General features: G+C 45.7%; 1 protein-coding gene, 1 non-coding gene and 1 pseudogene across 3 annotated transcripts; all 3 read left to right on the top strand.

The window, feature by feature from the left end:
• The first annotated feature begins 19,646 nt into the window (after positions 1-19,646).
• LOC129081024 (U6 spliceosomal RNA) lies at positions 19,647-19,753 on the top strand. The gene has a single exon (XR_008530255.1). It is a non-coding gene; the product is annotated as a U6 spliceosomal RNA (small nuclear RNA).
• A 3,801-nt stretch (positions 19,754-23,554) lies between these two features.
• MALL (mal, T cell differentiation protein like) lies at positions 23,555-47,947 on the top strand. Of its 2 annotated transcripts, XM_054586492.1 has the most exons (4): positions 23,555-23,662; positions 42,928-43,095; positions 45,647-45,769; positions 47,830-47,947. In XM_054586492.1, exons 1-4 carry the CDS (start codon positions 23,555-23,557, stop codon positions 47,890-47,892), a joined length of 462 nt encoding a protein of 153 aa, XP_054442467.1. In that variant the 3' UTR covers positions 47,893-47,947. The 2 variants fall into 2 exon arrangements, with proteins under 2 accessions (XP_054442467.1, XP_054442476.1); XM_054586501.1 differs by lacking the exon at positions 45,647-45,769 and having other exon boundaries at positions 47,830-47,934.
• Positions 30,754-39,839, top strand: LOC129080302 (myb/SANT-like DNA-binding domain-containing protein 3; annotated as a pseudogene).
• Positions 47,948-72,089: the final 24,142 nt, after the last annotated feature.

Genomic DNA, 72,089 nt, shown 5'->3' on the forward strand with positions numbered 1-72,089 from the left:
TTCTTGATTTTTACACAAGGAGAATAATTAATCTATCCAAAGTTCCATAGCTAGGAAGCAGCAAAGTCAGAATTCAGTCCAGGTCTGCCACACCCTCCCATGTTCCACCCAGCACTGCAAACAGTCCAAACGCACATTTCCTCTGCATTTATCACACCAGGTGGGGTGGCCACATGGCCTTGTTAAAACTTGTAGCTGACTTGTCTCTTTATTTCAATAACACATAATTCATGACTTTTTAAATTTGACATTTAACATGGGTGTACAGCTACATGGAAGCATAGGAATGACAACATAGAGTAGAGACTTGAATGTTTACACATAAAAATGTAAGTTATCTGAAGTTTAATGTGGAGTGGGGATTTTTCTTATAATTGTCACATTTTTTCTAAGAATGAAACAAAACTTGGGACAGTTAGTTAAAGTAATAAATACACATTTAAAGAACATTGCAGATTGGAATGTAGGAACTGTTCAATGAATAAATTTTCTCTTCTTTAATAGCTTACTGCCACAAACATTAATTGGAAATGTGCTATATTCATTTGTTGACATTTTATTGCCAAATTCTTGGAAATGCATGAGTGGGAACTCCCCGCAGAAAACAGAATTTTCTTCTGGAGGGTGGGTCCCTTGTAGTACAGGCTTCCTTCACTAGGTGAGTGTTCTAGAAACCTATCTGTATCAGTGTGTCAGCTGGCATTGTTGTGAGAGACTACATTTGGTTTTGGTGAAATTTTTTGGAAGACTCTTTCAACAAGTTTGCCCATATCATAATTGGTGGTTTAAGGGCACACCTGCCCACACCATGCTGAGTGTTCAGCAGTTTTTGACTAAGGGGGTCCACATGACCCTCTTGCCCCACCCTCCCTATTCACCAGATCTCACCCTGAGAGTCTATTTTTTTGCTTCCCTGGACTAAAAATTCTTCAAAGGGAAATGTTTTGTCGATATTGAAAAAGTGAAATGAAAAAAAAACAGAAGCACTAAAAGGCATCAAAATCAAGTTCAAAAACTGTTTTGAGCAGTGGAAAAAAGTCTCTACAGGTGTATTGCACCAAATGGAGAGTACTTTGAAGGTGTCTGAAGTTTAAACATGTAAGAATAAACACACAATTTGTTATAAATGAATCGTGATTTTTTAGGGTGTCTCATCCTTCTGAAAGTCAGTATGAGCATGCAAAGTGCTGGTAAGTGGTCTTTGCAATTTCCTTTTATACAATAATACATTGCTTTTTGAGTGAATGTAACCTATGTTGGCCTATATCTTCTTCTTCCAAAGGTGACATTTGAAATAAAATTTTTAAATAGCATCAAAATCAACACAGATGCAAAGCATTGTGCTCAGTGTGCATCCTGTGTGAGCTCAGTATGTATTTAATTCTTTACAATATTTACATATTTTTTATTTCTATTTCTGGAAATTTGAGATCTTAGAACTCAGATATAATCATATTTTTCCTTATTGTCTCTGAATAATCTGTTTCTACTATGTGTTTGGTATCCACATCATCTTTCTGGGAAGAGACTGAAATCACCCAAAATATTGGATTGGCCAAAAGTTTATCTTTTTTTCCATAAAGTAAAAGACATTTTTCATTTTCACAAGTAACTTTGTTGATTTCGATATTTTGAGTATGTCAGCTGTCTCCCACTATTGGCTTCTAATGGGTAGAGGCCATGGGTGCTGCTAAACATCTTCTTCCAATGCATAAGACAGCCCCACAGCAAAGAATTATTTGGCCAAAAAGTCAATTGTGCAAGAAACTTCACACACCACTTTTGATATGTTCCATCAGTCACAGAACTTTCTCCATACGCTGCACAAATCTTTTTCTGCATTTCAGTTACGTTTTTACCTTTGTTGAAATAATAAAACATAATATGCCAAAAGTACTGCTTATTTTCTTCCATCTTCAATATTAAAATAGCTACACAAAAATTCACCAATTTTTATAAGTTTTTAAAACTACACTCTGATATGATAGCTGTCATAGGATAATGTAACAAAATTGTTTCAAATGATGTTAAAGACAACTAAGCACTATTAGAACCATTGTACGGAAAAAAAAACATAATGGACTTTTTGACCAAGCCAATAACTGGTTCTTAATGCAGTCTTTAAATAGCAGTGGATTAGTTAAAATTGGCAAATCCAGGTAAGAGGTATTCAGGAATTCTGTGTACTATTTTTATTCTCGCAACATTTTTTAAGCATGAAATTTCTTCCCAGTAAAATGTTAAAAATAATTTTAAAAATTAATGAGTTGTCACAGATAATTGAACTTGCAATGAGGAATGTACATGTTACAAAGATTGCCTCAAAAAAAGTTCAACTTTATTGGACAGCTTTGAGTTCAATAAATCTGTAAGCAGATGTGTATTGAGCCTCCTGTACGCCAGGCATTGCGAGACAGGCATGGTCACTCCTACCCTAGCGGAGTGACGTACCTTAAACACAAAAGTACATGAGTAATCCCTTTCATCTTTTAAAATAAGTGTTCTGGAAGAAAATGCACAATGAAAGCATACAGCAGGAAGACTGAATTAATGTGTAGGATGAGGGAAGACTTCTCTGGGCAAGTAACATTAAGATAAGACATGAGAGAGAAGTTAAGAGTTATGGAGGAAATGGTGGGGTGGGGTGGAGTGGATGATCGTTTCTGGATAGAGAGACCAGCGTGTCTGAAGACTCAAGGCAAGAAAACGTGAGTATGCTGGAGGGATTGGAATTAAAAGCAGGCCAGCGGGGCTAGAGAGACGGAGTGAGTGGGAGAGCCCTGTGGTGCCTTAGGACTCTGGACAGGTAGAGTTCATGGTTAGACAGGGGTCTTCTGCCAGGGACTTACCACCTAGATAGGTAAATAGAAATGGAACTCAGAGTCAGAGAAACACAGATATTTCTCAAGGAGCAATTGTAACTTTAAGAGAGGCCAGCTAACATAAGCCTTTTAATCATTGCTGACCTTTATTTAGTTCACTGACTCTAGAAACAATTCAAGGATGACATGACTTCTTAAAGAGATAAAGCTTATTTGTTGTCCTGTAAGCAAGGAGGAGGTTACTCAGATTATTGACTTCGTTTGAACCTGACCATCAGAATAAACCTAGAAAACCCTGGAGGAAGGACGTTTTTTTCTGCGAAGGACACAGGATCATTTCCAAAGCGTTCTACCTGGTGGATATCCTCATGCAGGTCTTTTAGATGCCATTACTTACGATGGGATATCACTCTTCTCCTACAGAGTATTTAGGCAGGTGGCCAAATCCCCAACTCCTGGTTCCTTCCAATTTCATTCAGCACCATCCCTTGACCCCCACACACCAGGGTTCTTCCCTAAAAGCTGGTGGACTGGAGCCAGGCCCCGGCAGCCTCCTTTCTGCTGGTGCTTCCTGACACCTCTGACCACACCACTGGGAAAAAAGACATCGAAGAACACAATTTTCTAGTCTTACTTTGTTCACTTTACTCTCACCCTAGAAGTTCTGTCTACTTGGTACAAGATTCATTCTAGAACCTTCTGGGGTATGGGTGTAGGGGAAGGTGGAGGTTGAGGGGGCAGCTTTGAGTTCCTAGAGGTTAAAGTGTTATCAGCAAATCTTGTGACATAGTGATTCTAATCTGAATGAAGATTTTTCTGTATATAGCGGTAAAATATATTGGTTAAAGTTTGTATAAAATCCTTTCTGGTCTTTGTATTTCAGATTTAATCAGTAATCTTGTACCAGCCACCTTCCCTGAGCTCCTGGAGCAGCCTGACGTGATGGATGCACTCCGGGTGGGTGGCGTCACGATGGGAGCCTGGTGGGCTCTGGAAGCAGTTAGACACACTGCGGTGGCACATTGTGACACCTGCTCTAGGGTTTTCCCCCCTGTTTGGATGACATCTGATCTGTGTCCATTTTCTAGCTCACTTGGGCTCATCCTTCCTTTCTTAGTGTGAGTGTTACTCAATGGACAAAAGCTATAAGTGTTCCCCATAATATCAGGAACAAGACAGTGATGTCCACTTTCACTTCTCTTATTGAACACAGTACTGGAAGTCCTAGCCCTAGCAGTAAGACAAGAAGAACAAATAAAAGGTATCCAAATTGGAAAGGAAGAAGTAAAACTGTCTTTACTTGTAGATGACATGATACTGTATATAGAGAACCCCAAAGATTCTACCAAGAAACTACTAGAACTGATAAATGAATTCAGCAAAGTAGCAGCATACGAAGTTAATATCCAGAAATCAGTTGCATTTTTATATGCCAATAATGAACTAGCAGAAAGGGAAATTAAGAAAACAATCTCATTCACAATCACTTCAATAAGAATAAAATACCTAGGAATAAACCTACGTGAGGATGTAAAAGATCTGTATTTGGGCTCTGGTTGGTGGGGCTCAATGGATTGAGCACTGGTCTGTGAACCAAAGGGTTGCTGGTTCAATTCCCAGTCAGGGCACATGCCTGAGTTGTGGGCCAGGTCCCTGATCAGGAGCACATGAGAGGCAACCACACACTGATGTTTCTCTCCCTCTTTTTCTCCATTCCTTCCTCTCTATCTAAAAATAAATAAATAAAATTGTTTTTTAAAAAATCTGTACTTGGAAAATTATAAGACACTGGAGAAAGAAATTGAAAAAGATACAAATAAGTAGAAGCCTATACTATGTCCGTGGATAGGAAGAATTAAAGTCATTGAAATGTCCACACGACCCAAAGCAACCTGTAGATTCATTGCAATTCCTATAAAGATTCCAATGACTTATACCACAGAACTAGGACAAATATTTCAAAAAGTTATGTGGAACAACAAAAGGCCCCACATAACAACAATGATTCTGAGAAAGAAGAACAAAGTTGGAGGAACCATGCTACCTCATATCAAATTATACCATAAGGCCATAGTAATCAAAACAGCATACTAGCATAAAAACAGACACATAGATCAATGGAACAGAATAGAGAGCCCAGAAATAAACCTACACAATTATAGTCAATTAGCATTCAACAGAAGAAACAAGCATATACAATGGGCTAAACATAGTCTATTCAATAGATAGTGTTGGGAAAATTAGACAGGAATGTACAGAAAAATTAAACTAGACCACACACATGAATAAATTCAAAATGGATGAAAGACTTAAATGTCAGACCAGAAATTATAAATATCATAGAAGAAAACATAGGCAGCAAAATCTTGGACATTGCTTGTAACAATATTTTATCAGCCATATGTCCCTAGGCAAGTGAAACAAAATAAAAAATAAACAAATAAGACTACATCAAACTAAATAGTTTTTGCACAGCAAAGGAAACCATCAACAAAATAAAAAGACAGGAGGGCCTGGCTGAGCCTGTGAGCTGCCTGCCCAGCGCGGCAGGTTGGGAGGAACGCTTGGAGAATGATTGTCGCTGTGCTGGATGGACTGCTGAATTATTGAATTACTCCCATCTTTTGATCCCACTAGGAAGTTGTCCATGGAGCTGAAATATTTATTGTAGTAATTTCTGGCCATACATAATTGAGCTGGACTTTAAATGTGCAGGATTGAGGAAGATGGCGGAGGAGTGAATGGGAGTCACGCTGACCTCCTCCCAAGACAAAACTGGAATTGTGACTAAATAGTGGAGAAATCACCTGGAAAACAATGGAACGATAGAGGGAGAGGAGCCTTGGAGCTGGGGACAGACAGTGGATTCAACTCTCACACATCCCAACGGGTGAGAAGTGCGGTGGAGGCTCGAGAGGGTGGGCTGGGCGCCCACGGGCACCAGCACCAGAGGGACATTGAAATGGCCAGTTAGCTTCCCCCGAGAAGAATGGGGTCTGAATCATAATCAGGGACCCCTAGACTACAGCAGCTGAAACCAGGAAAACACACAGACAAAACGAACCCCGAAAATCTTAGGGGTGCTCTCTGCCGGAGACAGGCGGCTGGGGATGCAAAGAGACATTTAAAGGGCCAACGCAAAAATTTGCAGGGGCAGCCACCCTCCTTGATCTCTGGGTAGAGGCGGCAGCGGGGTGGGCTGGTGCCTGGGAAAAGACTGGTGAGGAAAACTTTGTGAAGAGAACTGATATGGTGGCTGGCGGAGCCCCGGTGATAACTCACTTCCCACTCTGCAGCTACCATCTGCTCAAGCATAAGGGAATCAATTAACCTGCCTTTTGTGCACTCTGCACACAGCTTGTGCGCGTGTGAGGTGGGGGGCTAAGTGCAGACAAGCTGAAAGAAATAGAGGATCCCTGGCCAAAGGGGTCACACAGCTGCATAGAGCCTTGAGGAGAGACTGGAGACGGAGACATTGGGGAAAGAGCGGGAGGAGGAACCGGGGAATCCCAACTCCTTCTCATTTCCATAGTCTCCACTGTGTGCCGACAGGCCACACCCCCTAAAAGCTGAAAAGCACACAATAGACAGCCCAAAACCACCCAGTGCAGGCGCGCACACGCACTGAGTGGCAGGCGAGGATTGGCTAGTGTGTGCGGACCCACGTGGGTTGGCGAGGGCTCCCCCAGGGTGGCGGCCACCGGGCGTGCAAGGGAGTGCACAGATCAGCGAGGGCAGGCATAAACCGGCCTGAGTGGGCCCACTAGTGCAGAGCGGTCCACAGAAATAGTGGATCTCAGGCTGAAGGGGTCGCAGAGCTGCCCAGAGACCCTGGAGGAGAAACTGGAGACAGGATTAACCGGAGAGTCCTGGAGCTGACTTCCTCCCATTTCCCTAGTCTCCATTTTGCATGGGACAGGCGACACCCCCAAAGAGCCAAAAGCAGGGAAAGCACGCAATAGAAAACCCTAAACTGACCAGTGCCGGGGTGCATGCCGGGCAGAGTGACAGAGGAGTGCGCGAGGTGGCAAATAAGCGCTTCTAGGGCTGGGGCAACCATGTGCCAGCCCAGGCGGGCAGGGGATCCTGCCAGGCGAGGGACCACGCTCAAGGAGCCAGGGTGAGAGTGCAGAACGACCCACAGAAATAGTGGATCCCTGGACGAAGGGGTCGCAGAGCTGCCCCAAGCAGGACTCAGACACAGACTGTAGACTCCTGGAAGGCTCAAACAAACGACTCAAGGTCATATAGGGTCAACAACTGACATCATCAGAGGCATACCCAGAAAGAAAAGTAAAGATTAAATAAATAAATAAATAAATAAAAAGACCCACCTACTACCATAGAAGTTTAATCCACAAAATCAGGAAATCTAGATGGATCAATTGAAGCAGAAGCATAAATAAATAAATAAATAAATAACTTAACAGACTCTCAGAAAAATGGGTAGAAAAAGAAGTTCCCCACAAATGAGTGGAAAAGGGGAACCCCCACAGGGAAAGCTAAATGAAATAGAGGCAAGGGAACTATCAGATATTGAATTCAAAACAATGGCTCTAAGGAAGCTAAATGAGTTCAGCCAGCTCAAAGATAACTTTGAGAAACTGCAGAGAAACTATCAGGATCTTACAGCAAACTATATCAACCTGGAAAAGGACACAGAAACTATCAAGAAGACACAAGAGGATATGAAGAATACCATTTCTGAATTGAAGAACACAGTAGAAGGAATCCAAAGCAGGCTGCATGAAGCCGAGGATCGAATCAGTGAGATGGAGGATAAGGTAGAAAAAAGCTCCCAGAAAGAACAAGAAATGGAAAAAGACTCAAAAAGAATGAAGAGGCATTTAGGGAAATGCAGGACAACCTGAAACGCAATAATATCCGCATAATAGGGATACCAGAAGGAGAAGAAGAGCATCAAGGGATAGAGAACCTCTTTGAAAAAGTAATGATGGAAAATTTCCCCAATTTGAGGAGAGGAAAGGTCTCATGGATCCAGGAGGCACAGAGGGCCCCACTCAAGAGGGACCCAAGGAGGTCCACTCCAAGACACATGATCATTAAATGGCAACTATCAAAGACAAAGAGAGAATCCTCAAGGCAGCAAGGGAGAAGGATAAAGTAACATATAGGGGGGGCCCCCATACGCCTAGGAGCTGACTTCTCAACAGAAACACTATAAGCCAGAAGGGAATGGCAACAAATATTCCAAGTCATGAAAAGCAAGGGCCTATAACCAAGGCTGCTCTATCCAGAAAGGCTCTCCATTAAAATAGAAAGGGAAATAAGGAGTTTCCCAGACAAAAGAAGGCTAAAAGAATACATCTCTACCAAACCAGCCTCCAAGATATGCTAAAGGGACTGGTTTAAGAAGATGAAGGAAAAGAGTGAGAAAGAGAAAAACACAGGTACAAAGAGAAAAAATAAGTTCTATCAGTAATATCTCTCAATGTAAATGGACTAAATGCCCCAATCACAAGACACAGGGTAGCTGAATGGATAAGAAAACATGACCCACACATATGCTGCCTACAAGACACCCACCTCAGAGCAAGAGAACTACACAGATTGAAAGTAAGGGGATGGAAAAAAATATTCCAAGCAAATGGGCAAGAGAAAAAGGCCGGGGTTGCCATACTTGGATCAGACAAAGTAGATTTCAAAACAAAGGCCATAGACCAGAGGGGCACTTTTTAATACTCAAAGGAAGAATCTATCAAGAAGACATCAACATTATAAACTTATAGGCACCAAACATAGGAGCCCCCAAGTTTATAAGGAAATTGTTGGGTGACTTCAAAAAAGATATAGACAGCAACACACTGATAGTAGGGGATTTCAGCACCCCACTGTCAAAAATGGACAGATCTTCCAAACAAAACATTAATAAACATATTGTGGCGCTGAATGACACACTGAATCAAAGAGACTTAACTGACATATATAGAACCTTACATCCCAAAGAAGAAAAATACACATTCTTTTCAAATGCTCATGGAAGTTTTTCAAAGATAGACCACATGGTAGGACACAAAGCAAACCTCAGCAAATTCAGGAAAATTGAAATAATACCAAACTTTTTCTCAGACCACAAGGCCTTGAAACTCGAAATCAACCTCCAAGAGAAACTTCAAAAACTTGCAAACTCATGGAGACTGAACAGTAGACTATTGAACAATGAATGGGTCAATAATGAGATAAGAGAAGAAATCAAAAAATTTCTGGAAACAAATGAAAATGAACAGACAACAGTCCAAAACCTATGGGACACAGCAAAGGCGGTCCTGAGAGGGAAGTTCATAGCAATACAGGCCTACCTAAAAAAGATAGACACATTTCAAATAAAAGACCTAACACTACAACTCCAAGAACTGGAGAACAACAACCAATAAATCCCAGAGCAAGTAGAAGGAAGGAAATAGTCAAGATTAGAGCAGAACTGAATGACATAGAAACAAAAAGAACAATTCAGAGGATCAACCAATCCAGAAGCTGGTTCTTTGAAAAGATAAGTAAAATTGACAAGCCTTTAAGCAGACTCATCAAGAAAAAAAGGGAGAGAGGACCCAAATTAATAATATCAGAAATGAAAGAGGAGAAATAATAACTGATACCACAGAAATACAAAGGATCATCAGAAACTACTATGAACAATTATATGCCAAGAAATTTGAAAATCTTGATGAAATGGACAAATTTCTAGAAAAGTATAATCTTCCAACACTGAGGGAGGAAGAAACAGAAATCTTGAACAGACTGATATCAGCTGGGGAAATTGAAGCAGTCATCAAGAAACTCCCGGCACACAAAAGCCCAGGGCCGGACGGTTTCCCAGGAGAATTTTACAAAACATTTAAGGAAGAGCTAACCCCTGTCCTTCTCAGACTATTCCAAAAAATCCAAGAGGAGGGAAGACTCCCAGACTCTTTCTATGAGGCCAGCATCACCCTGATCCCAAAACCAGATAAAGACCCTACCAAGAAAGGAAACTACAGGCCAATTTCTTTGATGAACACAGATGCTAAAACCCTTAACAAAACATTGGCAAACTGCATCCAGCAATACATTAAAAAGATTATCCACCACGATCAAGTGGGATTCATCCCAGAGATGTAGGGATGGTTCAATATACACAAGTCAATAAATGCAATACATCACATAAATAAAAGAAAAGACAAAAACCACATGATCATCTCCATAGACGCAGACAAAGCATTCGATAAGGTACAGCACCCATTTATGATCAAAACACTCAGCAAAATGGGAATAAATGGGTCATACCTCAATGTAATAAAGGCCATATATGAAAAACCTACAGCCAACATCATACTCAACGGGCAAAACCTAAAGCTTTCCCACTAAGATCGGGAACACAACAAGGATGTCTGCTTTCACCACTTCTTTTCAACATTGTATTGGAAGTCCTAGCCACAATGGTCAGACAAGAAAAAGAAAAAGAAGGCATCCAAATAGGAAAAGAGGAAATAAAACTATCATTGTTTACAGATGACATGATAGTGTACTTAGAAAACCCTGTAGATTCCACAAAAACTCCTCAACCTAATAAGTGAATTTGGCAAAACAGCAAGATACAAAGTTAATATTCAGAAATCAAAGGCATTTTTGTACACCAGCCATGAAATAGAAGAAGAAGAAATCACACAAAAAAAATATCATTCAATATAGCAACCAGAAATATAAAGTACCTAGGAATAAATTTAACCAAGGAGGTAAAAGACCTGTATGCAGAAAACTATACAACATTGAATAAAGCAATTAAGGAAGACACAAATAAATGGAAGCATATACCATGCTCATGGATTGGAAGAATTTATATCATCAAAATGTCCATACTACCCAAAGCAATTTATAGATTCAACGCAATCCCTATTGAGATACCAATGATGTATTTCACAGAAATAGAACAGACATTTCAAAAATTTATATGGAACCATAAACGACCCCGAATAGCCACAGCAATTTTGAAAAAGAAACACAAAGTAGGAGGGATCACAATACCGGACATCAAACTCTACTACAAAGCCACTATACTCAAAACAATCTGGTACTGGCACAAGAACAGACCCATAGACCAGTGGAACAGAATAGAAAGCCCAGAAATAAGCCCAGGTCTATATGGGCAACTAATATTTGACAAAGGGGGCAGAAGCATAAAATGGAGCAATAATAGCCTCTCCAACAAATGGTGTTGGGAGAGCTGGATGGCTATATGCAAAAAATTGAAATTGGATCGTCAGCTGACACCATGCACAAAAATAAACTCAAGATGGATAAAAGACTAAATATAAGTCGCAACACCATAAAAGTCCTAGAGAACATTGACAGGAAACTCTCAGATATCCCATGGAGCAATTTTCTCACTGATATGTCTCCTAAAGCAAGGGACATAAAGGAAAGAATAAACAAGTGGGACCTTATCAAAATAAGAAGCTTCTGCACAGTTAAAGAAAACATCAGCAAAATGAAAAGGGAGCCAACCGTATGGGAAAATATATTTGCTAATGATACATTAGATAGAGGTTTGATCTCCAAAATATATAAAGAACTCACTCGACTCCACTCCAAGAAGACAAATGATCCAATCAAGAAATGGGCAAAAGACCTGGGCAGACGCTTTTCCAAGGAAGAGATACAGAAAGCCCAGAGACATTTGAAAGGATGTTCGGCATCACTAGCCATCAGAGAAATGCAGATCAAAACCACCATGAGGTACCACCTCACACCGGTCAGAAAGACCATCATAAACAGATCAACAAACAACAGGTGCTGGTGAGGCTGTGGAGAAAAGGGAACCCTAGTACACTGTTGGTGGGAATGCAGACTGGTGCAGCCATTGTGGAAAGCAGTGTGGAATTTCCTCAAAAAGTTGAAAATAGAACTGCCTTCTGATTCAGTGATTCTCCTCCTGGGACTATACCCTAAGAATTCCAATTCAAAAGAACCTATCCACCCCAATGTTCATAGCAGCACAATTTACAATAGCCAAGTGTTGGAAGCAACCTAAATGCCCATCAGTAGATGATTGGATCAAAAAACTATGGTACATTTACACAATGGAATACTATGCAGCAGAAAGAAAAAAAGAACTACTAAACTTCGTGACAGCATGGATGGAACTAGAGAGCATTATGCTAAGCGAAATAAGCCAGAGGGTGAAAGACAAATACCATATGATCTCACCTATAAGCGGAACTTAAGCAACAATACAAAGTTGCAAGGAAGATAAGACCAGCAACACTGAAAGGAAAAGAAAGGAACAGAGACAAGAGGGATGGAGGGAGGGGAGGCTCGGGAAAAAGGAAGGGAATGGGAGGGTCTGGGAACACGTGGCAAGGTCTCATGGACAAAACCAAAGGGGAAGGATTGAGGGAGAGAGGAGAGGAGGGGGCAGGGGAAAGTGGTGGAGGGAAGGCAGAGACAAATGTAATTGAAAAAATAAAGAAAATAAATAAAAAGGCCATCCACATATAAAAAAAAAAAAAAAAGACAACCCACAGAATGGTAGAACATATTATCCAATACAACTGATAAGGAGGTAATATCCAAAATTTATAAAGAACTTATAAAACTCAACACCAAAAAAAGCAAACAATCCAATTGAAAAATGGGCAAAGGACCTGAATCGACACTTCTCCAAGGAGGACATACAGATGGCCAATAGACATAAGAAAAGATGCTCAATGTCACTAATCATCAGAGAAATGCAAATTAAAACCACAATAAGATCATCTCACACCTGTCAGAATGGCTATCATCAATAAATCAACAAACAGCAACTGCTGGTGAGGTTGTGGAGAAAGGGAAACACTTGTGCACTGTTGGTGGGAATGCAGATTTGTGCAGCAACTGTGGAAAGCAGTATGGAGATACCTCAAAAAAATTAGCCCCAGGTGGTGTGGCTCAGTGGATTGAGCACCAGCCTGCTAATCAAAGAGTCATCGGTTTGACTCCCAGTCTAGGCACATGCCTGGGTTGTGGGCCAGGTCCCCAGGAGGGAGAGTGCGAGAGGCAACCACACATTGGTGTTCCTCTCTCTCTCTTTCTCCCTCCCTTCCCCCTTCTCAAAAAAATAAATAAATAAAAATCTTTTTAAAAAATTAAGAATGGATCTAGCTTTTGAACCAGAGATTGCACTTCTGTGACTATATCCAAAACACTAAATCAAAAGAACATAAGCACCCCTATGTTTATTGCAGCGTTATTTACAATCACCAAGATATAGAAACAGCCCAAGTGGTCATCAATAGATGAGTGCATAAAACAACTATGGGACATTTATACAATGGAATCCTACTCAGCTTTAAAAAAGAAGAAAGTTTTACCTTTTGGAACAGCATGGATGGACCTGGAGAACATTATGCTAAGTGAAATAAGCCAGTCAGAGAAAGACAAATACCATATGATTTCACTCACGTGGAATCTAATGAACAAACGGAACTAGTAAGCAAAATAAAGACAGACTCATAGATAGAGAGCAGGCTGACAGCCAAGGGTTGGGGGGAGGGTAGGAGGTGGAGGGAATGAGCAAAAAGGAAAAAGGACTCATGGACGTAACAGTGTGGTTATTTCCAGGGGAAGGGGTTAGAAGGAACTAAATGGTAATGGGAAAAATAAAATTTAAAAAAAAAGAGAAAATAATAAAAAGAGAAAAACACACGACTTGTGCTCCCATTCCACAGAAGCATGGCTATTATTAACCAGCAGCTCCTGGTCAGTGAGCAGTGGCTCGTCTGCTCCAACCTAGGATTCAACAAACGTTTTCTGTAAAGGGCCACACAGTAAACATTTTTTGGCTTTGCGGGCCCTATGGCCTCTGTCACAGCGGCTCAACATTGCCATTGTAACGCAAAAGCAGCTACAGATGTCAAGTAAACATCTGAGCGTGGCTGTTTCTATAAAACTGTGTTCATAAAAAGCAGCAGTGGGCCACCTTGGCCCCGTGGCCCGTGGTGTTTGGACTTCTAATCTAAAGTGTTAATTGTCTACACACTAAAAACTCTGAAAGTTTAAAAAATATATGTGAGTACATAAGAGGGGGAACCAGAAAACCCAAAATTTATTTATAAAAAATTATGTTTATTCTTACCTGTTTAAACTTCAGTCACCTTCAAAGTACTCTCCACTTGATGCAGTGCACCTATCAGGACGTTTTTTCCACTGCTCAAAAAAATGTTTAAGTTGTTGATTTTGATGCCTTTTAGTGCTTCTGCAATTTTTGTTTCACCTCTTCCACATTGGCAAAACATTTCCCTTTAAGGACTTTCTTTCATCCAGGGAAACAGAAAAGTCTCTCAGGGTGAGACCTGGTGAACAGGGAAGGTAGGGCAAGGGGGTCATGTGATTTTCGGTCAAAAACTGCTGAGCACTCGGTGCAGTGTGGGCAGGTGCGCTGGTAAATCACCCATCATGAAATGGGCAAACATGTTGAGAGAGTCTTCCAAAAAATTCACTGAAGCCTAACGCAGCCTCTCACAACAATGGTAGCTGGCACACTGATACAGAGGGAGCACTCACCTAGCAGGGAAAGCCTGTGTTACAACAGGCTCACTCTCCAGAAGATAATTCTGGTTTTGGGGGGGTCTCACCTTGTATTGTACTGTTATTTGAGCTTCCCTCTGACCAGTACTTCTATATTGACCTTTGCCAGAAGTGGAAGATTTAAGGCCATCCTGGTACAGCTGTGAATAAGTTGCGGGGCCTGAGCCTGTGGATGTTGCCCTCTACACGCCGGGTGTGCGGGAGGGGCAGCGTCTGTGTGCAGACTCTGCTGTGTTTGGAGCCTCCACCCCCGGACTGCGTGCTCTGTGATTCCCTCTCAGCCTTTGGGTGTCAGGGGCTGAGCGACAGTGTCTACACTGCAGTACTCTTGCTCTCTGGGGAGAGTCTGGCAGCAAATGCTACCCCTGGGGTCTCCTTTCTCTGAATTTCACGCAGAACACCTGCTGCCCTTCCCTCATAAAAATGTGACAATTCTCTCATGTGCTATAACCGAATTACGGGGTTACAGCTGACTTCACATTGTTGCATTTACTTGGTCCCACGCCCCTGTCACCAGGATTAGACTTCAGCACCCTATTCTCCTTGATGGAATTTGTGAGACATCCTCAGTGGGGCTTAGGCGAGCCCTGGCCTCAAGGGTCCCCTGTAGACCCTCAAGGAGAGCTGCTCCTCTCTGCTCCGCCGTGACTCGTGTCTCGTTTCCCCTGAGAGGGGCTGCTTCCTGACCGAGTCCCTGGTGTGGAGCCGTGACCTGCCAGGCACTGTGTCACCTCCACACCATCCCTAATGGCTTTGAGTTAACAGAGTTCATCGAATTTAACACCTAACAAATAATGACACAGATGCATTCACAGTTATTTGTAGTGGTGTTCTCCCAGAGTTCCTGAAGACTGTTTTTCCTGGTTTACCACAACTGCCGCTCCCCATTTCCTCAGGCCCAGGGCCCTCTCCAGCTCTTGCTCCTTCTGGGCGGAAGGCAGCGAAAGTGTACAAAGGACTTTAACCTTCCCTGTCACCGAATAGCTGAGTTGCTTCCGCATAGGTCCCTGCAGTCTTGTCTAAAGGAAAGTGAAACCACATCACTCCCTGTTGTAAAGTCATTTTTCTGTAGAATCTTTAATTCCTAAGTTCCATCTTTTTAAAAAATATTATTTAGCTTATTCTTAGCATTAAGCCAGAGTTGGGCATTTTGAATGAAAGATACTATTGCTGGTGAAGGCCTTTTTCAATGAATGAAGGGAGCTCTCTCAGAATGTGTTTTTTACGGACTGTCTTCCATGTTCATTTGAAGTTGTCATGATTGACAAGTGTGGGCCAAAAAGGGAGGCACAGACACAGGGGTGAAAGTTGCTCTGCCATGGAGACTCGTGTTCTCTCCTCAGTCAGTGAAATCTTTCTTTTTAAACAAGGAAACCTCTCTGGCATTTAAATGCTACTTTTTAGCTTCCCAAACAGGAAGAGGTTGTCAGAAAGCCAAAAACATCCTGGAAATGAGTCCTAGGGATTGTGTCAAGGAGCATGACTCAGCAACACCGAATTAATCATGACAGCCATACTGCTCCGGCAGCGGCGGGGAGCCCATGTACACAGGGCCCACCTATGAGGGGCGGGACTCCCCACATCAGAACCACATGGGGTGGTCAGGGCAGGGATTCTAAACTGTAAATGATGCGGCCCGATCTCTCAACCTCCCAACCTCTTCCAACTGCTTGAGTGTCATGTCTCTGAGGCCCAGAGGTGAAAACATTGCCATAAAATATTGCCACTCCCTTGCCTGGGTGCTCAGAGGGCAAAGGGACAGGCATGTACCAAAGAGCAGATACAATCTCTGTCTTTAGTGGTTTTATGGTCTAAGGTGTGAGTGAGGCAGAACAACTTACAAGGAATCAGTTGAGCTACCTAATATGCCACATACATGAGGAGCAGGTGTGACCCGCAAACCCAGTAGCACATGGGAGACCTGTCCGTGTGGCAAGGGAGGGAGCGAGGGGTCATCACTGGCTGAGGTCTTTGTCAGCCTGCAGCACCACAGGTGACCCTTAGCTGTGGACTCGCTTGGCTTCCTCAAGAAGGGCGGGCAGGTGGTCTGAGCTGGCTGTCACCTAGCTGCTGTGAACTGTTTCCTCAAAAAAGAGAGTCCTAGGCAGAACCCTACTTCTTAAGGCACCTGAGTATCAGAGTTTTATAGTTGTCCCCCATTCATTCTCCTATTCAACATGTATTTGTCAAGCACCTACAATGCCCCTAACACAGCATCAGGCCCGGGGAACACAGTGGGAACAGCCCTGACATGATCCCTGTCCTAACTCACAATGCACAAGGTGGACGGTAATCCCACAAAACAACCATGAAGGAAGTGCAGACTGCTGCTTTTATATTTAAATCCAGCAATGTTATGGCCTGGAATGCTCATAGCACTCAGCCAGCACATACACTATATATGGACATTCCTTCCTGTCCACACTCCCTCTCTGCACCTCACTACCTGACTTTGGGGACCTAATAATAGAGATCAGTTTTCAGAGGAGTCCCTCACTGTCTGAACTCACAGCATTTGCTGTCTCTGAAACTTGGATAGATTAGATAACCTGGCACCTCTCAACCCCAGACTTACTATCTGAACTCTCAGTGTTTGAGTACAGGAATCACTAGATTTGGGGAGAGAGGGAGAGCTGGGTGGGGCTATAAGTGGGGGCCAGTGAAGGGCTGTGCCTCTCAGGTAGGAAATTGGGACCTCAGGCACTGTGACTCAGTGGTGACTGACACTGCACGAAGGCCTGCGGGTCTCTTGGCAGCAACATAAAATGGAAATCATTAATGGAATACAGCTCGGCGTCAGGACTTTGGCCATGCGTCTGTCATGCAGTCCATTTTTCAGGCTCTAGAAGCGGGCTGGACCTTAACCTACTTATTTGTGCCTGGCTTTGCCAGCAAAGATAAATTTGCAGAACTTTGTCCTTTTGAAGAGGCCACCTTGGGGGAAAACTGAAAAGGCCCCCAGCTTTCTGAGCTCTTCTCCAGGTAGATATCTCTGGGTGATCTTAGCCATTGAGTCTTCCTTCTTTCTAGGCAGCTCTGTGTGTATGGGCGAGGTTAAGAATGAAGCCCACCGCAGTGACAGTGACAAACAGAGCTGACGAACACAAAGGGTCAAGGTCCTTGGTAACATTGTTTGAGTCACTGGGCCAAGTCTCACCTGAAGCCACTGTTCCTCTGAACTTCTGACTTCCTTGAGGTAGTAAACCTCAAGGTTAAAGCTGGAATTGGTCTTTCTAACCTGTCAATGGGAAGACTCTTAATGGATACGTGTGTCTGTTCTTTCCCCGAGCAGCTCAGGGTTTCTCTTGACCTGCCCCTTGTTGGTCAGGAGACCAATAAATTTTTCTGAAAAATGTGTAAAGCAATTTATGGCAGGGAGAGAGTGTGAGGAGGAGTCAAAACAGAGAGAAGCAGTTGTCCACCAAATATCTGTGACTGAGAGGGTAGATTCAATTGTTTGAAAACACGTATTGAGTGCCTACTGTGTGCCAGGCAGTATTCACTATGAACTAAGTGAATTCCCAAAGCCAGCATCCTGGAAGGGGCAGGGTCGAGAGAAACAATATACAGATGAGCCAATAAACAAAGGGATTGGGTAGTGACAGCCCAGGCCCAGAGACAGCATGGAACCGTAAACTGCGCAGGAGACAGACCAAAACATCTCCAGAAGAGGCCCTCGATTGCTGGTCTGAGGAATGGGAAAGAGCCCCGACAGTCCGAGAGTATAGAAAACCCTGGTTTATGTGTGTGTTTTCCATCTTTCCTGCCCAGCCCCAGGCAGATCAGTGAGAGTAGTGAGAGTAGTGTGATAGCAGTGCCAGTGGCAGCCGGACAGACGACCAGAGTGCTGAGGCGGGGAGTCTTTGCTCTGCCCAAGGAACTGCAGAGCTAACAACACGGGGGGAAGTCCCTGTTGCTTTTTTTCCTCTTCCTCTCTATATATCTCATCTTGTTTTTGATCAGAGCAGGGAAACAAAAACCCTTACTTTTTAGCCAAAAGACCAAGGTGATTTCGGAGGGGACAGCGTCTCCTGGAACTAGAAACTGTTGGGGAGCTCAAGGAGGGGAGGGGCCAAAGAAAGTGACCCTGTAAAGTGGTATATGAATGTCTAAACTCGCCCCAAAGCTTACCCTATGGAGCATAGCAAAGGATTTTAGAACTGGACTTCCAGATTCAAGGCTAATGCACAAACCAAACAGATTGGGATAAGCCCAGTGAAGCATTAAAATCTGAACTGACGTTGTTCAGTGGTTATAGCCCAGGGAAGACAGGTAGAAACTTGCAGCCTGAACCTAACCAAGTTCATTGCCTGATTTTTTTTTTAAAAATCAACAATTCCATAGGATTTAAACAAGACCCTTAGTCCTATAACAATATGCAGAATGCACAGGGTACAACCCAAAGTTACTTGATACCTGGAGACTCAGGAAAATCTCAATGTCTGTCAAGGAAAAAGACAAAAAGACAATCATGAGACAACAACTTGAGATGAAATAGTTGGAATTGAGACATTAAAGTAGCTAATAGGATCATGATCCAGGAAGTAAGGTCAAATATCCTTCAAAGGAATAGAAAGATAGTCTAATTAGAGAGATTGGTGATACAAAAAGAATCAAACTGAAGTTTTAGAAATAAAAAATATAATAACCAAGTGAAAACAGTCATTGGATGGACTCAATAACAGAATGTAAATGACAGAGAGTCAATACACTTTAATGAAACAGATCCGTACAGTTAGATAGATATAAATTGATCTATGGGTCAATATAAATTATAGAGTTGAAAAACGGAAAGGAAATAGATTGAAAAATAAATTCTCAGGAACCTGTGGAACCATACCAAAAGGTCTTTCTTATCATCAGCCTTAGGAGGGAATGAGAAAGAGTATAGTACAGAAAAAAAAAATTAAAGAAATAATGCTTAGAAACTGCTTAAATTTGATGAAAGACATAAGGTTAGAGATTCAAGAAGCTCAGTGAGCACCAAACAAGATAAGCTCAGGGAAACCCATGCCCGCCCATATCATAACCTACTAAATGTAAAGACAAAGAATCCTGAAAGGCAGAGAAAAACAATGCATCGAATATAGAGAACTATGTTTGAATGACTATGCATTTCTCATCAGAAATCAGAGGCCAGAAGGCAGTAGAACATTTTTAAAGTGCTGGGAGAAAGGGGGAATGAAACCTGTCAACCCAGAATTCTATATCCTGTAAAAATATCCTTGAGGAATAAAAGAGAAATAAAGGCAGTATCAGATTGTGCTCACTGAGGCAGTACATATACTAAAATTGGGATGATGCTTTGGAGGGTAGCTTGGCCCCTGCACAAGGGTGACACACAAATTCATGAAGAGTTCCATATTTTATAATGTACAACATGGTAACTATAGTTAATAATACTGCATTGTGTATTTGAAAGTTGCTAAAAGAGTGATCTTAAGAGTTCTCGTGACAAAAAAATTCTGTATTTGTGTGGAGACCATTTCACAATATACACAAATCTTGAATAATTATGTTATATACATGAAACTAATATAATGTTGTAAGTCAATTATACCTCAATAAAAATAAAAGGCACTCTCAGATGAAACACTAAGAATTCATTGTCAACAGGCTTGCACTAAAAGAAGTACGTATGGGAGCTCTTCAGACAGAAGGGACATGATACCCAAGGGAACACGGGAACGTTAGGGATGAAGGAACAGCAACAGAAATGGTAAATATCTGGGTAAATATAATAGATCATTTTTTCTCTTAAGTTATTTAAAATAGATATGATGGTTGAAAGCAAAAATTATTACATTGTTTGTTGGGTTTTCAATTTATGTATATTTAATACATATGACAATTACACCTCGAAATTACGAGGGTAAAGGGATGGCCATAAGTTTTCTACATTCCATTTGAATTGGAAAAATATTAATTCTGAGTAGGCTGAAAAGTTAACTATGTATACTGTAACCACTGGAGCAACTCTTAAACAATGCAAAGAGACATAGTCAAAAATTCATAGATGAATTAAAATGGAACACTAAAAATATTCAAAAAATCCAAAAGATGAAGGAAAGAAGAAACAAAGAAATGAAACAGCAAGTAAACAAAAACAAAAGAAATGATAGACCTAAATCCAAACATATCAATTACATTAAAAGTAAGTGGTGTAAACATACCAATTAAAGACAGCAAATTTCAGGAAGATTTGAGGGGGGCAGAGAGACCCAACTATATCATAACCATAAAAAAACATAATAAATGTAGTCACATGGGTAAGGTAAAAGTAGAAGTGTGGAAAAATACATAACCTGCAAACACCAAGTGTAATAATATATGTGTAAACATCAACTATAATCAATGGGATTTGACTATGTTTTTGCTGGGACTCTAAATGGTTTAACCACTTTGTAAACTTGACTGACATTATCTGTGAAAACCACACACCATATCAACCCCAGTCCCCCTCCTAAGACATCCCCAATAGAAATGTACACACAGATGCACCAAAAGACTTGTTCTAGAATGTTCATGGCCATGTTATAACACCAAATTAAAAGAACTTAAGTGTCTATAAACAACTGAATGGATATAGTGTAGTATATACACACAATGGATATCCTACGCAGCAGTTTGTAATTGAAGCAACCCACAGTGACATGGATGATTTTTGCAGCCATCATGTTGAGTGAGACAAGCCAGACACAAAACAATCCACTCAGAAACAGACAAAGCCAGCCCATGGGGTTGGACATCAGGAGAGCGGATGTTTGGGGAGGAAGGTGGGAGAGATGATTGGAAGGAGACTGGAAATGTTCTATTTCTTGCTCTGGGTGGTAGTTTTATAGTCTATATGTCTTGTGCACTTTTCTATAAGTATACCATAAATCAATAAAATTTTGAAAAAATTTTTGAAATTTAAAAATTAGCAAGGAAGATTTAACAGAAGAGGTACTGATCTTGCTGCAGCAAGAAAGAAAGCCAAAAGAGAAGGGATTTGAGGGTTAGAATTAGGTAAACAAGTACTTAGGAAACATTTGCCACATGCCAGAAATGTCCCACCGGTTTTCATATATATGGTCTCATTTAACCTGTCCAATCAGCAAATGAGAAAATAGAGACAATGATTATGATCAAGTACTATTCAAGTGATATTCAGGATTAACTCTAATTTCCAGTGCCATGAGGTGGAAACCAGGCCTCTTCTCCAGACATGCCCCCCAACCCCCAGCCTGATACGAGATTCTGACCTTGTGTCCACAGGCATTCACCCACCCCAGCCCCTGAGAGGTATTGGTTGTCCTGGAAGGCGAAGATGTTCCTACAGCTCTAACTTGCATTCCTTCTAGAATCTTGCTGCCTGCAGTACATTGTGAATTATATAGTTTTCTTATGAATAACCTAAGGAGAATGTGTTATACTTTGTTGCATATAATAAAACAATCACTTGGTTAAGTGTAAACATTTAAAATATGCCAGATTTTTAGAGCCTTGTCTTGTGACACTTTCATTTCTTAATACATTTAGTGCCTCAGGGGGCAAAAGGGGCTCAGGCCCTGCCAGCCTCTCAGAGGCTCCAGCTCTATCTTTACCTCTGCTTCATGGAAGAGAGATAAGCCCCCCAAAAGCTTTCCTTCTTGCTTTCCCTTCAGCTGTTCTCACTGTGCCACGCCGTCAGTAGTCAAGTCAGCAGACCCTGCAGCCTATAAGGGTGACACAGGGTTTATTACAACATTCAGGAGAGAAGGCGAGGGTGGGATTCCTGGCCAATGCCTTCTTTGGGTTCATTGTGCAAACAAAGTGAGACTAATGGCATTTGGTCCTGGGGCTCCTGTCCTCCCTGGATCTCCATGGGCCTGGGAGGAGGGTGGCACCAGGCTGCTTTGGGGTTCACTTGGTGGGCCCATTGTATCTCCTTACAAGGCTTTTGCTTCAAGCTCTGGTTTTTCTAAACCCCCTTCCCTGACTCTTCCTAGATCAATCAAAAACCCACCTTTCTATGCCAGGGTGGGCAGGCCTGGTCTCTTGTGGAGAACATCTAATTACCGCAGCACATACGGCAGCTCACCCCAAATCCCTCTCCTTCAAGGGCTGTGGATGATGCTATGCGGGCAGGGAGAAGGGACACAATCCCAAGCCGCCCAGCAAACTTTGCGTGCCAGGACCCAAAGTTTTGGGTGCACCAGGAAATCGATTCTAAGGTAGAAAGGAAAGGGCTCATCTCCAGGACCAACCTGTAGTATGAAAGGAGCTGCCTGGCCGCTGCGTCACAGTCCCTGTGTTGGGCCAGCAGGCAGAAAGGAGGCAGGAAGGAACTGCTTGGCCTGAAGCCCAGCTCCTGGCAGCACTGGCTGGGGGGCCAGAGTGGGGAGGGCTGGGAGGGGGGCGTGGGGCAGCACCCAGCCAGCTGGGCCCTGCTCAGGTGTCTGCTGAGGCAGATTTCTCACAGAGGGTGGTCTCCATCTACTGTATTAGGAAAAGAGGAGAGGAGGGTCAGGAAGAGGGAGCAGAGAAAGAAGGAAACACCAAGTCCAGGAGGACAGGAGCTGGAAGTGAAGACGGCTTCTCTCCCTCTGGTTTGAGGCTGAAGGTGGCCTCCGGGGGTAGGGAGTGAGGGAGCCAAGCAACAGGTGCAGATAGGTGTGAGACCCAGCATGTCAGTGACCAGCACTGTGAACTCGACTTGACCTAGGAGATTCTTGGTCTCCACCCTTCGGAAAGGGCTAACTAGCTATGCGCAGCGCTGGAGGGAGCATCAGAGTGGTCTGCAGGTTGCTTAGCTCATAGCAGACCCTAAATAAATGGTCTTTGTCACAGCAAAGGCCTTAGCCTATTCTCTGGGCACAGAGTTGGGGGGTGGTGGCGGTGACTGGCATCCCTAGAGTAATATGCGCCAGGATCCAAAAATGCTTAGGAAGGAAGAGACTAGGAAGACTTGGTGGACCGCCCAGCTGCTCTGGCTTCACAGGCGAGTCCCGTCTGATGCGCGGGCTGCCTTTCACTGAGAGTTTCTGGCTGGAGCAAGTGGAAGGACCTGCTCTGCTGGAACTTTTTTTTTTTTTTTTTTTTTTTTTGGCCCTCCCAGGCGACGTCCGATGGGTGTGTCAGGCAGGAGGTGATATTTGACGGGCTGCAGGGCGGCTGCTTCGGAGCCCGGTGCCAGGCAGGGTGCGAGCATGGCCTCCCCCGACCCACCGCCCCCCACCAGCCATGCACCACCTGATGTGCCCTCCGGGTTGGCCCTGTTCTTCACCATCCCCTATGCCTTCTTTGTGCCAGAGCTGGTGAGTAACCCTTGCACATAGGCTGGAAGCTGGGCCTGGGGGCCTCCCCTCCCAGGGGAGGAAAGGGGGACCAGGGCCAGAGCTCTTTTATGCTCATTGCTCCCCGGAGTGCCTGGGATGCTCTCCACTCCCTCCTGCGTTCCCCTCAGACCCTGCAGCGAGGGTGGGTGGTAATGTGGGGGGAAGCCCTGCTAGAATATTATGGATCTTCAGGAAGGTGTTGGAAACTTTTATTTCATGGCTTCGTTTCAACAACTACTTGTTTGTGCTTTTCTAAAGTTACAAATAGGGGACTCTGTCTTTCCTCCTGAGAGAGGAGATCTTCTAGTATCTTCTTGCCAAGTCAGCTGACTTTGAGCAGTGACTTAGGTGGACTCCCCACAGGAGGCAGCTTATGAGAACCTTGGCTATGGAACAGTTGGGGGAGCCCCTCTGGCTGCACATGGGAACCTGTCACCCCATTGGTCACTCTCCGGGGCACCCATGGCTGACTCGTGGTCCAATTCCTGCCAGAGCGGGAGTGCTCTGCGCACAGTATTCACCGAGCTCGCCGTCATCATCCTCTTTTCACTGATGGGGACACTCAAGTCTGGTGAACAAATCAGGGCTAGGGAGTTTGTTTTTCCACCCCCTTCTGAAACGCCTAGCTTGTGGGTGATATTTTCTTACAGGCTCCGAATGTGGCAGTGCTGCCCCAGGCAGAGAGGGGAAGAGAGAAAGTGGTTCCAACTTTCAATTAGACCTGGCCTGCCCTCTCACTCTCGTCATCTGCTTGGAAGGCTGGGCCCAACGGAGTGACCTTTTGGCAAACTGGTTAAAGGGCGCCCATTAATGACAACCCGAAAGGGAGCTAGGAAGGGCGGGCCCAGGACTTGGGTGGCTCCAGCTGAACCTCACCCAAGAAGCAGGTTTCTGCCAGGTCTGCCCCCCAGGGGACACAAGCATGGGCATTCTGCCAAGCTGATGACAACTTAGTGCTCTTCCAAGTTCGCTGTGCCGGGACCCGGGCATGTCTCTCACCTCTGAACAACCACATGAATTGCCAGGATCGTGGCTGACTCAATCACATGGTTTGTGCCCAGCAGGCAGGCCACTGGTGCCACTGCCTTCCCAGGGTCCCTGACTGCTGGAGAGAGACTGGTGAGCACCTTCTCCCCACTAGTCAGACTATGCTCAAGGAGGTGACCATACAGGGCTGCGGCACCAGCAAGGAGAGGCCGTCTGACCTGGTCAAGTTGGGGAGGAGTCCAGACCTTTCATGGTGAAGACTACCATGAATTTGGATCTCAGAGGACAGACTGGATTACTAGGCTAAGGCCCGTTGTGGGGTGGGGGAGGCTAGCAGAGGGGGAGGAGGGAGAAAGGCCCAGAGTCAGGAGAGACCGACAGGCAGGAGGCAGGAAGGATAGGCCTTCTAGAATCCAGAAGGTACCTGGTGAGAGCGGCCATCCCTTGCACCCCACCCCGCAACAATGCTGGCCCCTGCAAGTGGAATTCTTGGGGGAGTCAAGTGCATGCTGTGCTGGTTTCTCCACTGGTTTCATTTTCCTGGTCCAGGATCTAGCCCAGGATTCCACACTGCATTTAGTTGTCATGCCTCCTTTTCTCCTTGAATCTGGGGTAACTCCTCAGGCTTTGTTTTAACACTGGAGACTATGGGTCAGTTATTCTATACAATGTTCCTCCACTTGGCATGTCTAATGTTTCTGTATTACAACTTCATTTTGACTTCGCTAGTAATCCATATTCATTGTTGAAAACTTAGAAAACACAGAAAGAAATATAATTTATATATTCATATATATACCATAGTCCCTCTTATCCACAGTTTTGCTTTCTGTGGTTTCAGTTACCCATGGTCAGCCATTATCTGAAAGTATTAAATGGAAAATTCCAGAAATAAACAATTCATACGTTTTAAATCGTACACCATTCTAAGCAGCACAATGAAATCTCCCACCGTCCCGTTCTGTGCAGCCCAGAACGTGAATCATCCATGTGCCCGGCATCTCCACGCTGTAGACATTCCCGCGCGTTGTAGCTGTCTCGGTTATCAGATCGGTGGTCACGGTATCACAGATAAAGTCACCTTTATTTTATATAAAAATGACCCCAAAACACAGGAGTAGTGATGCTAGCAATTTGAAGATGCCAAAGAGAAGCTGTAATATTCTTCCTTTAAGTGAAAAGATCAGAGTTCTCAATTTAATAAGGAAAGAAAAAAAGAGCAGGCTGAGGTTGCTAGGCTCTACAGTAAGAACAAATCTTCTATCCATGAAATTGTGAAGAAAAAAAAGGAATTTTGTGCTAGTTGCTGAGAGAAAAAGAGTACTTTTATAACAGTATGTTGTTATAATTGTCTTATTTTATTATTAGTTTTGTTGGTAATCTATTACCGTGCCTATTTATAAGTTAAACTTTATCATAGGTATGTACATATAAGAAAAAACACAGTATATATGTGTGTAGAAATATAAATATAGACATAGATATAGATTAGGTATAGATGTATAGATGTTATAGATATAGATTAGATATTGATGATATAGATAGATATAGATATAAATAGATATAGATAGATGGTTCAGTAATTTCCTGTTTAAGGTCTTAGGCATTCACTGGGGGTCTTGGACTGTGACCTCCCAGGGTAAGGGGACACCGCTGTACACGAGGATGCATTAGTTGGGCTATTTTGTACATACTGCTCTGCACTGGTTTTTTTTCCTTAAATAAGCCTTCCTAGCACAGAATATAGAATCACGTGTGCCTCACATCTGGGGAGTGGGAGGGGGAGGTAACCAGGACAGGAGGCGAAAACGTGTAGGTGAGTGGGTGATTCTTGACCCCATGGAGCAGAAGACACGCTGGGCTAGAGAGGGAAGTGCAGAGTCAGCCCCTCTCCATCCCTGGTCTCTGGCTATGCTGCCCACTGCCACCCGCGGGGGCTGACTGCAGAGCACCAGGCCTTGGGATTCCGGTAGATTCTCTGTCTTGGGGCCCAAGTCATCACAGACAGGTATATATTTTTCTAAGGACATGAGTCTAGAGAGGAGGTTCTAAAACCAGGAGCTCAAGCCTGCAAAACAAGGCATAGGAGGCAAAATCTGTAACCTGAATTCAGGAGTCATCCATGGAGTGGCCCAGAGCAGACATGGGTGGTGTCTGTATGTACAAGTCCCTTCAGCCGCTGTTTGCTAAGTGCCCGCTGTGAAGCCTGGAAAGCAGGGCCAGTGCACAGGGCGTTCCCATGGGAGCGCGAGGAGCAGAATTAAACAAGGGGTCCACTGAGGCCCCAGCTCTGCTCCTCAGACACCCCCACCCTACGCCATGCCACCCCTGCTGCCTAGACAGTGGCAGTTCTTCCGAATTTCTGGATGATGGCAGACCTGAATGGCTCAGGCCCATGGGATCCTTGTGTTCTCTGCCCACTCTGCTCCCTGCAGCCCGCTCTCACAAAATCTTTGCCTCAATTGCTTTATTTTAGAGTCTTTAACTTTAAAATTCACACTTTCAAACTTGATTTTACAGGAAGTATAGATCCATAGGCAGTTGCAAAGCTAGTTCGGGGAGGTCTCCCATGCCCTTCACCCAGTGTGCCCCTCGTTACGTCTGTGGTAACACTAGTAACGATATCAAACCAGGCAACCGATGGTGGTGAGATGTGTCTGTATAGGTGTATGTGTCTATATTTTCACTTTACAAAAGATGTGCCTCAGTACCTGTTTTCAGTAACCAAGAAAAATGTGAAGAGGATTTTTGCTTTTATGAAAAAGGCAAAAATAGAGCTTAGTGCTAGTTCTGCAGCAGCTGGTAGAAGCTGCGGCCTCCCAGCAGCAAAAGCGGCTCTGCCGAGCTCCTTCCCCGGAACCTCACTCAGCACCTCAGGCTCCGGCCCCAGAGCCTTGAGCTGTGCTTGGGAGCATCTGAGTCTTCTCTCCAGTGATTTTGTGTGTCTATTAGCAAAATGAGTCCCAAAGTAACAGAAATGCCTAAGAGAGCTCATAGGGGCGTTTCATTTAACATAAAACTGGACATAATTAAGCATATTTGGTATGATTGGGTAGGTTATTTTGAGGGGTCTATGAACACTCAAAAAGTTTTCTGTGTAAATTAATGGTAATTGCTTCTTTGCTTTATGCCATTTCAGCTTCAAAATGTTTCATAGGAACTTCCACTTTTGGGTAGGCAAAGAATCTGTACTTCTATGTCATTTTCTCACATAAATAGATTCATGTGATACAGAATCACCACAATCAAGATACAGACCTGTTTTGTCACCACAAAGGCCTCTCTTTTGCTTCCCTGTTATAGTCTCTTCCAACCCACTCCAACCTGGCCCTCTTTCTCCCCGTCCTGAACCCTGGAAATCATTAATTCTGTCTCTATAATTTTGTTATTTTGAGAAAGTGAGATAAATAAATGGACTCACAAAGGATGTGGCCTTTGACACTGGCTTCTTCCACTCCGCATAGTTCCCTGAGGTCCACCCAGCTTATTGTGAGTGTATCAATGGCTCCTTCCTTTTCGTTGCTTCGTAGTATTCCCTGGTGTGGATTTACTGTGGTTTGTTTAACCATTGACCCACTGAGAAACACTTTGTTTGCTTACAGTTTGTAGCTATTCTAAATTAAGCTGCCATGAACATTCATGCGCAGGTTTTTGTGTGGACGTGGTTTTCCTGCTCTGGGAAAATGCCGAGTGTGATTGCTGTATTGTGTAATAAGTGCATGCTTGGTTTTTTATTAAGAAACTGACAGACCCTTTTTGGGAGCAACTGTACTATTTTAAATTCCCACTAGCAACAGAAAAAGACTTTTGATACTTCAACATTCAAATTTGTATTTTATTTGGTTTATAGTGGAATTCATATTCTCATTTGAAAACAATATTAATTTCAAAATATAGTCTCCTTCACTCACTGAGTGTGGGTGCCTGCTGGTGCCAGAGCTGGGCAGGGCCTGGGGCCCAAATGACTCAACCCCTACCCATCTCTCTTTAGAGCAGACAGTGCTGGGGTGGAGGGTGACCCCGTGATTGCCTGATTACCTGCATTGCTGACTCCTCAGCTCTTGACGCTTTTACAAGCTGAGAGGTGACTCAGGGGACCAGGATTGAGGAAGTAGTTTATGAATAAGAGGCCAGGGAAGTCTTGTGACTTTCAACTTTTTCACTGCTTAACTTACAAATTAGATTTTTGACTAATTAAAAAGAAGTAGCTAGGAAGATTTCTAGAGACTGGGCAAGTTGAAAGGTGAGATGATTCCCTGGCGTTTGATGTTTTCCTTTGAGCTTCTGGCCTGCGCCTGGTCAGAGGAGATGCTCTTGTTCGAGGCGGGGCCTTCGCCCTGGGGCAGCCGCCCTCGAGTCCCAGCATCCCCTTGATGTCAGCCTGCTGCCGCTTGCACTCTGTTCATATGTGAAAGCTTGTTTGAAACTGACTGAGACCGGAATCTAGGGTCAACTGAGAGCAAGATTAGGGCTCATTTTAGGACAAGCTTAGGCTCCTTCCCCTGCATTACAACATTGCCTTAGAGGCTGAGTTTTCCAAAAGAAAAATCCTTTCCTTTGTTCATCTCTGCCTCCTGTCAATTCTCCGTGCTTCTGGAAAGTAGCAAAGGTTAACTTCATGCGGCATCATCTTAGCGCTTCTGTCCCTTGTTCACTCCCACCTCACCGTCAAGCAGTCTTGCCTGGCTCCTGCAGGACCCTGCACATAAGGTACCACTGAGTCTGTTATGAGAACGCCCCAGGATGGCCCTGGAAGGCATGCAACTGGGAGGGAGCGCAGAGAGGGGGAGTAAAACATGACACAGAGTATGAACCTGGGCAAGGACAGGCCTGTAAAGACCGGGAAGAGTGATGTGGAGAAGATTGCCTGTCAGCCCCCCATGCTGCCTGCACCCCTTTGGCTCCCCTGTACCAGGCCCAGCCCTCACTCTGGAAGTCCCCCAGTGTGTTCAGATGCAGTAGAATAGAGTCCATGGGACGGTTCTTCTACTTAATCGCTGTGAGGCCCCAGGCAGGTCACTGAACCACTCTGAGCCTAAGCAATAGAGAGGAAAAATAAAGATCTCATAAGACAGCTCTGTGGTTTCCATACGTGTTTTCACAGGAAGGCGCAGAGCAGAACAACGAGGCTGCTCTAGAAATGTCAGGTCATACTCTCTTATTGCTGATGGTCATCTGGACTTCTTCCTGGAAAGTGTGAGTCTATAAGCAGGCTGAAATTGTACATCCACAAGCATTTAAAAGCCCCAGGCTTTGCTCCTTAGAGAGAAACAAGAACAAGTGGTGATAATAAGGCGGTAATGTCTAATGGTGAGGTAATGTCCAATGGTGGGGCCACCATAACGAGAAGATATCTAAAGACCAAAGAATGAAGCAGGCAACTCTGTAGAATATAACCGAATTTATTATGGGGTCATTTACTTGCAGGGTAAGAGCAGACAGATGACCCAGCACCCTGCATAAATTGTTGCCCACTAACAGACCTGTTGCAGTACATTTGTATACTGTAACTCAGGTACTGATGATTGACAAGACAAAGGGACGAAGAATGCAGTGGTGCCAGGGGCCAGTTTGATACTTATCTTAGTTGTCACACCATTTGGCTATTGTTAACAAAAAATATGTATGGCTACATCTGAAGGGACACAGATAATCATCAACTAGAGGGCTTTAATGTGCTTGCTAAGGACAGCAGGAAGTCCAGGAAGCTAATTTTATTTACATCCAATCTATGCAAATAAAGTAAGACATAACCTCTGCCTTGCAGGAGTGATGCAGGAGCCTGTGGAGAGCACCCCAAGGAGGGAGTTGGGGAGTGCTCGGCCACAGCTGCCAGAGGCCTCAGGAGCTCATCAGAAGGCGCTTACTCAAGGGCCTGGCACTCCTGAAGGGCTTGGGTCGAGGGATGAGACGTTTGCCGGTTCACACTAGGACTGCCCAAGACTAGGAAGTAACATGTCTGGAGAGTCGGGCTGTGGAAAAAGGGAGGTGGCCCCCTGTGAATCTCATCTGTTCACTGAGCAGATGTTTAGTGAGCACCTCATCTCTGCCAAGCATGAGGACGGAAGGATAGGAAGGCAGGCATGACCCTGCTTTATGGAGTCCGGAGCCTCATGGGGCAGAAGGAGACGAGCCTAGGAGACCAGTGCATGGTGCTGTGCCCATGAGGGTGAGGGAGGAATTGGAAACCACAGTGGGTGCTGGACTCAGGGGGGGCTTTAATATAGGGGACTGTTCACGCCCTTGTTGAAAGGCTGGAAGAGCAGAAGACACCCTGAAGCCAGCAGACAGGGATAAGCACATGAGAGAGGTACCACGAGCAGGCAGTGCTCAGGCCTCCGGAGGAAGCCCCACCCAGCTAGTACTGGGGCCTTTGAGGAGGGGGTGCTGTGGGACAGGGGTCACCCTAGAGGAGGATTACAGGGACCTTGGGGTTGGAGCCAACTGCCAATGCTGCTAGAGTAACAGTGACAGGACCTGTGAGCCAGGAACTATGGCTGCAGAGTTCTAGCTTGCAACACAGAAGGAGCGGCTTGAGCTGAGAGACCCTGGGAACTAACTGGCACCATCCATGTCCACAGTCACCCCCACCCCCACCCCGTGCTTGGACTCCCAGTCCTATTCTTCCCCTGTCTGGCTAAACCACGAGAAACCTTCCCTGAACTGGTTGCCTCTATCAGGTCAGACGAGACAGGCAAGCAGGCCTGCTGCAGGCAGGTCAGCCCAGCAGGGTTCACTCACTAGCCAGTGTGTGCTCGTGTGCTCCGGAGGAGATGGCTGAACTGGAGCCTCCCGCAGAGGTGGCAGGGAGGAGCCAAGCACGTTCTGACCACTCGACCCCGGGCAGCTTCAGATAAGAAGTGCCCCACCTGTGCCAGCGCCCTTCCAGGGGCTTTTCACCTGGAGAACTCTCCCCTGGGGCACTGTGGATCTGCGGGAGGCAGGAGAGCGCTCTAGAGAATTGTCCAGCTTGACAAGCAGAAGGAAGGGGCCAAAGAAGGGAGGGGTGGAAGACTCCAAGCCAGGTTCCCAGGCCTTTCTGCCTCTTATCTCAGACCAGCCCTCTGCACCCTCCCGTACCTGCCAGCCAGCCCTGTCCCTTGGCTGTCACCTGGTCAGATCTTCCCCATCTCAGCCAAAGTGGACTGCTGCTGGGGGCCCACACAGCGACCAGCCCCGTGGCAACAGAGCTACTTTCACCCGCATCACACAGCCACTTGACGCCTAGCTCCCCACCCTCCTGCCTCAAGATGCACCTGGAAGGTACCTGGGGGGCCCCAGGGCAGGGCTGCAGTAGACTCCCCAGCCAGTGGAGCCAGATATCATGGGTATCAGGCCCCATAATCTTCTGAACTATTTCAAAGAAATCCATCCATCTCAGCCCCTCACTGTAGCTGGAGCCTCAGAGTTTTGCTTCTCTGCCTCTGCTGTTTGCATCCCCCACCTGCTCATCTGGACCCTCTCCCTGCCCAAGTGATGCAGGCTGAGGGCTGTGGCGGGGAGTGTTTGTTTGAACGTCATCCTCTCTGCCAGCACATTTTTGTGTAGTTCTTCCTGTGCACCAGGCTGTGTGGTGTTGTAGTACACGAAGGGTGGGGTGGGGTGGGGTGGGGCGGGGTGGGGCGGGGTGGGGAGGAGGTGGGGAGATGGGAAAGCCTCTCAGGGAATCCCATCTGTTCTCCAAGGAAAGCTGCTGCCACAGGGCCTGGGAGGTGATGGCACAGGAGATGGCACAGGGGATGAAGTCAATTGTGTTTGTCCTCCTTGGCTCCTGGAGGAAATGTCCATCGGTGGCTAGGCCACAGTGGCCAGTCCAGAGGTGTCAGGTGGTGCCATCTGCATGGGAATCAGGCCCAGGAAGATGAGACTGAACAGCGAGCACAGAGTCCAGCAACTGCCTCCTGCCTCATTTCTTGAGTTGGTCTGCAGCTCCTATTAAGCACCTGCTTTGTGCCAGGCTCTGTGCCCCACACAGGGGACACAAAGACCACAGGGCAGAGTCCTGCATCCAGGAGCTCAGGGTCTGGGAAGGAGGCAGTGAAAAGAGACGGTGACCATGAGGAAAGGTCACCAAGAGGTGCCTTGGGGATTTGATAGTTAGGAGAGGCTTCCTGGAGGAGGTAACATTGGTCTGGTCCCTGCCCTTGAGAGTCTGGTCATAGACAGGTGGGGGAGGCAAGAGCTGAGTGCGCTCTTAACAAGGACTGTAATGAATGGTGACACCCTTGGGCCCATGGTGCCTGATGAAGGGCAGGAACATGGTCACTGGCCACAAAATGTCTTTGGATTCCTGGGGGAAGAGGAGACCTTCCTGAGCCCAACTCTAGGACTCCTCTGTTGACTTCCTGGAGACATGTGAAGGGACATAAGGTTAATAAACATAGGTGCCAAAAAGAGAAGACCAGGGTGGGAGGCCCCATGGGTGGGGAAACCGTCCAGTGGCCTCTGTGTGGACGGGATACACTGTCTTGCTTCTTTGCATGTTTTCAGTACTTTCTGACTTTTCTGAGGTGCATAAGTGCATAAGTAAAAAAAATAAAAAGTAAAAAAGTTTGCCTCCCCCAAATGCTTAATTGGGTTTTTTTTTTTAAGAGACAAGAAGGAAGAGTCTTTTAGACTTTGACTGGACAGGAATGTTTTTATTATTCTATTTTTATGTTCCACTGTAAACCTGGACTGTTAGTCAGTAAAAGGTTGGGTCAGTGGGAGCCAGGGTCTGAATGAGTAGGTGTGGTCCTGGGAAGGAAACCGGTGGCTGGGCAAGAGGAAGGCAGAGGAGGCCTGGCGCTGACTCACCACCCCTCCCACTGGGGCATCCTGCCCCTCCTGGCTTGAGCACGCCCCAGGGTGGGCCTGGACTTCCCTGGCAGGCAGCCAGCCCAGTCCTGAGAGCTCTTATGGGCACCAAGGTCTCCTCACAGGACCTGGTTGGCCAGGAGAAGCCTGGACGGAGCTCAGGCAGCACTATTGTTCCTGCAGTGGACCGGATGAGACAAGGGCCCACACTAGGAGCAGGGAACCAGGCTGGCAATTTCCTGCAAGCCTTAAAGCCACAGAGAGACATTCTTGCTCTGTGAGTCAGAATGAGTGAGTGGGTATTCGCAGGTGTCCGGGTTGAATTATGGAGCATAGAACTTCCATGTAAGTGCTAGTTGTTTGGGGGCCTTGAATTGGGGTCCAGGCTTGCCGTGTCCCAATGGGACCTAGGGAAGAAATCACTTAGCCTCTCAGAACTGGTTTAGGAGGTGACAATGCCCAGAAAGTGTCCCAAGGCTGCCAATCCCCAGACACGGGGCTGGCAGCTACCTGTGGGCTGTAAACAGCACCCCAAGTGCATCAGGGTCCCTGAGCTACCACAGGGTGGCCTGCAGCAAGGGGAGGACTTCCCAGAGTACCTGGCTCCCTGGGGCTTGGTTTGGGCCTTGTCCTCCCAGTTAGAAGTTTCTGAGGCTTTGTGGTGGTGGCACAGCCTGTATTCACCTGAGTATGAGAAAGGGAAAGGAGAGGCAAAGCTGTCATGAAAATCAAGACAAGTGGTAAGAAAAGGAATGCAGTATCGGTGGTGGGTGAGACCCGCCACGCTGATGTACTGCCAGCTATGCAGAAAAACCTGCCGCTGGTATCGTCTATGGAGTTCCTCCCTGGCCCTCAGATCCTGGCCGGCCCCACCCGAGCCCACACCCCCCAGCCTTGGCCAGAAGCCTGGGCTCTGCACACCTGAGATCAAGCATCTTTAGGGCTTCTCTGTTGTGCTTCACACAGGGTCATTGTTTGGGCAGCGTCTGTTTTCAGAACCTGGTGGTACTTGAACTTTATGGTGGCAGCTCAGCCCCTGCCCATTAGCCTCTCATCCTCCAGCTGCTCCAGCCAGATGGACAGATCCTCCCAAAGCAAAGGTGGTCCTGTTCAAAAGTCTTGTGCGTCTCTGTCAACCAGCATAATGTCTTAGTGTCTTTCTTCTTTCTTTTTCATTTATTGATTTTAGAGAGTGATAGGAAGGGGAGGGAGAGAGAGAGAGAGAAACACTCATTTGCTGTACCACCTATTTATGCATCCATTGGTTGTTTCTTATATGTGCCCTGACCAGAGATCAACCTACAACCTGCAACCTTGTTGTATAAGGATAACACTCTAACCAACTGAGCTACCTGACCAGGGCTCTTTTTTCTTTTTAAACTTACGTGTTGGTTGTTTGGGGTTAGTTTAAAACCCTATCACTGAGCCACGCAGCTCTTCCCGCAAGCCAAGTCACTGATTGATTGACTGGGTCTCATTTCAGAAATGTTCTGTGCATCTATAAACAAGTGTGCACACACACCAACACGCATACATTCTTTCTCTTTTTCTACACAAATCATAGTCCACTGGGCTCATTGCTCTGTGCCTTCTACAATTCTTAGACTTTGTTTTGTTGTGGTATGAAAAGAGTTCTTCATTCTTTTGAAGGCTGATGAGTGTTTCACTGTGCAGCCGTCATTGTTTTCACTGGCCTCCACTGGACGGACATTGAGGAAGTTTCCTATCTTTTCTGTAACTGGCAGGGCTGTGATAAACAATCCTGTGCAGTTCTCATTTTGCCCATGTGCATTATTTGCAGGACAAATTCCCAAAAGTGAAATTATTGGGTCGAACAGTATGTGCATTTAATGTTTTGATTGATATTGTCAAAATAGTAAAGCAGTTGGTAGCACCATTATTTAACTTGGAGATGAAAATGGCTTCAACCTGGTGGTATAGCTGGACTTGAGTGTCTGGAAGTCCCCAGATTTGTAGACGAACACTATGCATTTATATGGGTATACTTTTTTAGGTGACCAAAGCTTTCATCAACTCTACATAAGGTTGTATCTTACTCACCCTGATGATTGGTCTCCAAGCTCCTCCAGAGTGAATTTCCCATCATTCAGGAAGACCAGCCTTGGACATTCCCCTCCTCTGAGTCTTTCTTAGGGAACATCACCTCCCGTCTTCTCTGTCATTCCAAATGATTACAGATAGCATGGCCAATAACGGTTACCCAGCAATCACCATTCACTAGAGAACCAGATGAGAAGAGTCAGTGCAATCCTCACTGCCTCTGTCAGATGGATGAGGACATGGAAGCATAGAGTTAAGCAGCCTGCCCAATGGTCAGCACTGGGATTTGAACCCAGAAGGAGAGGTGCTGCCCCTGCTCTGGAGTAGATTAGAGTGGGAATGAGGAGATGGGCTCCGGGGATCCTTGTCTTGGCTGCAAAGTTGGGAGAACATTTAACAAGACACCCTCTATCACAGATTCAATCAGAATCTCTGGGCAGGACCCAGGCCTGGAGGCTTCCTCAAAGTCCCCAATGATTCCAGGACTTTGATGAAAGAGGAACAGGACCCAGCATACTTCCCTGAGGGGAAGACTTCAGGTCCACGAATTTCTGAAGCTCCTTACCCCCATGCCATATCTCTGGCTTGATTCTTTTCCTTTATTAAGCTTTTTCCCCCCCAAAAAATAATAAAGATTGATGGCACAATGGTGAGCACAGCTGTCTTGCAAAATAAAATTTCCCCTAACTGACCAAAGGAGGGCTTTTTAAAAAAGCATCCATTTCAACTCACAGATTTTGACTTAGTTGATGTAAATATTTCAGTTCATTGTGGCTCTTATACTTACTGGAGGCTCAATTGTCCCATCTTTGGTCAGCAGCAGGAGCCTTCTAAGTCTCTTGAGCAAACCCAGGAATCTTTGAAAGTTTTTTCATTCTCTGGTATAATGTCTTCCCCCTAGACCTGGAATCAGCCATTTGGCCCCAGACTCTAACTGGGGGCTGTTGCTCCAGTGCTCATATGCAGGTTCTTCAACCAGCATCCTAAACACAAGAGAGCGCCTCTCCATGTCCTAGAGGAAAACAAGTGACCAGACTTATTCTTAAGCTCTATCCTCCCTGAAAGGATTGTATCAAGTTCCAGCTCAGCCTTTGCAAAATGCATAGATGAACATTCTGTGTTTGTTCGTAAGAAACAGACTCTGCCTAAACTGTACTTGAAATATGCGTAATTGTCACATCCAGCAATAATACAACTTCCTTCCATTTTGAGGCCAGCCCCAAACATCTAAAAATGTCTGCTGCTCTTGGGAAATACAAAATGGAGATTAAAAGGAGAGAGCATTTGAGACTGCCAAGAAAATTTAGAAAGCCGAAGGAGTGTTTTAAAAATGGGAGGAAAGGCAAACACTTGACGTCGTCTTACCTGTAAAGGACCAACCCAGACTGCTTGACACTAAAATGAGAAAACACACTTGAATAGGCTTCACTCCACTGGGGTTTGTCCTTGGCCCTGGTCCCTTCTACTGTTCAGAAGGTGGAGGGCATGGAAATAAAAGTAAATAATATTCCTTTGTGTCTCATTGAGCAACACTGAAGCTGCTTCCTTAGATTCCCATGCAATCCAAGTCGATTCCTAAGTGCTCAGAGGCCACATGTGAAATAGGATTATGTGCAGAGATTCTCGGCGTCCTGCTTCATGTCCTCCTGTGTGACCTCGGTCTCCTCCAGCCTCACCACACTCCACCTCACAGACTGTGGTGAGAGTTAAGTATGGACGTGTAAGTAATGTGTGTCTGGTCAGGGCAACCTCTGATGGCAGGAGGAGGCAGGCACTGACAGGCATGGTGGGGCTGAGGCACCCTTGCCCACCAGGGCCTGGCACAGGTGAGCAGGCAGTATGTGGTGGCAGATATCAAGTGGCAGTCCTCTGGGTCTTAGAAAGTTTGCAAGGGAGTTAGAATTGCTTTACAGACTAAATGAGGCCATCTGAGTGAATGCATCTTACAAACTGTAAAGCATCTGGTAAATGTGAGGCGGTGGTGGTATTATCTCGGTTTATTCAGTCGAATGTTCTTTGACCCCCTCCCCACATACTTTGCTCCAAGACCTATGCTGGGCACAAGGAGTGCAGATTATTGCCGTCCCTCAGAGGTCTAATGTGAGCCTAAAATATTACAAGTTCTGGTGAAGTCACTAAATCCTGACTGCCACCCTCCCCCAATAGCCAGCCTTGCTAGGACCTTATGATGACATTTGTATGCTCTCCCCATGGCGTGGCAGGCAGGACACTTGCCAGATGCCCCAAAGCTGAGCCTGGGCCCCTCCCTGCAGCAGCAGCAGCAGCCCCTGTCACTGGGATTGACATGCAAGGATCCAGTTCAGGGGAAACAGAAGCCTGGGTACCATCACGCCTCCTCCTCAGGACAAGGGAGCCCTGACTCACTCACAGGCAGCTGCAGGCCCAGCCTAGGACTTCCAAAATCCACTAGGAGACTAGCTGTTAAGGTCTCCCAGAGGGGGTGCTTCAAGAGATGCCAGGCTTCTGGAGGTGTTGCCTAGCCCTGTAAGAGCCTTTGCCTTGTGGTCAACCTCCCGATCCCTTTCCCCCCTTAAGAGCCCATTAATTTTCCATAAATTCAAAAGCACTTTCCTCTCCAGGACAACGGCAGTGGCGGCCTCGTCAAGAATATGCTACATATCTAGGTTGACATGTTGTGGGGTTTTTTTGCAAGATGAGAACTGCTTGTCCCAGAAAGTTGGGATATGTTATGAAAAGCTGAACCCAAAAGTGTGTATCTTTTAGCCAAGCTGGACAGAAGTGGCATCTTTAGTCCATAGGGTCTCTGATAGTGTCATTCAGAACTGACCTGCCTCCACATCGTGTGCTCACAACCAAAATCCACTAAACATAGTAAGGAAAACGTGAACTGGGCTGAACATTAACAAAAAACCACACACTGCAGATGCAGGCTACCAAACCTGAGCTAATGGAATGATCACATACTGAATATAAAATGAATACAAGCAAAATTAATGAAGCTATCCACACCTCAACACACTGTATCACCACGGCAGAAGCCGCAGAACATAAAAGAGAGAATGGACTCAGAAAGCAGTCGAAACCAGAGGACTTGGCCCGCGAAGGGGCAGTTCAGCTGACCGCAGCAACAGCGCAGGCCCGGTCACATTGGAAAGATGTGTGGAAGGACCCAGAGCACAAAAGGAAAGCATCTAGAAGCGATGACAGCAAACATCGGTCATGCGGCAGGAGTAAGGACATTTTCTGATAAATCAAACTGCCGACCAGCAACTGACCTTTCTAAAGAAACGACCTGCGGCCACAGGTCGGGGAGGTGGCAACTGCCCGTCGCCGCGCTTCCGACCTCCATGGCCGACGGACCCAGGGCGGCGGGCGGCCCGCAAGGAGTCGGCGACTCCTAGGCTTTGGGGCCGCGGCGCCGGGCGCTCCGGAGCCCACGGCCCTCCCGGCGGCCTAGCCTGCGAGAGGAGCCGGCCGCGCTTGATGCGCTTCGAGGGCCTCCCTGTTGCCGCGCCGCGGCCAGGATAGCTAACGGCCAGGAGACATTGAATAGAAAATGCGAAACAAAGAAAAAACCTGCCAGATACTTTCCAGAATTGTGAGAGTATCCTGCTTGCTTTAGTTGAAAAGTCACAGGTATGTGCTGGAATGAAAGAAAAGTGATGCGCGGACTACGGCACTCGAGCGATGTACCCAGCAGGCGCTTGCTCACGAATACTACTCTCAGCCAAACGTGTCACTAAGAGTTTCAAACAAAAGAAGAAGTGCTAGGAATATATCAAGGCTCGAACCAAAAAAATTATGGCCCATGAAGGGAGAGAGAAAGTGGAACGGAGTGTCAGCAGGCTTCCAAGAACCCACGTCCTAGGGAAGGAGAAGATCGCAGAGCGCGCCGGGAGAAGAGCCGGAGAGGCCGCAGCCCAAGAATCGTATGCCCTTTCCGACAGAGAACTGTGCGATGAGAAGAGTTTATACATTTTCCAATATGTGAGGGGGCCTCTCAACCGGAACCCTGGTGTTCAGCTGTCAGAATGACAACCAATAAAAGTACAGGAGCAAAAACCTCTCAGGTGGGTGCTTTTAAACAGATGCATGAGGAAGAGAGCACCGTCACCAAAGGCCCATCTTAAAACTGCAGCTGATTCAAATGAATGAGATGCATGTGGCCAAAATCCAGCAGATAGAGGCAGAGTATGAGATGGCAGAGGAGGAACACAGGGTAAAAATGGACGTCCTCAATAAAAAGATGTATTGGGAAGGAAAAGTAAAAACTTTTACCAAGGGTTGGCCTGTTTCTTCACTTAACTGGCCCTTTCCCAGTTCATCCTAAGACTGTGAGGGTGGCTCCCTTGTAGTTAATCTGTGTTGGCAAAGTCAGTCTGGAACATGAACTTGAGGTCAGTAATCTCTAACAGAGTTACACCTAGGGAAATTAGCGTGGTAGTAGTCACTTATTTAAGAATGTATTCAGGTAGCCCTGACTGGGTAGCTCAGTTGGTTAGAGCGTCTTCTGACATAAGTTTTGGGTTCGGTCAGGGCACCTACAAGAAGTAGTACAATAAATTGATGTCTCTCTCTCTCTCTCTCCCCTTCCTCTTTCTCTCTAAATATCAATACATTAATAAAAGATTTCTTTTCAAGAATACACTCAGGTAAACAGCTGTACCTTCCATACCCCTTAACTGGCAAAGAAGCTGTTATACTCTTCTGAAAGTAGTCATTATGAGTACTATAATGCTGAATGTAATGTTTCCTAATTAGAATTTACAAGAAAGACTGGAAGAAAGACTGGTTGTACTTCAGAAAAAAAATATTCCCAAAGGAATATCTGAAATGCAAGAATATCCTCATAACTCAAGGTAGGGAGGGATTTCTTAACCTTGACCCCAAAAAAACAGTGTATAATTGAAAAGACTAACATATTTAATCACATTAAAATTAAAAGATACCACATCAAAAGATACCACAGTATGTGTGAGACATGCTTGGCAGAATGCATTTGTTATGTTTATAATAGTCAGTGAGAGCCATACTATTAAAAAGAACCTCTGTGAGTCAATATGAAAAGGCAAACTTATAAGATATTTGGAAAAAATAAAAAATTTCACAGAAAAATAATTATGTGAAAATAAGCCTAATCTCATTAGTAATCATACATAGAAAATCCCAAAGAATATATCAAACCACCACCAAAAACACAAAAATAAAAATCCTCCTCAAACTAATAAGTGACCTCACCAAATTGCAAGATACACTGTCAACACTCAAAATCAACCCTGTTTCTATCCACTAGCAATGAACAATAGGGAATTTTTTTAAATGCTAAACAATACTATTTGTAGTAGCTCCCCCAAAATCAAATACTAAGGCATAAATATAAGAAAATATGCCCAGCACCTGTAATGCCCCAAACTATAAAATATTGATTTAAAAAATTCAAAGAGCATCTTAATAATTGGAGAGGTATACCATGTTCATGGATTGGAAGACTCATATAGAAAAGATGTCAGTTCTCTCCTAATTGATTTCTAGATTCAACGTAATCAAAATCCCATTCAGATATTGACAAGTTGATTTTAACTTTATGTAGAAAGGCAACAGACCTAGGAAAGAAGTGGGCTGTCTTCTGAGATGGTCAGAAATGTATCACCTGCACTGACATCTCTTTTGATTACAATGACTCTGTAGAAAGTTCAAAATCTGATAATGTGGTTTCTTCAAACTACAAACCCAGGAGACATCCTTGGCTCCCTGCCATTGCTCCAAATCTACAGTGATCATATCCAACAAGTTCTTCTTTTTTTCAAATTACTTTTATTACTTTGTAAAATATAAGATCATGTGTGCTCACTGTGCAGTGCAAGCAGTGGAATATTTTCACTATCTTTGGAGGCCTCTGTACACCCGTTTTCAATTCCATAGCTCTTTCTTCCTCAGGAGGGTCATTCTCAGCAGATGATGGATGGTTTCTGAAAGAATTTGGGAGTGACAATGAGTTCTGATTTTGTACCTGTAGGATTTGGGGAACTTGAGGAATAGGGCCAGTTGAGGCAAGTGAGGTGCCTGAGTGCAAAATGTAATAAGAACTCACTTTCAGCATCATGCAAGTGCAGGGGTGGCCCCTACAGAGAATAGAGGCATTTGGTAGGTGAATGGGTAAATATGTGGGGTTGAAGACCACTGAGAGAAATGGACTGGCAGTGGGTTCCTGGGATCCAGCCTATGTGGTCCTTTAAAGCACAGATTTAACAGGAGTGAAGAGAGGGAGGACCCTGGCTGGTGTGGCTCAGTGGATTGAATGCTGGCCTGTGAACCAAAGGATCACCAGTTCGTTTCCCAGTCTAGGGCACATGCCTGGGTTGTGGGCCAGATCCCCAGTAGGCAACCACACACAGATGATTCTCTCCTTTTCTTCCTCTCTCTAAAAATAAATTAATACATAAAAGGAGGAGAGAGAGAGAGAGAGAGAGAGAATGAGGAGGCTAGTAAGGACATCCTAAGGAGCCCCCAGGAAGGAGAGTTACTCAAAGAACCAGAGACAAACAAACAACAAAACCACTTGGAGATCTTGTTGATCCTCTCCTCTTGGCTTCTAACTAGATATGCATCTTGTGGACATGTAGCTCCTCCCCTGGGCTCACCAACAGGGGTACAAGCCCAGGCCAAAAGTAAACAAAGGTGGAATCCAGAGCAGAAGGGAAAGGTTTCATTCTCCACCAAGGGGGCAATAAATGGCTGAACACAGTTGAGAGGTGATTGAACTGGAACTGTATTGTCCAGCTGGTAGTGGACCCTTAGATACTATAACTTGGTGGGGGGAGGAGCACAAAACCAAGTGCTCACAGGGCCAGGCAGGCACTGTCAGTGGGTGAATGGAGCCAGGAGAAGGAGAGTACTTTGCCACAGTGAAAGTGAGCGACAGAATGTGACACCCAATGGTGTGGGATTGCAGGGGAGAGGGATGTGGTTCACTGAGGATGCTAGGTCATTTTTTAAGAGACAGTCACAACTCATTTCAGCCTATTCTTGCCTGGAAATTGGGTTCACTCTAGCCAAAACTATGGAATTCTCAAGAAATGTCTGAAATCTGGATTTCTCATGTGAGATGTCTTATTTTAAATGTTGGTTATTCATTCAGACACATTTGAAAAACAGTAGATGCCAACACTGTTTGGGCCAAGAAGACATGTCCAGAGGCCAAATTTAGCCAAGTCCTTCTATGGGCAATCTCTGCCCTTGGATTTTTCTAACAAACTGTGCTCTGATTGAGGGGGCCAGCCTTCCTCCCCATTTCCCTCGATTTCCGTCTAACTTTACCTGAAGAGCTTTTAACAGAGACAGAGGAGAAAGACCCTGCATATGGAAATGCACCCCACACAAGCAAATGAAGCCTCTCCTTCAATGGTTTTCTTTTACAGGCATCTGGATTCTGGGTCTGGATCCTGGTGGCTGCCACCCAAGTGGCAAACCCACTGCTGCAAGGATGGGTGATGTATGTCTCACTGACCTCGTTCCTCATCTCCCTCATGTTCCTGTTGTCTTACTTGCTTGGATTTTACAAGAGATTTGAGTCCTGGAGAGTCCTGGTAAGAACCAGCAAGGGGACTCAGGTCCTTGGGCTCCTCCCAGACTGGTGTCCTGGGTGTTGTAGGGACAATGGGCCTTCTGGGTATAGAGGGAGAAACAGAGAACTTTTGGGGCTAGGCTCCCATAAAACCAAGACGTTTTATGTTAATGTGTTCACTACTAAACTGGAATGAATGCACTGCTTTGCAGGAGCAAATCCCGTTGCATTCCCCTCCTGTGCCTTTCTTGATAGGCACAGACACATTTTGTATAAAGCTGCCTCTTAAACAACACGGGCTTAGGGAGCCCAAGCTCCCACTTAGTTGAAAATCTACTTATAACTTTTGACTCCCTAAAAATAATTACTAATAGCCTACTGTTGACCAGAGGCCTTACCAATAACATAGTTGATTAACACATAGTTTGTGTGCTATATGTATGATATACTATATTCTTAAAATAAATTAAGCTAGAGAAAATGTTATTAAGAAAATCATAAGGGTGAGAAAATACATTTACACTATATATTGAAAAAAATCCATGTGTAAGTACACCTGCACAGTTCAAATCTGTGTCAGTCAAGGGTTGACTATATTCCTGTTTCCAGCACATCCTGACACATTTCCCCAAAATTTTATTTGGGTAAAACCAGTAGAGCAACATAGAAGGAAATGCTAGCAGGAGAAAAGTCACCCCAGTCTCAAGGTCCTGTCACAATCACTGGGTTCATTCTTCCACATTCCTCACAAATTTTGTGCAAAATGTGTATATATTTTAATCACACTGAACCAATAATTTTGGGTGTAGATTCTTTAATTTACTATTACATCATTAATTTTTTCATGTTGTCACAGCATATTGATAACCATTAAAGTTTTTCTATATTGAACAACTTAAAATATACACAAAAGTATAGAGGGTTATATTACAGACCCTCATGTAACCATAACCCCAATTCCAGCATTATAAAGATTTACCACACTTTCTCACCTTACTTTTGTTCTGCCCTGAAGAATTTTAAAGCAAACCCCAAACATCATGTCATTCCATTCCACACACTTCACTATACCTCCAAAAATATTCAGCTTTCTTACATTTTTACACGTATACAAAGTTAACAGTAATTCCTCTGTGTCATCTAATGCCCAGGTCACACTCAGATTTCCCCAGTCATACCTGAAACATCTTTTTTTCATGTTGGTTGTTTGAGTCAGAATCCTCCGCAAGGCCATGTGTCACACTTGGCAGTCACAGTTCCTGGGTACCATTAGTCTAGAATGACTCCTTCTGCCAGTGACCTACTGAAGAAACCAGGTCAGTTGTCCTGTATGAGGTCCCCCTTTTTTGGATTTGTCTGTTTGCTTCTTCCTGATGTGATGTGACTCATCCCTCTAGTCCCTAAATTTTATGTAAGCTGGAAGTTAGTATTAAACGTTTATTGAAAATGGGTTGAAACTTACTGACAAGAGTGCTTCATAAGTGACTTCCACTCACATCACACACAGTGTCCGGCGGTCCTTCTCTCGGAGAGTGTGACAGTCTTATCCTACCAACTTCTGCTCTAATGCTTTTTTCATCTTCTGATGAGTTTTCCTGAGCCTAATATTCCATTCAGAGTTGCAAAATGCCAGTTTGCCTATGATGACACTCCTTCCAGAAATGATAACAATTTTTAATGGCTGCATGACATTCTTGTTGAGCTAAAGAACACTGCTCAGAGTTTAGCGTAGAGGTTCCAATACTCAAATCTTAAATCCGATTAGCCAGCCCTACCAACTCTACCATGTGTGAGCATAGCCTCAGCTTCCTTCTCTGTAAACAGAGATAATAATAGAGCAGCCTCATGAAATTAGCTGTGAAGTGAAATGAGACAACATATGTGTATTGTTGGGACAGTGCCCAGCACACAGTGGGTCTTCATAACACTAATGGTTAAGAGCATAGACTTGGAGTTAAAATGACCTGGGTTCAAATCCTGATTAAACTATTTATTTATTTATTTATTTATAATCCTTACCTGAGGATAGTTTATTGATTTTGAGAGAGAGAGAAAGAAAAAGAGAAACATCGATCAGTTGCCTCCCATACATACCCCAACCAGGGACTGAACCCGCAGCCTGGGTATGTGCCCTACTGGGAATCAAACTCACAATCTTTTGGTGCATGGGGTGACACTCCAACCAACCAAGCAACCCAGCCAGAGCTCAGGTATTTGTTCATTGACCTGAACCTTGCTTCCGTTTCCTAGAAATGCCACTAGTAATAAATAGGAACGATCTCCTCTCTGACAAAGTTAAATGAGAGAAATGAGAAAAAGGCTTAACCTAGAACTTGGCACAGAATAGGCTTTCAACCAATGTTGGCTAGTTTTGATATTACTATTGCTGTTTATTAATCCATTATTATTCATTACATAGGTATTTCATTAGAAACACTGCAAAAAAAAAAAAAAAAAAGCAGGAACTGGGGAGCAGGCTGGTCACTTTTCCTCTCTTCCCAGCTGTGTATTCATAGGAAAGTGCTCACTGGCATACGTGCCCACGTGATGTGTCCTCTGCTCTGCCCTCCCAGGACAGCCTGTACCACGGGACCACCGGCATCCTGTACATGAGTGCAGCTGTCCTGCAGGCCCATGCTACCATCGTCTCTGAGATCCAGGACCAAAACAACTACTTCATAAACACCGGAGCCTCGGTGGGTGCTGGACCAGAGACCTGACCTCCCATGGGGAGGGATCCCTCGGGCTGATGGAGCCCTGGGGGACGGGAGGAGGGGTGTGTGTGTGTGTGTGTGTTGTGTGTGCACGTATGTGTGAACACATGTCCCAGGACCAAGTTCAAGGGTCACCCCTTGTCTTCCGTTTTTCCTACCTCTGCCCTCAGATATTTTTTTATTTCAAAACACCTCTCCTATTGAAGATCCTTCAGTGGCTCTCACTGCTTGTGGAGTGGAGCCCAGATTCCTCAGCATGGCTGAGCTGTCCAGATATCCTTTTATTTCAGTGACAGAGTCCACAAGGGTAACATATCAGATGATGGGACCCAAGGCAAGGTGGCCCAACCAAATGGTGGGACAAGCAGGACCCCCAGACCTTAGGTCCAAAGGACCAGATTCAAAGTACCTTCGCCTCCCCTCCTAGTCTCTGCACATTGGCCTCCTTTCTCCCTTTGTGTAATGGCGCCCTCATGTGGCAGAAAGCTCACAGCCAGCAGATTTTTCCTCCAACAGGCCCAAGCGTCATCTTTAACCACACCTTGAAAATTTCCAAGGCAGAGCTCTAGTGCTCAAGCTGGGACCAAGTCACTGTGGTCAGTCATTGTGGCCAGAAAGGTCAAGTCTCTGTCATAGGGGGCTCCCATAGGATTACATAGCAAGGGGTACAGCATGAGGTGCTGTCCCAGAATAAGAATGGGGTGCCATGCAAGCTCCATGACCCACTAGGGTGGCTACAAGTATTCAGCTGACTTTCCAGCCTGTCTGCCTGCTTGCCCTTCTCACTGAACTATTTTACCTCCCTTCAATTGCCACCCCAGCACTAGGCCCCAGCCTTTCATGGCCTGGCCCAGCACCGCTGCTTCAGCCACACTGGCCTCCTTGCTGCCCCTGGAACACACAAGATATGCTCTGGCTTCAAGACCTTGGCAAGGAGACCCTTGATCCTGGAGGACAGGAGTTTTTTAATGTACACTCTTACAGCCCTATAGTTTTTGAAGGCACATGCCTAAAATACATTTGTTGAATGAATGAGTGAATAAGAACAGAGTGTGAGTGGACAGCAGGACAAAGGCTGTAGCATTTGGCCAGGCCTTGAAAGTATGTTAAGGGTAATGACCTCTAACCTGAGAAGTGGGGGTCATCATATGGATTTTTTTGTATTGATTTGAGAGAAACATTGATTTGTTCCAATTCATTGGTTGATTCTTGTATGTGTCCAGACCAGGGATCGAACCCGCAACCTGGGCGTATCAGGGCAATGCTTTAACCAACTGAGCTATCAGGACAGGGCCCATCATATGGTTTTAATCACATGCTGGTTAAACAAGCTCATGTATTCATTTCAGGCAGATTAGAAGGGCAGAGTGGGCAGAAACGGACAAGTTGACACCATGAGGAGCCCTGGCAAGGGAGACGTGGACAAACCGTGAGCTCGTCAGGCCGTGCAGTCAGACGACTTTTGACTTTGACTGTGGTGGGTAGAGGAGAGAGGAGTAAGCGGTGAGGCAGGTCACAGATTCTGGTGTGTGGAGCTGGACAGGATGAGGGTCCTAAAGTTAACTGAGTTTGTCCAGCTTGTGGGGAAATCTCAGGAGCTCAGTCTGGATCACTGAGAGCTGAAGGGGCCTCTGAGGCTTTGTTGAGGAGCTGATCACAGGCTCTCAGTGTGGAGTCTAGGATGGTGAATGAAACTGCGGGGAGTTGCCAGAGCACAGATGGTGACAGAGGGTGATGGGGGAGACCGCTGACAAGAGGAGAGCATGAGAGAGAGGGCCCAGGACAGGAAGGGAGACAAGCTGCTTTATGGCAGGTAGGGAAGCACAAGTCTGCAACTGAGGCATGAGTAGGCCACACCCATGGTGGACAGTTTCAGGGAGGATGGAGCAATTGGCCAGTGGCTTCTGCCCTAAGGCAGACAGGGGACACAGCAGGGTCAGAGCACATGACGACCTGGGCTTCAGGGGCTGAGGGTCCCTTGGAGGGGTGGGCAGTGTCCAGCACCGTCTGTCTGTGACACAGTTACTCTCATCCTCTTCCAGTTTTTTGCCTTCATCACCACCCTGCTCTACATCCTCCACGCCTTCAGCATCTATTACCACTGAGGAACCGAGGAGTCCTGCCCTGTGCAAAATGCTCTTCTAAAACCTGGGTCATTGGCTCCCAAAGGTGATTTCAGCATTTGCCATCTGGACGATAAGCAGATCGACAAATCATCAGTGGGACTCACAGACGATCTTTTCAGACTGAGTGATGAAATCACACTCTGAATATCCTCTTGGACTTTTTAATTCATTATGATGAACTTGAAAAGACTGTTATGGTCTTTTGCCTGGGAAAGTAACAAGCTCTTAGGATTATCTGACCGCGAACCTAGCTCTTCCAGAAAACTAGTCTCCGAAGCCCTCCTCATTGAGAATCCTGATCCACCAACATCATACCTGGATAGAGACTCTGTCTCAGCATTGAGGGTCCCCAGGGCAGGTGTATGGGGACATTCAGTCTTTGTTTCCTAAAACCAAAGTGGTGCCATCAATGCCTCCCCGCCTCTGCTCCGGAGCAGCAGCCCTTTCCCTGCCCTGTGGTTCTGCTCTGATGTGCAGCAGACTGCCACCCCCATGCCGTGCCCCCCCTCCCCAGCTTTGGCATCCAATTTGGAGGGTGGATTTGCAGGAAAATAAGTGATTGACTACAAAATTGTTATACAGAGAGACTAGCGGGGAAGGGGAGGGCCTCTCAGAAAACTGCAGGACACCTGTGTGAGGCCTCCAGGACCCCATCCTGCAAGAACTAGAAGCCCCCTTGTCCCCCACAGAAGACCTTCAACAAAGTGGGCAGGATGTTTTGTGCAAGGATTCTCCAGGCTCCTGTCACACTACGCAGGACGTTTCAGGAGTCGGGGAAAGGACCCCCACTCTGCTGCCCTGAAGTGAGGGGCTCACACAGGCTGGACACATGACAGAATTTGGCTTTTGGGCCACTCTCAACAAAAACGCTTGCGTTGTGCACACAGAAACGTAACATTGAGGTGCTTGGTTTCAAAGTAAATGTTTTTCTCTACATTCTCTTCGGCTCCGCCACCAGTCTCACGAATCAGGCATAGTCCATAACTTCAGGCACCTGCTGTCACTTTGAAATGAAATAAGTTATGATGTGGAGTGACTTGTCTTAGCTAATTCAAGGGTTCACAGTTACTATCTTCTTCTGTCTGCTCCTGGGGTGGGGACTGGGGGGCAGGGAGTCATCGAAGAGAAAACTGGCTTCACCATCACTGACTGCACTTCCTAATTCCCCTGTTGTCTTGAAAAACCACCATTTCTCTCTCTTGCCTGGCAGCTATCTGGGATGAGTACTGTTGAATATTTACTGAGTAGCCACATCCAAATAAAAGGTGTTTATACAGTAACACATACTGAGTGGGTCACTTTGGTGATGTTAAAAACTGGGACCAGCCACTGATTTAGATCCTGAGAGCAGTTTCCTCACAAGCCCCCGGTGGAGTTCTCTAAGGCCCATCCCACTGGTCAGCCACCCAGAGAGTCCACATGAGTCTCCAGGGTTTGGCCTTGTGGCAACATTTCCACCTTAGTGGGGATAGCTTGCGTATGAGCCCCAGTATCAAACTCACACAGCTGAGGCAAAGTTGGAGGTGCGCTGACTGGGCCGGGGGAGTGGGGTGAAGGAGTCTCGGGGGGCGGGCAGCAGGCCCCTTGCCAGCTCTCCGCCTCATGCTGCTGCTCTTCTTCCTGGGGTGCTCTCTGCTGCCTGCAGGCCCCGCATTCTCTGTGCAGACACTGTGGACCCAGCCCTGAGCTCTGTCCATTCCTTCACCTGCAACGCAGCTCCCTGCTCGCAGCCACTTTCTTACCTTGGGCGATGGTCTCCTCTCGGCCCTCCCCAGGCTCCCATTTTCTGCAGGGAAGGCCCCAGGCACCCCAGCAGGAGCGTACCCCATAGCCCAGGGCATAATCTTTAGCTCATCTGGATCCCACTTTCCATCTGTACCCCTCTTTCCCAGGAGCCTCCCGGAATCCTGCACTCAAGTCCTTGGCTCAGGGTGTCATACAACCTCGGACCAAGACATCCCACACCATTTCCTGAGCACCATGCATGTGGTCACAGTGGCCTGCCAGTCACATCCCTGCACCATGCTAAGCAAGCTGGTTGGATCTGTGGCTTTGACCCAGATAGCCAATAACTGGGCTACAATCTCTCAAAGAAGTGAAACAATAATAAAACATTAATATTTGAAAAACAACATACCTCTGGGGTTGGGCAGAGCAGGACTGGAAAAGCCCCGTATGATAGGGTGTAGGTCCCCTGCCCCCCATGACTCTATCACTGGCTTTTGTGTTACAAATTTGGAGTGGAGCCCATCTCAGGGAAAGCTGGACGCTGACCTTGGAGAACCACATGCACGCTCTGGTCAACCTGATGGGTGATGAGAAAGCAGCACCAATCTGCTGATTTTCCCTAAAACCTGCAGAGCTAGAAGCTCCCTTGCTTGGAGCTGGTCCTTCCTGGGATACCAAAGGAGGACCAGTCCCTGCTCCCACACACCTGTCCCTCTCACCATCCTCCAAGTTGTGTGTTTCAGCCTCTGTCCAAGGCTGGACAGTACACAGCAGCAGTTCATCCGTCAGCAGATTCCAGCTGGGGAAAGGTGTGGCTTATCCGTGGTGATGCTGGACCACCCTGGGCAAAGGCTTAGCTCCCAGAAATCCTTACTGGCCTGATAGACCTCATCCTTATTGCATTGGGGCTTATCTCTGTATAGTTTAAACCAAGACTGTCAGCTCATCTCTGCCCTACATGTGTATGTTATAACAAGAGAATGTTGGGCTTAGTGATAAAGCTCCTAGGGTGAATCAAAGCCCCACCTAGATCCCCCTTTATTGTGACATACCTACCAGGGGCATCCAAGAAGCACTCTGGTTTCTATCAGCCTTACAGGGTCCCACTGACCTGAGTCCACTGACCTCCCTCCCCTGCTCCAGAGCCTGTGACTGCATCTCCCAGGAGATTTGAGCAGCGGGGCAGTCCCTGTCCATCTGTCCCCTCCAAGCCCTGCCCATCCCCAATTTCACATCTAGACGCTGCACGGCCAGGTCTAGGTCAAGGCCTTAAATGTCACCCTGAGCGTTTATCCGTGTTTTCCTCCTGGCTTTGACCCTTAGCCTAAGGAAAAGTTTTCAAAGCATGGAAAACAGAAAATATGACCCGTTTACTAAAATATGCAGAATGCCATCCCAAGGTCACCCAGCCCTGAGCCACTTTCCTCCTGCTTTTGTATTCACTAAAGGCTGATAAATTAAGGTGTGTGCCAGGCAAGGTCCCTGACACCTATTTCTGGCTTCTTTGTTGCTCCTTTGATCCTGCTATTTGTGAGGGTTCAATTCTGGCCACTGAGAAGGAAGCAGACATCAGCTGGAGATGGGGCGGGGCTAGGGGGTCTGCGAAATATTTGCTTTCCTGATGAAGGGGTCAGACATGGCTGGCTGTCTTAAATTAAGTTCCTGGGGACAGAATCTGAGCCTGGGGCTGTGTGTGCAGGTTTACTGAGGAGCCTCTGGGGAGAATGAACCTGGGACAGGTGAGGAACGTAGAACAATCACAGGAGGATCTGGCCTGCAGTGAGGTTGCAGCCTTGGCTCAATGAGCAGGCTGCCCATGCAGAGTTGTCCCGCCTGAATCACGAGGGCAGAGTCTTTGCCTCCAACATCAGCGTCATCGGTGCTAGGTCACTTCCAGGGATGGGGACGCCCAAGGAGTCAGTGGCAACTGCTCTCCCCAGGGCTAGGGGGTCCATGCACCTGAAATGGTGACCTGGGCAGATACCAGCACATCCACCACTCTGCCCTCTCCTCCTCCAGCCTTAAACAAGGACATCATGGCCGGACTAGTGTGAGGAGATAGCAAAGACATTGACCAGGCATTGATAACTGTTGGACCAACACCAGCCACTGCTTTCCTCGGCATTTTCATTTTGTGTGTGGAAGGCAATTCCCACTGTGGATGGCTTGCTATGCAGCAGTGAACACACAGCTCTCTGGGAGGTGTTCTCTTTCCCACCTTCCACTCCACCTCCAGAGTCCAGCTTTTCCTCAGGCCTGACCCCGGAGGCCCCACCTGCTGAGTGGATCTGGAGTCCACCTTCTCCTTGCCACTCTATGCCACCATTGGAATCACACACAGGACCTGCATCTCCAGAGCCAGGCACTGCCTTTAGGAACCTCAGGCTGGTCCCTCAGCCACAGATCAGATTCTGTCCCTCCTTGGCCCAAAGTCCTTCACTGCCCTCACAATAAAGTCCAGCCTCCTTGGGAAGTGGGCCCTCAGTGCAGATGTGACCCTGCCTGTGTCCAGCTGCATCGCCGCCCCGCCCCAGCCCTGACTGTCCTGTGTCAGGATGGCTGCTGTGGCAGCTCAGCCCGGCTGCTGTGTCTGTGCATGTGGAGGACCTTCTGTCCCCTCTTCATGGGCACATGTAGCCCTGATCCTCTTGTTGACATGAACAACTCTTTTTTGTCTTGCATGTTGTCTTCCCTGACTCCTCTCTCCCCACCCGCCCCCTCTGTGCCCCTGCACCTGGGTATGTGCTGCTGTGCCCCACTAGGCTATAAGTTTTCCAAATCTGGGGTCTGGCTCTTGGATGTTTCTATTGTCTTAACCTGTCCCCACCCTCCTTGGCCCAGCCCCACCGATCTCAGCTCCTGGTGCTCTTCCTAGCACTGTGGACAGGAACAGGGACTTGCAGAAGCCATGGCCAGCCTGTGAAGACTGGTAGCACAGCTGGATCTGTCCTCCCAGTCCTCACCTCCATCCTGCGGTCTGACGTCCTGGGAGCAAAGGGTGTTCTATGCCTGTCCCTTTACTTCCAGGTGGCAATCCAGCTCCTTCCACCCTCGACTCTCATCTACAACGAGGAAGAGCCCAGTGCACCACCACCAGGGCCTGGGCCAACTCTGGTGGCCTCTTAGGGCCACACTGCAGGCCGCACCATGGACGGCTGGAGCTACCAAGGCTGGCCAGCATGGTTTCCAGGCCTCCCCTGGGCCTGGGCCCGGGCCCGGGCCCAGCACACAGTAGGGTAAATAAACAGGCATTCAGTGCCCCCAAGAACCCCACAGCCTGTGTGTCAGGGATCTCTTCTAAGGGAACTGCTAAAACTGCAGCTCCAAAATGCCATAGCCAAACTGGAGAGGCACATAGACTTGGGGCCAGGAGGGACAATTGTAGCCTCTGAGTGTAATGGGCAGGGGTTCTCTCCATCTCTGTGAGGAGGAGGCTGGTGGTGGGCTGCTGCAGCTCTTTTCAGGGCACCCTTGCCTCTCTACATGGAGACCTGCTCTCACCTTTGGGAAGAAGAGATGCAGTGGACTACTCTTCTGGGGCCAACTCTACCAGGCTGCCTGCTCAGCCCAAATGTGGGGACCGTGAGCACGGAGGAGGCTGTGAACTCAGGCAAGACACGTCAATTCTTCAAGACTCGTTTCATATCCACCACTTGGTGTGATGCTGACCCTACGCTGTGTTATCCAGGTGCAGGTACTTCACAATGGAGATAAGCCAATGTGGATGACATCAGATACAGTTTGGTTATAGTGTGATTATGTGCCAAGGTGAGTAATGTCAGGAGCATTTATGTCACCTCTCCAGGTGCACTGAGGGGATGGCAGCCATGATGCACCTGTAACAACCATGGCTGCAGGTTTGGGAACCTGTGAAGTATGACGACCACTGACTTGCATAATCAAACCTGGACGGAGCCCACAAGGGTGCCAAGTAACATCCTTTTCTTCAGCAACCATAGGGAGCAATCCCACCACCAGTAAGATGGTGGAACTATATCCTTTCTCAGAGTTAAGACTGCATTTAAGGGAAAATAATTCAGGAGCCACCTTGAAGCAGGACACTGGTTGACAGCTCAGTGCAGTTACCTGCGCTGCTCCACTGCTTGGCAGACAGGCTGCTCGAGTGCCAGAGGAATGGTCCTCCAGGTGGTGTCAGGCCAGGGCCGCAAGCGGTGGGGCTGACCAAGGAGGGGTCTTGACCCAGGCAGGGTCCAAGCAATCTTGCGAGGGAAGGCTGCTCCTGCCAAAGGGGGTGACACAGAGGTGCCCCTTGCCTCACACACATGGGGAAATTGAGGTCCCCAAACAGAATGTTCCCAACCCAGAATGTTGACTCAGGGCTGAAAGAAAGGGGTTGATATGCACAGAAGCCCCCTCTGTCCATCCCCTGTTGCTGTGGTAGGGTAATGACCGGGTCCAAGCCACGGAGAAAGATCTGCTTTGTGTGGATGGGGTCAAGAGGGGCTTGTCTCCACCACTTTTGCCCCTTTGTGCTCAGCTCTGCTCACCAAGTGTCCACAGCCTCCTGGGCCCCTGGGTGAGCCTGCGTGGGAGCAGAACACACGTTGAACAGGAGCTGAGCTATGGCAGCTCCCAGGACAGCTGAGGGAGAGAAGGAGGGGTGAGGCTGTAGGGTCACAGGGCTACAGGAGAATTGCAGCTGTCAGCACATTGTTAAAAGCCAACAGGTCCCTTTCATCAGCCTCTGCCTGTCCAGTATATGCCCAGGTTTCCAGAAGTTTCCGGTGGTACCCCTGACCTGCCTAGTTCCCAGCCTCCTCAGCAACCCTGAGCAGACAGGTTTATGCGGGTGTTCAGGGCCCTGTCCGTGTTATCTGGCTCTGCCTTTTGCTGAAATTCTGCTGTTGGATGCAGAAGGACCGCTCCAGCTACACTAACATCCACAGTCCTGGATGCCTGCCTCTCTCTGTGCCTTGGTCTATTTCTCTGTGGACTGAGGTGCATGCAAGGAGGCCCTCAAAGGCCACCTAAGGCCACAATCCCCTCCTAGCGAGAGGGACTGGGATGGTAGAGAACAAAATTAAGGAAGGAACCAAGCAAGGCCGCTTTTATGCAGTGACAGGTTGGGTCATGAGGCCCAGGTCAAGCCCGGGATCCTTCCCTGCCAGGCTCCTTAATGTGGACTCAGGAGACAGGGGGGCATAAGCAAGGAGCAAAGCTCTGCCAAGGTATATGCCTTTTGAGAGCATCTATGTTGTTTGCCTTCAGCAAAAACTCTCAGGTTTGTTTGTGTTGCATGCACATTTGCTGAGGGGCTGCTCTATGTCTGGCCCAGGACAGATTCTCCATCTCAAGAATCTGGAAGTGGGGTATGTCAGGGGCCAGAGGGTCATATCTTAGGGCAACAAGGCACTGATTCCAACTGGCAGTGGGGGGAAGAGATTTACAAAGGGCTTCCTAGAAAGTAAGGTCTCGAGAAGTTACCCGAATGATCAGCAGTTGACTATAGGCCCTTCTCCAGCCTAATGTGGCCCTGGCTGGAGTTCTAACGGGTGAGATGCAACCAGGTGGGGAGGGCAGTCATGCTGGAAGCTGGATGAGGAAAGGCTCCTAGGCCAGAAGCAACTGTGATTTTTAGGAGCCAACAGCAGCCAGGAGTGGTGACTGGTGAGAGGACCTGGGCTCTCAGAGAGTAGCTGTTACTGATTCCACAGAGGATAAGGAGCTCAGGGTTGAGGGCGAGGAGTGAAGCAGTGCCTTGTGCTGGCACTGGCCACCCTGGCCTCCCGAACAGGTGGGAGGGCACTCAGAGAGGTGACCAGAGACACTTTGGGGTCTTGTGACCATCTCAAGAATCTGTGTACTATGAATTCTTAAAAAACTAAAAATTGTCATTTTGAATTCCACATCATGATGCATATGTAAAAAGATTACACTTTTTATATTAATAATAAATTTATCAGTACTAAATTAGTAAAGTTTTATTTATTTATTATTTGTTTGTTTGTTTATTTTTGCAGAGAGGAGAAAGAAGGGAGAAAGAGAGGGAGAGAAACATGCGCAAGAGAAACATACATCATCAGTTGACTCTCTGTCATGCAGCCTTTCAAAGCTGAGCAGATTCACTTGGGATTTGGGCATAGGGAAGAAAATTTATGGAGCCATGAGAATGCCTGACATGCCTCTACTCAAGGGTGGGTGATCGATGCACACTGCAAGCCGAGTGTGGTGCCGCGGGAAGTCCCAACTCCCTTATATACTAAATGCACACAAATGCCAGCAGGGTGCCAGGATACTACATCACAGAGTGTGATTCTGCTCCTACAGGGCCTATATTCAAGGTTATGTGAATACTGCTTAATCATAGTTGTCCGGACATCTGGGTGAGGGAACCTGACTAAATCCATTTTCCCTGTAATCCACCTTTTCAGGGTTCGTCACCATACAATCTATGCAAGAGGGTCTTCCACAAGGATCCCTTGGCAAGGAGGGCAGAGCCCTGTACCCCAATGCTGCAACAGCAATGCAAACTTCAACAGCACACGACCAAAACACAAGCACGGTCACCCAAGACAGTAAGGACCCACCGCCATTCAGTGGTTAGGGATGCCCACCACTCCTGCTGGGGATCACCTGTCAGGCATTTGATAACACAGATCCTAGAAGCTAATGCCCGTAGAGCTTGGCTAACATTGAGATGGACATCTGGAATGTACACACAGCATTCAGTCTCCACTAGAACACACACCGCCCCCTGGGATGTAATAAGTATATCTAAAGCCATATGATTGTATAAGGCTACTTTTCTCAATTGATACATTTCCTCATTTAAGAGGCTTAAGGAATCATAGGTTGCATTCAACATAGGAGCAGTGTGCAAGCTAAAGCAGTTTTCTCAGCCTCAGTGACTAGGGAAGCAGCTTGAGGAGAAAAAATGGCTAATGGGGAATACTACCAGGGAGTACATTTTACCCAGTGTTGTGCCTTAAACACTTCCCAATTGGTTGGCCAGATTGCAAGGATGTTTTTAACTTGAGCAGGCAAATAGGGCCATCCCCAGGTACAACAGCAAGGGCAATTTCTAGGCAGGTAAGGCCACCCATAGAAGCCACACACCCAGAGGGCCCAGTGGGAACTGCAGCCCACGCGTCAGTCTGCGCCTCCCAGGAATACTTCAGAGTATGAGCCTGATGCAGACCTGCTGAAGTCCAGCCTACTGAGCTTATCCTTTGAGGTTCTCAATACAAAGGGGCGCTGGTCTGGCTAGCTCCACGACCTCAGCCATGAGTCACCCCAAGCCATCCCATACGGAGTAGTCAACCAATGGCCTGGGCCAGTCATACCCCTGCTTTGCCTTAGCATAGATGTCACTCCAGGTCACGTTCCATAAGGGATGTGCACTGTTCCACTGTTGTGTAACCAAGTCCAATTTGAGACAGAATCTGAAGAGATGCACCTTGGGAGGCCAGCAGATGTGCTCAGGGGAATTTCATTGCAGACCCAGCATACTGATTGGTTAGCCACTGAGGCATAGGTATGAACCCAGTCCACTAAGGTGTTACTTTGTACCATAAGGGCAAAAGGACAAAGCAGTTATTGGAACTAAGAATGGCAAATCAGGACTCTCAGGCAAGATACAAGCATATATCTAGTTTGCTGATAAGACAGTGGCTGGCAGAGGGGGCCTTCCTGGGCACAAATATACCTTTCACGCCTTAACTGAGGGTTCAGCATCTATTTGCAACAACAGTGGATAATTCATAATGGGCCACGAGAATATCATAAAGGTGCCACGGAGAAGCATTTCATGGACTTCTGGCCCTAGGTATGTTACCTGCAATACTGGGGGCCAGATCCTAATCACCCACAGCACTATTTGCAAGTTTTTCTCTACCCCTTGTTCCCAAGGGGCAAAAAGAGCCACCCAACGTATGTGGGGGAACTTTATTTCCCAAGGCCATGTCCAAGTGGCTGTTTGCCCTTGCTCCAGGCCCTCTGTGCAGGCAATAGACTATTTCCCTGTTTTCTCATGCCTGGTTTCAGCAAAGCACCCTTAGTCTATACCTCCAGCTGAATGGGAACAGCAGTCCAGTGGAGGAACACTTCTACCGGAGTTGGGTCCCCCTCCTATGTCTCTCGTATAGAGTCCAGAGAACAATCCACAAGCGTTTTGTCCAGCCCCCCAGCACAGGGGTGGCAGCTGTGGCTCACAGTTCTGCTTTAATAGACCATTATACCATTCAATCATCACAGCAGCTTGGGAGTGATAGGCCATGTGGAGCTTCTAGTCAATTTGCATGTCTTGGGCCCATTTTTGCACCAAGACCCTTTAAAATGCATCCCCTGATCACTTTCAATGATCAAGGGTCACCCATAAGCAGTGCATAAATGCTCCAGCACAGCAATTACTGCTCTCTGATCTGAGTGCTGTGCAGGACAAGCTGCTAAAAGTCCAGTAGCCCTGTCCACACATGTGATTGCATACTTATACCCCTCTGAACTAGGTAGGGGTCCAATTACGTCAACCTGCCACTGGGTCAGCGGTACCTGTCCCCACACTACCTGCCCAGTAGTTCCCACAGGCCTCCAGGGATGCTCTCATGAGCAGGTCTCACAAGCTTCCTGTTCCTCTGCTAAGGTGACAGGTAACCCCCAAGTTTTTATAGCAGACCACATGGTCTTCTGTCCAGCATGTAAGAGGTGACAGTGCAGCCACTGGATGACGTCTCTTCCTGATGGGCTGGCAGGCACTGTTTCCAGTCAGTGTCCCTTGGCTAGCGTGTCAGCCTCATCACTCCCAGGGGAAGCAAGGGGTACATGCCCAGTCACATGATACACAATGATTTGTTTCTGGTGGCCTAATTCCCATATGTCTTGCCCCAAGGCCTGCCCCCATAATGGCCTATGCATAACCATCCATTTATTTGCATGTCATGTAGAAATCTATAATGTTAGGCCCCGGTATACCACCCAAATATCTGTGCAAATAGTCAGGGGTGGTGCTTCCTTGGCAGCCACAAGCCACATGGCTTGCAGATCAGTCCACTGGCTATTTTGACCTGCTACTGTATTAAACCAGGTCGTGTCAATTTTTGGGTGAGTTGCCACAGCAGTCCACATGGCACACTGGCCCCTGCTGGACTCATCAATATACCATGCATCTGAGGGAATAGGTGCCTGCCCTTCATGGAAGGGTCTATCTTCCATTTCTTGCATTAGGGACAGGAGCAGTAGATTTTTCATCTATATAGGTAATAGGGCCCAACACTTCTTGCAACTCGGCCTATAGGGGGCTAGTCGTACTCCTTTGTTGCAGATAAAACCCCCACTTAGCCAATGTGGACGTCTGAGCCATCTCAGTGCAAGGCTTGGCCATCCAGTCTGGGACCCACGCAGCAATGGGATATGTGGTCCTTATAGTTACCAGGGCAGTTCCTGTTATAGTCTCCATGGTCAACAGGGCAGCATACATTGCAGCTAGTTGCTTCAATCAGGGAGTACCGTACCTCTGCTCTATTCCATAGTTGGAAACAAAAACCCAGCAGTTGATGTAGCCTTTCCGATCTCTGCCACACACCCCACCAAAAGCCTTCTTGTGTCACACGCACATCTAGCTGACAGGGTCTAGCAGGATCCAGAGCATGCAAGTCTATGTGTGTTTAATGATGAGCTTCGCTCCTTGGAATGCTTGTTCCTAGGTCAGAGTCCAGTCCTAGCTCACTCTCTTTTTTACCAAAGCATAGAAGGTAAACAAAGCATAGAAGGTGAACAATTTGAGCAAGGTGGGGCACGAACACTCTCCAGAACCCCAGCAGGCCCAAAAATGTCTGGAGCTGTTTCACAATGGTAGGGGTCGGATACACCTGAATTTTATCTATCACCTTTTATGACTTTTATTCTAAAAGTCATTAGAAATTACCTTTGTCTTACCCAACCCCCAAGCATCTGACAGATAATCCAGGCCCTTGCAGTTTGGCCTCATTGACTGCCCAGCTACATGACTTCAGGTGGGACAGAACGTGTGGCACTGCTTTTTTCTAACTCTGTAAGAGAATCGCTGGTTAGCAGAATGTCATCAGTGTAATGGAAGAGACGCACTTCTGTAGGCTGTGGCCACCTAGCCAGGTCCTCTGCCACAAGCCTGTGACAAATGGTTGGGCTGTGCAAGTGCCCTTGAGGGAGCACTGTAGGTCCACTGTTGGCCCTCCCATGTGAAGGCGAACTGATCTTGATCCTCCAGAGCAGTATCAATGGAGGAAAAGACATTTGCTAGATCAGCTACAAAATGATAAGTTCCCAGCTCCTTAGTGAATCGTCGTCAAGTCCACCACAGAAGGGGCTACTGCTTGTATTGGGGGAATGACCTTATTCAGCTCCCCGAAATCTACGTCATTCTCCATGTGCCATCTGGCACTGCACTGGCCACAAGGGGGAGCTGAAGAGACTGTGAGCAGCCCTAATTATCCCCACCTTTTCCAACTCTCCTATAGTGATCTCCTCATGGTCTCTGGGCAGCTGATAACTGCTTCACCACCATCACCTGTCATGGGGATGGCAACTGAACAGGGGAGATGCTTAGCATGTCCCTGAAGAATGGCTTTTCCACTCACACCCTCAAGGATCGCAGCCACAATCCTTGGAGCACATCAATACCTAGGATATACTCAGGAATAGAGGACACGTAAATTGTATATTCACTGGCAGGGGGAGGCAGTCGCCCGATACACAGGGAGAGCCACACGGCCTTCACCTTGACGCTTTGCCCCCCATAAACATTAACAGCGGCCACAGGCCCCAGGAACTCCTCAGGATTCTCATACAGGAGGGTACATTTAGCCCATGTCCACCAGAGCCAGGACATGCTGAGCATTTGCAGGGGACCAACGGATAGCCAGTTCTAAATGCAGCCTCCTGTCTCCATTCATCCCTTATAGATGGGTTCCTCAACCTTCCCCCTCTTCAAAGGATATCTCCTCCCTCTTCTCAGGAGGTTGGTACGGCCAGGTGATCTTCCAGCTGGACTGGACAGGCCTCTCAGGTTGTGTCCCCGGGCTTCCTCCTCACCGTCTTCTTCTTCTGGGGCTGCAGGAACCATTGGTCAGCTCGCAACTGTTTCCAGAGTTCTAATAGGTAAGCGTTTGGCTTCCTATTAATCTTAGTTTGATCTACTCCAGCCCCTAACAGGTCTGGCCACATCTGTGTCCTGGTCACCCCAACGAGGGCGCAGTTTGACTGTGAGACAGGGGAAGCTCGGGACACCATCCACACTCCTTTTTGCAGTCAGCAAGTCTCTGCCTTCCCCAGACTCACCACCACTGTGATGATGTCGTTAATGCCACAGCCAACATATGGGGCCAGAATCACCATGAGGGATCCAAACAAGACAGAAGGATGTGTCACAACACTAGATCCCACATCCCTGCCATAAAGCATTCATCAGGGCCCTGAGTATTGGGATTGAACATAACCTGGTGCATGCCCAACTCCCACAGGATTTGCACTAAGTCTGCAAAGGATTGCCATTTGCTCAGTGCCTGGCAAGTCTCCTGCATCTGCCAAGACAGTATGAATAGCTGCCATGACCCACTGCAACGGAGAATGAGAGCCCTGACACCTTCCATGCCACCAGCTATTCTGCAGCCATTGGCGCAGGGAGGGGTGAGTAGTGATGGAAGCTAACTTTTCCATTTCATTATTTGTGCACATGATACTATTTGCCCCTAAACTGCAAAGGAGCCATGCTGCTAAGGGCTTCCCGGGCTTCTGACAAAACTGATTTGCAAGATTGAGCAGTTCAGCCTGCATATAGGGGTGGTAAGTTGTGTGCTCAACTGCCTGGGCACAGCCAGCCGGATTCCCCCCAGGTGCCACGGGCTGCTGCGACTTCATGTTCTGCAGCACTACTAGGTGGGCCTGCAGGGAACTCAGTTCCACCTTTCCATCCTTCTCCTCCAACTAGTCCACTACAACCGGGGTGGGGGATTGCCACAACTCTGCCACTTGGAAGTATTCCTTCAGGGTGCAGATTCTGGCCTCCAAGTCTTCCTCTCTTCCTGGGAGTTCACATAACTTCCCTGTATCACGAAGTGCAGTCTCCGTCTCAGCTTGCAAAGCCGAAAGAAACACCAAGTCCATGGCCCCCGCAGCAACCAGTGCACTCAGCTTCTCCAGGGTCTCCCCTACCACCTGCAGGGGCTTCTCTACTGTGTTGGGTGACCACTAACATCAGGCCAGTCCTGGGGGGTGGGGAGCCCAAGATGCTAGGAGCCTGGCCACTGAATACTGTGTACTAGCACCAGGCCACCCTCCCAGACCCTCCTCCAAGGGGGCCGATGGCTCTATACCCTACTGATATGAATCCCGCCAACTACACCAATTGTCTTGTAGCTTTTCAAGGTTCACTTGGGTTTTAGGCAGATGGAAAATATACACGGAGTCATGGGGATGTCTGACATGCCTTTATTTAAGGGTGGGCGATCCATGCTCACCTGAAGCCACGTGTCATGTTACAGGAAGTCCTAACTCCCTTATATACTAAATGCGCACAAGGCCAGCAGTGTGCCAAGATATTATGTAACAGAGTGTGATTCTGCATATGCGGGCTCATACTAAAGGTTATGTGAATACTGCTTAATCATAGTTGCCCGGACATCCGGGTGAGGGAGCCTGACTGACTCTATTTTCCCTACACTCTTGCATACCTCCAGATGGGGATCTGGCCCACCACCCAGGCATGTGCCCTGATGAGGAATTGAACCAGTGACCTTTCATTCCACAGGCCGGCACTCAATCCACTGATCCACACCAGCCGGGGCTGAAACCTAATGTTAATCAAAGGCCCATTAAGAGTGGCTGTTGGCTGTACACTAGCAATGAATGATCCAAAACTAAAATTAAAGACTTCTGGTGAAGATAGTGGTGTAGGTAAATGTGGCACTCACATCCTCTCACAACCATATAAAAATTACAACTAAACTACAGAACAACCATCATTAAGAACCTCTTGAAATCTAGCTAAACAAAAGTCCTACAACTAGGGATTTAAAGAACATACAGTGAGACTAGTAGGAGGGGCAGAGATGCAGAACAAGCTGGTCCCACACCCACATGTGGCAGATAGAAATTGGGAGGGATATCTCGGCTGCAGAGGTTGCCCCTGAGGAGTGAGGGGTGCCAGACCCACACCAAGCCCCCAAGCCCAGGGGTCCAGTGCTGGGAAGAGAAGTCCCTATAACTTTTGGCTGTAAAAAACAGTAGTAATTAAGATTCAGTGAGACAAAGGGCTTCTAAAGTCCCAGGCAGTTCCTCTTCATGGGTCTGCAGATTAACTTACTCTGAGCTCCAGCACTGGGATAGCAGCTTGAAAAGCAGCAGGGACATACGGGTAGGAACTAAAGTGTCTGACATCAGGGTGAGAGCTGGGGGTTAGCAGCTTTCTCCCAGATGAAAAATGGCTAGCAGAGGCCATTTTTCCTCTTCTGAGCCCTACCCCCAACAGAGATGGCAGGGTGGAGCTATATCTGAGACTTCATCAACCTGGCTCACACTATTTGTCGTACCCTGATTCCCTGAAAACAAGACCCACCAAATTTGCAGTCCCACCAAGGTGTTTCCAGTGTCTTTTCCATACAAATAGCCTGTCTTGACTCATGCTTCAGACTTTCCTAAAATCTCTCAAACAAGCAGCATCTGGCCTCAGCATGACCTGTACATCTCACTGAGTGACTCCAGGCCCAGCACTAGCAGCAGCTGGCTATGGTTCACACACTGGACTCTCCTGTGCACCTCTAAGCCAAACACAGGTAGCAGGCAATGGCAGATAACTTGGTGTGACCTTGGGCAGAACAAAGACAGTGGCTGACTTTGGCCAGCACCTCCCAGGAGGCCCCAGAGCCAGTGCACCCAGTGGGCAGCTTCAGATCACATCAAAACACCACCCAACCATCTCTATAATGCCACACACAAAGGGCAGACTCAGCAGGCACCAGAGCCCCATTGAAGTAAGTCCTGTTCTACGGGGCAGGCCCCTGCACAGCTGATCCTCCAGAGTAGTCAGTACTTGCAGCTAATTCTTACATCGTATCAGTCTGGGGGTAAATCTCTTCCACTTATATGCCAACAGCAATCAAGACTCAACTACAATGGCAGGCTGTACACAGCCCACATAGCGGGAGGGGGTTGCATAACTGGAGTGACAAGCTCGGGTGATCAGGGAGGCTGTGCCACTGGACTCCACAGGACACCCACTACATTAGGCTACTCTACCAAGACTGGGAGAAGTAGCAGCTCTACCTAATACATAGAAACAAACACAGGAAGGCTGCCAAAAGGAGGACACAAAGGAAATTGTCCCAAATGAAAGAACAGAAAAAAACTCCAGAAAAAGAACTAAACAAAATGGAGACAAGCAATCTACTAGATGCAGAGTTCAAAACACTGGTTTTAAGGATGCTCAATGAATTTAGAGGAAGAGTAGTTGTTCTTAGAGAGAACTTCAATAGCATAAAAAAGGACATGGAAACCACAAACAAAGGACATGAAAACCATAAAAAAGCCAGGAATGAAGGATACACTAACTGAAATGAAGAATAACTTATAGGCAATCAACAGTACAGTAGGTGAAGCCTAGAATCAAATCAGCGATTTGGAACATAAGGAAGCAAAAAAACAAAAACAAAAACAAAAAAACACCCAATCAGAACAGCAAAAAGAAAAAAGAATTTTAAAAAATAAAGATAGTGTAAGGAGCCTCTGCAACAACTTCAAGCACACCAACATTCACATCATGAGGGCTGCCAGAAGAAGAAGAGAGACAGCAAGAAATTGAAAATCAATTTGAAAAAATAATGACAGAAAACTTCCCTAACCTGGTGATGAAAATAGACATATATGTCCAGGAAACTCAGAGTTCCAAACAAAAAGAACCCAAAGAAGCCCACACCAAGACACATCACAATGAAAATGGTGAAGGTTAAAGACAAACAGGGAGTCTTAAAAGCAGCAAGAGAAAAGCAGTGAGTTTCCTACAAGTGAGCACCCATAAGACTGTGAGCGGACTTCTCAACAGAAACTTTGCAGGCTAGAAGGGATTGGCGAGATATATTCAAAGTGATGAAAAGCAAGGACCTACAACCATGGTTACTCTACCAAGCATAGCTATCATTTAGAATGAAAAGTCAGATAAAGAGCTTCCCAGACAAGGAAAAGCTAAAGGAGTTCATCACCACCAAACCAGTATTATATGAAATGTTAAAGGGTCTTTTTTAAGAAGAAGAAAAGAAAGATCAAAAATATAAGCAATAAAGTAGCAATTAATACATATCTATCAACAAATGATTCTTAAAAATATATAAAGCAGAACAGAAATAGACTCATAGATACAGAGAACATTTTGATGGTTGCCAGACAAGCAGGGGATTGGGGGATAGGTGGAAAAGGTGAAGGGAATATATCAGTTATTACAGAATAGCCATAGGAATGTAAAGTACAGCATAGGGAATATAGTCAATAATATTCTAATATCTATGTATGGTGTCAGATGGGTACTAGATTTATCAGAATGATCTCTTAGTAAGTTATATGATGTCTAATTATTGGGGCATACACCTGAAACTAATATAATGTTGTATGTCACCTATAATTGGAGAATAAAAATAATTTAAATTAAAAAAATTAACACTATCCTGTAAAAAAATAAATAAACAAAATTAGGAAAACAATTCTATGTACAATAGTATCATAAAGAATGAAATACTAAGTAAAAAAGTGCAAGACTTGTACAATGAAAAATACAAAGCATTGTTGAAAGAAAATGTAGAAGACCTAAATAAATAGAAAGACGTCCTGTATTTATGGATCAGAAGACAATATTATTAAGATAGCAACACTCCTCTAAATTAGCAATGCCTATCAAAATCTCATTGACAGTTTTTGCAGAAATTGAGAAGCTGACCCCAAAATTCACATGGAAATACAAAGGACCCAGAATAGCCAAAACAAGTTTGAAAAAGAAAAGTAGTCCCTGGCCAGATTGCTCAGCTGATTAGAGCATAGTCCTGACATGCCAAGGTTTGGGGTTCAGTTCTTCATCAGAGCACATACAGGAATAAACCAATAAATATCTCTCTCCCCACCCTTCCCCCCTGTTCAAATCAAAACACTAAAAAAATTTTTTTAAACAAAAGAAAAACAAAGTTGGATGACTCACATTTCCCTGTTTCAAAACTTAATATGACCCTAGCTGGCTGGCTCAGTTGGTTGGAATGTCATCCCATACACCAAAAGGTTGCAGATTTGAGTTGTGGTCAGGACACAGACAGGAGGCAACTGATAGATATTTCTCTCTTACATCGATGTTTCTCTCCCTCTCTCTCTCCCCCTTTCCCTCTCTCTAAAATCAGTAAACATATCCTAGGGTGAGGATTTTTTAAAAAGCTTAATACAAAGTACAGTAATCAGTACAGTATGGTACTGGCAAAAGTTTAGACAGATAGAGGAAAGAAATAGAATTGAAAATCCAGAAATAAATCATCACATTTATAGTCCATTGATTTTTGGCAGGTGTGCTAAAACAATTCAGTGGTAAAAAGAATTATATTTTTAACCAGTGGTACTGGGACAACTGGATTTCCACATGCAAAAGAATGATGTTGGAGCCCTACTTCATATCAGATACAAAAATGAACTCAATATGGATCAAAGACTTAAATGTGAAAGGTAAAACTACTAAAGTCTTAAAATAAAGCATATGAGTAAATGACCTTGTATTAAGCAATTATTTCTTCAATATGGCACCAAAAACACAGGCAAAAAATTAAAAATAAACTGGATTTAATCAAAATCTAAAATAATATGCTTCAAAGGACACTATTAAAAGAGTGAGGAGAATCAAGATGGCAGAGGAGTGAGTGGAAGTCACACTGACCTCCTCCCAGGACCAACCTGGAATTATAACTAAATTGTGGAGAAATCACCTGGAACAAACAACTGAACAAGAGCAAGAGAGGAGCCTTACAACCTCGGAGACAGAAGAATCGGCTTTAGCACAATCTAACTAGTAAGAAGTGTGGTAGAGACTCAAGAAGGCAGGCAGGGCGCCCACGGGCGGCAGCACCAGAAGGGTATTGAAACGGCCAGTTGGATCCCCCTGAGAAGAGCAGGGTCTAAACCAAAAGTGGGGATCTCTAGCCCACAGCACAAGAGCCCAAAAGATACACAAAAAACAGCCAGCAGCGAAAAACGGCAGGGTTGCTCTCTGCCAGGGACAGGCGGCTCGAGACACAAAGAACTGTTTAAAGGGCCAACACATAAATTTTTATTTGCAGCCACTTACCCTGGTCTCCAGCAAAGGCAGGGGCAGAGTGGGCTAGAGACACCTGAGGAGAGACTGGGGAAGGAGGCTTTGGGGAGAGACCTGAGAGAGTAGCCAGTGGGATCTCAGTGCTGACTCATCCCCCATGGGGCAGCAGCCCTTTCAGTCAGGCAAAGGCCACTCCTCCTGAGCAGCACCAGCAGCAGAGGACCTAATAGCCCCGCCCCCAGGTGGGATTCCACCACGCCCTGTGCTGTCTAAGCTGCCTGCTGAGTGCAGAGTGGCAGCCACAGACAGTAGATCCCTGGCTAAAGGCAGAGAGATGTCTGGTGACACTTGAGGAGATACTGGGGACAGAGGCTTTGGGGAGAGAACTGAGAGAGGCGGGATCCCAGTGTGGATTCCTCCCCCATATAGCAGCAGGGTGAGTGGACCCAGTAACCCCACCCCCAGGAGGGACTCCGCTCCACCCTGAGCCGTCCAAGGAGACCTGCTGAGTGCAGAGTGAATAGATTAACAGCTGAAGAAGACAGCCACAAACAGTAGATTACTGGAACTCTTGAACAAACTGCCTAAGGTCAGACAGGGTCAACATCTGACATCATCAGAGGCAGATCCAGAAAGTAAAAACAGTGGTCTCCAACCATAGAAGTTCACACCACAAAGTCAGGAGATCAAGACAGATCAACTTAAAAATCAGAAGCAAAAGAGAAGAGTCTCACAAATAATGGGAAGACAAAGAAATATGCCCTACTCACAGGGAAAGAAGCAATCCCCAGAAGGAAAACTAAATGAAATAGAGGCAAGTAAACTATCAGATACTGAGTTCCAAACAATGGTTCTAAGGAAGCTCAATGGGCTCAGTGAGCTCAGAGGGAATTACCAAAAATTACAGGGAAACTACGAGGAACTAACTGCAAACTATATCAACATGAAAAAAGACATAGAAACTATGAATAAGAGACCAGAGGAAATGAAGAATACAATTTCTGAATTGAAAAACACAGTAGAAGGAATCAAAAGCAGGCTAGAAGAAGCTGAGGACTGACTCAGCGAGCTGGAGGATACGGTTGAAAAAAGCTCCCAGAAAGAGCAAGAAAATGAAAAAAGACTCAAAAAGTATGAGGGGGCATTGAGGGAAATGCAGGACAACCTTAAATGTAATTAATATTCATATAATAGGGATACCAGAAGGAGAAGAGGAGGAAGGGATAGAGAACCTGTTTGAAAAAGTAATGATGGAAAACTTCCCTAATTGGAGGAGAGAAAAAGTCACACAAGTCCAGGAAGCACAGAGGGTCCCATTCAAGAGGAACCCAATGAGGCCCACTCCAAGACACATCATCATTAAATGGCAAATATCAAAGACAAAGAGAGAATCCTAAAGCAAGCAAGGGAGAAAGAGGTAGTAACAAATAAGGGAGCCCCAATACGGCTAGCAACTGACTTCTCAACCGAAACCCTGCAAGCCAGAAGGGACTGGCAATAAATATGCCAAGTCATGAAAAGCAAAGGCCTGCAACTAAGACTGCTCTACCCAGCAAGGCTCTCAATTAAAATGGAAGGCGAAATAAGGAGTTTCTCAGACAAAAGAAGGCTAAAAGGCTACACCTCCACCAAACCAACACTGCAAAATATGCTAAAGGGACTGCTTTAAGATGAAGAAAAACTTTCTATGACTACCCAGTTCCTTTCAGATTTGCCAATACTTGATATTACCAATCTTTTTAATACTCATTAATCTGATTGTGACAATGATGTTATTTTAATTGTTCCTTTACTATTTGTTGAAACTAAACCTGTTTTAGTATATTTCTTGCCTATTTCTATTATTTAAAAAAAGCTTTAAATGACTTTTTGGTTTTCTTTATCCATTTATTGATTAAAGGTTTATAGAACTTTTTTCCCTAAAAACAAACAAACAAACAAAAAACCCTATTAACCATGTTTTAGATGTGTTGCAAATACTTTTCTATTCTATTCTTTGTCCTTTAAATTTTTTATATGTATATTACTATACAGTTAAATGTTTAATATAGTCATATTGTCAATATTTGTAACTTCTGGGTTTGAATATTTTACTTCAGGTCATGAAAAATATTAGTTCTATTTTCTTCTAAAACTCCTTAGATTCTACATATTGATTTTTAACTCACCTGAATATTTCTTGTATAATGTGTGAAGTAGGGCTCTATATTTGTTTTATTTCAAGTAATAGTGGTCCATGCACCTTATTTGTTGAATAAACCCTATTTTACCCATTGATTTGAAGTATCAACTTAATCATATGTTATATTGTTAGACAGATATATATGTTTGTCTCTAGAATGCTCATTATATTTCATTGATCTACTTGATTATTTCTGTGCTGATGTCATGTTGGTTTAATTGCTGAGACTTTATAATGGCTTTAAATTTTTTTTAATATTTTATAATTAACTTTGACATTTAAAAAAATAAATAAAATCAATCTGCATTTAAGAAAGAAAGAGAGAGAGAGATGGAAATCCTACCTTTTGCAACAACATGGATGGAACTGGAGGATATTAAACTAAGTGAAATAAGCCAGTTGATGAAAGACAAATACCATAGGATCTCACCTATAAGTGGACTCTATCCAGCAAAATAAACTAATGAACAAAATAAACCACAGGCACGGAAACATGGAGTAGATTGAAAATGACCAGAGGGGATCAGGAAAGAGGACAATGGTAGAAAGAAGGGGAAGGGGCTAGACAAAGAACATGTATGAATGACCCATGGACATGGACAACGGGGTGGGAATTGACTGTGGAAGCAGGGGTTGGGGGTAGGATGGGTGGAGGAGGGTAAAGGGGTAAAAATTGAGACAACTGTAATAGAATAAACATGATGTATAAATTAAAAAAAGGTAAAAAAAAAAAAAAGAGAGTGAAATGACCACTCACAAAATGGGAGAAGATATTTGCAAATCCCATATCTGATAAGGAATGTATATCTAGAATACATAAAGATTCCTTACAGCTCAATAACTAAAAGGCAAAATCCAATTTAAAAAGTGGACAAAGGATCTAAATGAAAAATAGATGGACAAGTGGCCAATAAGCACATGCAAAGTTGTTTAACTTCGTTCATTACTAGTAAAATGCAAATTAAACCCTTACATCTATCAGAATGGCTAAAATTTTAAAAAATGGCAACACCAAAACCTGGCAAGGATGTGGAAAAAGTAGATCACTTATGCATTGTTGGTGAGAATGTATGTAAAATGAAATAGCACTCTATAAAACTAAACATGCAAATAACATAGAATCCAATAGCTGCACTCCTGAGAACTGAAAACAGACATTCACATACCAACCTGTTCAATAATGTTCACAGGAGCTTTATTTGCAATAGCCCCAAACTGGAAACAACTCAGGTGCATTCAACTGGTTAAACCAGCTGTGGGTACTGCTTGATAATTAAAAGGAGCAAACTATTGATACACATAAGAACCTGAAGAAATCTCTAGAGAACTATGTGGATTAAAAAAATCCCCAAATGCTACACACTGTATGATTCAATTGAAATAACATTCTTGAAATCACAAAATTATAGAAATGGACAGCAGATTAGTGAGCCAGGGCTAAGAAGGGGGAGCAGGAAGGATGAGCATGTGACTATAAAAGGGAAAAGGAGGGATCCTTCTGGTGATGTAAGTATTCTGTATCTTGCGTCTCACAGTAGGACAAAGGCATAATGGTCACTGTAACAAGAAGGCATCTTCAGACCAAAAAATGAAGCAGGCAACTCCATAAAATATAACAGAATTTATTATGGGGACATATACTTACAGGGATTTAGGGTCAAAGCAGACAGATGACACAGCACTCTACACAGATTATTCTCCTCTAACAGACCTTTTTATTATTATTATTCAGTTTTCAGAGAGAAAGAAAGGGAAAGAGGGAGAGAGAGAGAGAGGGAGAGAAAGAGATCAATTTGTTGTCCCACTTATTTATGAATTCCTTGGCTGACTACTGTATGTGCCATTACTGTAGATCCAACTTGCAACCTTGGTGTATCGGGATGATGTTCTAACCAACTGAGCTACCTGGCCAGGAATACAGCCTTTTTTTATCGTGTTACTCAGGTACCAATGATTGACAAGACAAAGAATGTAGTATGTTTCAGGGCCTATACCTCCTGATGGTCTGATGATAGACATTGTTTATAATTGATACTACCGCTAGTTTTATATTTATGTTGGTTGTCATGCCAGTCCAGTCCTTACCAACAAAAATATTTATGGACACATTGTGTAAGTTTCAGGAACACAGGTAATCCTCAATTGAAAGACTTGGGTGTGCTTGTTAAGGACAGTGAAAGATCCAGAACAGAGAGAGATGGAGCTATACAATCTTGACTCTGGTGGTAGATGCACTAATCCACATGTGATAAAATTGTAAAAAACTAAATACACATACTACTTCTGACTTTTGCACGTGTGCACACACACTTACACAAATAAGGATGAGTGTAACTAGGGAACAGGATCAGTGGACTGTATCCATGTCTGTGTCCTGGTTGTGATGTTGCACGATGGTTTTGAAAGATGTTATTACTGAGGGAAATTGGGCATAGAGTCCACAGATCTCTCGGCATTATTTCTTACAACTGCAGGGGAATCTACAATGACCTAAGATTTAAAAAGTTACAGTTTTCCATAGCTGTTCTGTCAAGTGACCCTGGGCAGATCACTTCCTGGTGCTTCTGTGTCACTTTTGTTTCCTTATCCTAAAAATGAAGATTTAATGTCCCAAATTCGTCCTTCAGTGTGGACAGTCTGGAGTCATGGTTATAGCATTGGTGTGGTTTTGAGGGGTGCCAGATGGAAGGAGGCTGCGGGGGAACGGGCAAAGAGATAAGGGGATCAAGAAGTGCAAATGGGTAGGTACAGAATAGCCATAGGGATATAAGCACAGTATAGGTAATGGAGTAGCCAGAGAACCTACAGGGGACCCATGGACATGAACAACGGTAGGAGGACTGCCTGAGGGATTGAGGGGTGCTGGGTGGAGGGGGAAAAGGAGTAAAATCAGGACAACTATAATAGCATAATCAATAAAAAATAATTTTTTAAAAAGTGGGTCTTTTCTGCTTGCTTGGGGATTAATGGCCCTTTGGCAGAGGATCTAGCTGCCCTCTGGCTTAG

The sequence above is a fragment of the Pteronotus mesoamericanus genome, unplaced genomic scaffold, assembly GCF_021234165.1.
Source record: "Pteronotus mesoamericanus isolate MK-2021 breed Mesoamerican mustached bat unplaced genomic scaffold, CSHL_Meso_final contig_121, whole genome shotgun sequence".
In the NCBI taxonomy this organism is placed as follows: Eukaryota; Metazoa; Chordata; class Mammalia; order Chiroptera; family Mormoopidae; genus Pteronotus; species Pteronotus mesoamericanus.

Bases quoted from the DNA above. Each gene is read 5' to 3' on its own strand.
- MALL (XM_054586492.1), top strand. From the start codon at position 23,555: ATGGCCTCCCCCGACCCACCGCCCCCCACCAGCCATGCACCACCTGAT. The intron at 43,096-45,646 runs GTAAGAACCAGC...CTGCCCTCCCAG, and splicing joins TTGAGTCCTGGAGAGTCCTG to GACAGCCTGTACCACGGGAC. The intron at 45,770-47,829 runs GTGGGTGCTGGA...ATCCTCTTCCAG, and splicing joins TCATAAACACCGGAGCCTCG to TTTTTTGCCTTCATCACCAC.